This window comes from Trichomycterus rosablanca, chromosome 12 (genome assembly GCF_030014385.1).
Source record: "Trichomycterus rosablanca isolate fTriRos1 chromosome 12, fTriRos1.hap1, whole genome shotgun sequence".
Lineage (NCBI taxonomy): Eukaryota > Metazoa > Chordata > Actinopteri > Siluriformes > Trichomycteridae > Trichomycterus > Trichomycterus rosablanca.
The window spans coordinates 2,825,098-2,883,223 of record NC_085999.1 but is presented as its reverse complement, the minus strand read 5'-3'; the positions used below and the strand labels follow the sequence as shown (position 1 = coordinate 2,883,223).

Below are 58,126 nucleotides of genomic sequence, written 5' to 3'. Positions count from 1 at the left end.
ACCGGAGCCTGGAGAAACCCACACAGACACGGGGAGAACATGCAAACTCCACACAGAAAGGACCCGGACCGGCTCATTTGGGGATCAAACCCATTACCCATGACAGTGCTACCCACCAATAGTACTCCTATTTCCTCCCATAGTCCAAATACATGCAGTGAGATTAATTGGAGGTACTAAAATTGGTGTGTGTGCCATGTCATGGACTGGCGACCTGTCCAGGGTCTCCAATGTTTCGCCCTGTAAATCTTTAAAACTAAATTTTAATTAAGTACAACTTTTGATTTTTAAAATTTCACTTGGTTTAAAAGAGTTTTATCCCCTTCTGTTACATCAAAATATAGTAAGACATCTGAGCTATGTTGGAGGAACTGTGGACTAGTGAGGGACTTGACCCATACATTTTGGGACTGCCCTAAACTAGATTTACATTAGATCCTGCACTGTATATATTAGGTATACCACCTGATAACGTGACCGACGGGGACTTGATTTTTTCTTGAGAATTCTGCTTTTAGTAGTAAAGAAAACAATAGCAGTGTCAACACCCCCCCAACATTAAAAAGGTTTGTATTATGGACAAAAACTACAACAAGATTACAGCTAAGATCAGATAAGTTTAAAATAAATGGTTACCAATAATGCTTGAAACGCAAGAACTGTAACTACCTCTTTTCTTAAGTATTATAATAATAATAAGTTCAGCTTATATAGCGTCTTTAACCAAGCTCAAGGTCGCTGTACAGTAATAGAGAGTGGAAACAAAACAAAAACAAACAGAAGTGTGTGAGGATAGGTTAGAAATATAGGTTCAAGCGGTAGAATGAAAATGTTGTGAGAAGAGATGGGTCTTTATTATAATTTTATTATTATTTTAACTGTGATTACAAATGCATCTCATACATGTTGGAAGTTGTGTGCACTGTTTTGTGTGATGAATAAAAAAGCAGTAAAAAAAAAAGCATGCATTTTTCTACCATAATCTTGATTCAGCACTCTATCATCTATCTAGTATTTAAGATTTGGAAACATATTAAAGTGTTTATCTTGAGGCCTAGGCTAGTTTACTGAGTTGCATTCAACACAAATCTTGCAGTTCATTGCTCCAGAATAAAATGAACCTCACCATGTTTTTGCCCATTATACACTTAAAGTAAATAAAAACTGAAACGAATAACAGATCATTAAAAGTACCAAGTAATGTCTGCAACAAAATATTTATTAAAAAAACAAAGAAATACAATATCTCCAGTCTAACAGTTTCCATCATAATGCTGGTACATTACAAAAATGTTCTGAGAAACAAATGCACACAGACAGTCTTACACAAACTACACAATAATCGTATTATAAAATATATAAACTGCATAAATATACAAAATAAAATGGAGCAAAGTGTAACAAGGAAGATAAAAGTGTAGATGCATAAAATGATCTTTGGTCTGTAACGCAAAGTTTCTCACATTCTGATATTCTGACATAATTCGTTTTGTAGCGTATCAAATCAGATTTACACCATGCTGATTAAGTGTATATATCTATTTTACACTTTAATTAAATAAAATAAACACATTAAAACAGGTAAATTTAATCTTATTTAATCCCTGTAAAAGCAAATAAAAAACACAGACACACACACACATCTTATGAACCACAACAGTCTGTAGTAACAGTGATAACACATTCATATGCAATTTGTGTTCATATCTACATATTATACTAATAAATAAATCAATGTTTAAAAATGTTTACCTACCACTGATAACTAAAATAATTCACTGGAAGTATACAAAGTATGATAGTCAGAAAAGTGGACATGACAAAAACGACTTAATTGTTGTAAATATTCGATGCAAACAAAAGTACATTCAAGAAAAAAAAACCCTAAAAACTAATTTAAGATAAATTAATACTACATATGAACGGTGCCTATGGACCATCATATCATGTTTACAGCAGTCCTGGTACCACTGAACTAAATGTAATATATACTTTTTCAGTCAATTTAGCAGCGAGAACAAACTTTGTAAAGTGAAGCATTGTGTGGTATTTTAAGCTCCTGTCCCTGACATCTAAAGCGATAGACTTTTGTAACTATAAAGTTTATTCATACAGTATATTAGTAAATAAACTGAACAATAAAGAAAATTGTACTCTCTGTGTATAAAAGCAGGTATAGACCATTAAAATATAGCTGCAATGCTAGTGGAATAACACTTCATTACATTTTGAGTCCATAAAGCTCTAGAAATAATACTTGGATAAATCTTAATGCTATAAATATTGTTGTTCTAGTGGAGTATGTTTTATTTCTAGGAAGAAACTAGGAAGAACATCAAATAACTAGAAATAAATAAATAATAAAACCTTCACAGCAGTTAATCCAGTAATGAACAGAGGTGGACTGAGTAGCAAAAGTGAGTTACAATAAGTGAAGTTACAAATACTTAAGTGAAAGTAAAGAATAAAGAAAAACATTTTCCAGTAAAAAATACACAAGTATCATGTTACATATTTTACAGAATCTGCTGCAAAACACTGAGAGTAAATCAACAAAAATAAAAATAGGTTCAACAGTGTAAAAATAATTTGTTGTCCAGTAAGGTGCACAACCATAAAAAAAACACTGACATTGTGCAACTTATTAACTTAAATATTCTTTTGTGTACCTCATCACAACTGAAGCATTTTACAGTAGGCAATCACACTATTGTTATTCGTTAGTCATATTCTTCTTCTTTTTCTTATTATTCCACCCGTTTTTTGTCCGTGTTTCTTCGTCCGGCCCATTGAGGAATGGACTGCTTATGTACAGCTTTGGATCCGCCCGCCTGTTCGCCCACCACACCCGTTTTTATGCGCTTTTTTGGCCCCATTGACTTCCATTCATTTTTTAAAAGTTTGAGATATCGACGCCGTTCCAACTCTAATCGTCCGGCTCGTTAATGACACATTTACATTACATTTACATTTTCAGCATTTAGCAGATGCTTTTATCCAAAGCCACTTACAGTTATGACTGAACACAATTTTGAGCAATTCAGGGTTAAGGGCCTTGCTCAGGGGCCCAACAGTGGCAACTTGGCGGAGGTGGGTCTTGAACCAGCAACCTTTAGATTACTAGTCCAGTACCTTAACCACTGAGCTATCACTGCTCTAATGACACACCTGCTAGTATACAGCTTTTGGATCCGCCCGCCCGTTCGCCCGCCACGCCCGTTTTTATGCGCTTTTTTGGCAACATTGACTTACATTCATTTTTTGAAATTTCGAGATATCGATGCCGTTCCAACTCTAAATCGTACAGCCCGTTAATGACACCACTGCTGGGATACAGCATTTGGATACGCGCCACCACCCACCCGCTGCACGGCAATCACACTCGCATTTTTTTTCAAAAAATGCACCTCTCTGGTTGTTTAATCTTGATGTAACCCATACAGACTATCAGTAAATTGTAAGATCATTATTTGTATCTAGTCATTTTCTTTGTTAATTTGCTGTTTCATTTTACTGCTAAAGACAAAAATTAATCGGGGGGGGGGGGGGGGGGGGGGATTTGCTATTCCAAATGTAAATTTGTTTTAATGGAATCTTGGGTGCATAAAGACCTCAATGTAAAAGCGAATAACCTTAATGTGGTATAACCCTAATAATTAAGAAGCATTAATGACCAGGTATAAATGAGGGTTAATTAAAAATGAGGACAAATAATGTTTTTTGCTGGGTAACATTCACAAAAATGACAAACAAACAAACAAACAAACACACACAAGAACATCACAGTGCAACGATGAACTATCGACCCGTTGGAGACGTTTTTTTTCAACTATACTACAACTATACTATAACTATACTACTCTAGGTGTTTTTACACTTAAAACTAAGTACAGATGATCATGGACTGACCACTAGAACACAAAGTTAAAAAAATAAATAAAAAAAATACTAAAAGCTAATTAAAATAATTTCAGTATTAATAATTAAATAATAAGTGTCAGTATGGAATTTCTACAGTACATAGCAAATGTCCAACAGGTCAAAGTCAGAAATTGGACCCTTTACTGTTAGGAGGTTTCTCCTGGATTTGTCTGAGCCACTGTACCCACACAAGACACCACACACACTCACACACAACCACATACGGGCACACACAAGTACACACGGGTACACACACTTTCTGATCTGCAATTATTACGTACTGGCCTCTTAGGAAAAATCTTTAAAAAATGCTACTTGTTCATCATAGTACGTGGAGGACGACACAAATTAGCACCAGCATTTTAAGGTCTCCGCTGCATGCTAGCTTGCACGACTATGGCTTCTCATCTCACAAAGAGCTGACTGGCATTTGATAACTACCACAGCAGAGTGCAGTCAATGGCTTGTTCCAATCCTTAGCAAAAACCTGAACCATGTTCACGGGGAGTCGAGAGTGTGTCAGTGTGATAAATATCACTGAGCTTTGCTTTCCCTGCTGAAAAGGAAATTCCGAAGAAAGTCGGCGGCAGTGAGATGCCCGTATTCTCCACGAACGTACACCATCCGGTGCGATTTCAGTTCCTTACACAGAGCATGAAGCCTGCCAGCAGAGGAATGAGGTTAAACAGGAGCCGCCACAGCGTGACGACCAGGCCAGAGGAGCTGGAGCATGGATCTGGGGAAGAACAAAAGGAACGTAACTCTGCAGCATTATCAAGATAGATGGATGGATGGATGGATGGTTTTAACAAGCAAAAGAAGATAAACTAACGAAAATAAAGAAAGTAAAGTGTAGCATATGTACACAATAGCTTCCAACTGTACATCTGCATATGTATATATACAACAAATACAGGCATTATATTCTATTTTATTCTATACTTTGGATAAAAGCATCTGCTATTAAATAAACGTATTAAATACACTTATTAATAAATTAGATTTGGGTCTGTAGGTAAAGGAAACCTGAGCGTACCGATGAGAAAAGTGCGAGTGGTGTTAACCGGTGGGAGCTCGTGTGGATGAGAACACTGGCTGCAGAATTCGGAGCAGGCGGGACAGATGAGTTGGCCGCTGTACACCCACTCATTCATCCTCAGATTCACGTTGAGCACCTGACCAGCACGTACGCACAGGAAACTCTGATCCTGCACCCACACCAGTAAACCCAGTGCTGAGCAAGACGTCTGTAAATAACAAAACAACCAGCAGTCAGAACTGAGCTATAGATTTATTTTCTTATTTTTTCACTGTTTTAAGGACAAACTTCTTAAACAGCTGAAACAGCTGCTTTATTATTTCTGAAGCAGTTTTAAAATTCAACAGATAGGCCTGTTATGGTTCTGAAATTAATTGACATACAATACTTGTCTGCTCTGAAATATATATGTATTTAATTTTGAACAGATATAATTACTATTTTAACTCAGAAATCTACAACAAACCACTCCTAATGACAAAGGTAGGGTCAGGTATCTCGTTTGCTTTGATTATCCATGAGATGTGTCTAGGACTCAATCCAGGTCCACCTGCTGAATTTTTAATTAATCAGACATAGTTTGGAAAGGATTCACTGGTCTGATAAAAGAGAATCTGAAATCTTTGGTCACAGCAAACACCAGGTCTGACAAAACACAGGCACTGCATATTATCTAGCAATTACCCACACTAGCCGGAGTGACATGGAAGCTGGATGAACGCAGCAAATTACAGTCAATCCTTTAAGAAAGGAAGTTTGCCATGAAGAATCAAACCTCACAGGGTAAATCCAGGTTTGCAAAGTTTGTAAAAATATATCCATGAAGAACTGCTGCTGTAATTGCTTTCTAGTGTCAATGCAAATGGGCTGCAAAGTTTTAAATGAAAGGTCTGAACAAGTTAATATCAGCAAAAAAAAAAAAAATCGTGTTTTTACTTCATCATTTTGGGTGATTGATGGATAAAAATCAAATCCACAACACAAAATGTACAGGAGTCTAGGAGTCTGAATACTTTGTATATGTATATATAGCTATACAGAGGTGATAGATCATAAGGTGATACATAAATTTATATAGCGGTAATATGTATATATGTGTGTAACTGTATAATTAGCATCACCTTATAGCAACCACTTCCCCAGTCGGGGTAGGTCATCCGTTTATTGCACTGCTTCATGACGAAGGCTGACTTTTGGTAAAGACAAATGGAGTTGGGACCGTATTCTTCTGCTGCATAATTCCTCCATGGGTCTGAGAGAAAAATTAAAGATAGGTAGCTGACTGATAGTCCAATGTGTATTATGGGGAAACACCCATAATGAGTAAAAATTGTCACAAAGGTCTGCACTAGATCTGTGGATCAATAGTAAAACAGACAGGCTGCGTTGGTGCCCTACCTGGCTGGTTTTCTTGGATCCTGCAGTAAGAGCTGCGCTGAAACTCTCCGCTCAGATGCCAGCTGAACTCCTGACTGAAGGGGCAAAAATCAGCAATCTCCACGGCACCTCCGTAAAAAGGCAAATCATCTTCGGGAACACCATCTATACTGTCAAAGTACTGTAGGCAAAAACACAAGCTTAAAAAATAAGTTATTCATATATATATTAGGTGCTATAACAGTCTAGTAACAGAAATATACATAATCGATAATTAAATGATTATTTTTAAATGAAATGAATGAAAAATGCAGCATCATGTTAATATTGTAATGAATTTATGACTGGAACCACTATTGTTATAATTATTGGCCAAATGTTGCTGTAAATCTTTATTATATTTTTTTATTTTACCTGATATTTTTGATGAAGAGGCTGAGGATACTTCTGCAGGTTGCACACCGCCACTGCTAGCTGGTCCTGCCTGCAGGAGAGCTGCAGCGGTATCCCACGCACGGTATCACAGTATGGGCTCAGAAAGGGCTTTCTAAAAATCACACACATATATATCTGACTTTATTTTTTGTTATAACCACCATTTAATCATCGCTCCCCATGTTTAATATATGAGGGATCTCCCGGTGACGTTAACATTTCCCAGGTTTATAAAAAACACTTTATATTTAGTTTGTGTGACTTACGTTTCACGCTGCTGGTCGATCCAGAATTTACAGCTTTTCATCACAAAGTCACATCCCAAACCTTTGCCCCATTCCAAGTTCTCTGCCATGCTGTAGTTTGCTCTGTACCACCTGACAGAAAGAGGCGCATTTCTATTCAGCGTACTGTAAAATGCTGATTACACAATAAAACTAATCATGTTAGTTATGAGTAGTTACCCTGTATCCTCCATTATAGCCAGTGTGATTCTGGAAAACACTCGGTTTTGAGTGTGAGATCCAGTCATCGCTTCATTCTATTGAAAAAAGGAAAAACACTGTTTAACTGATCAAAAATCTTACATCTAACACACTGTCATTTGCTGTCTATGTACCTCCAGTAACCGTTTCTCCCAGTGGTTCAGCTCTGTGCCCATGCCCCCTTGGTTTTCTAGCTCCATGCCTTCTAAAATAGGGCATTTGAAATGTCTCCGAGCTTCTTCCTGACAAAGCATTAAAGAAAAACTGTTACACTCTGCTATTTTTCATATAAAAAATACTATTATCACTTAATAAAGGACATCATAACTTCATTATCATTACACATGTACAAGAACAAAGGAGAAGAAATGCAGTTTAGCATCTAACCAGAAGTGGCAATGAGCAGCAAGTGCAGGATGTACAGTATCTACGATATACATATCGGAATGACCACTACCAATTTGTCCATGTAAATAATAAATGCTCTGAAACTGCAAAAGTAAAGTATGGTGTTCCACAGGAGTCAGTGTTAGGACCTCTTCTATTTTCACTCTACAGTTTAGGAATAATTATTCATTAAATGGCATCAATTTCCACTGTTATGCAGGCGACATAATTAGTACTAAGAAGAATTGTGTAAACAAAATAAAACTGGCTGTTATATTACTTTTATTGTACTTGGTTCCGATAAAACTGAGTCACAGGTGCACTAAACTTCTCTAAATTATTACTGCTCATAAGCTCTCTCCACTAATTAAATTCCTCACTCGTTGTCTCATGTGAATGCGCCGGTACTGAACAGAATACGGCATTCCAAGATCAAGCATCTCCACGATTAAGAAGAATTAGGAAACAATAAAGAATAAAGTTGAAGTGCAACTTTTATAGTATTTTTATATTTATTTTATAACTGTTTTAATTGTATTTTAGTGTTTTTATATTATATTTGTGTTATTTTCAGTGTACAAACCCATTATTTTACATTAGACTAATATACTGTATATATGTGTAAACGGGACCATGGACGCATTAACAGGTTTCCCAAACATCCTTATGGGAAAAAATACCTCAATGTCTTTTAAACTCAACACCACTCCCAGGACCAAACGTCGAGTTTCAAGGGACAACTGTACCTTCATCTTGTTCAAGGACGTGAAGGAAAACATTAGGTGACTGTGTTAGTTAACTGTTAGTTGACTAAATTTCCTCTAGGTGGCGGTAGTGTACTAAAATCTGAGACTCGAAACGTTTTAAGTCAATTAACAATCCTAAAAAACACGTTTAGATGTTTAAATTCTATGCTTAATATTAAAACAGGTTTAATTTCTTGTTTTAATAATACAAGAACATGCTCATGCTTTCCAGAAATTCGCAACAGCAGCTTTCCAGAACACATTCAGTTCAGATAACAGACAGATAGTTTTATTTATAATTATAATTTGTTATAAGATTATAATTATAATTTGTAATTTGTAAAATGCAAAGTGTGTTGTGTAAAACAGTTGAGATGAAACTGTACTGTACTTAAACACTTACTACAACTCGTGGAGTGACCATCAGCTGGACCTCGTGTCGAACCATGTGACCACCACGAATGTCCCACAGTCGTGTTGCTCTGGTTATGACCTTCTCACTCCACTGATACAGGCCCAAACTATTGGATAAACAAACATTTCCCAGTCATAGTCAGCTCACTATCACTACTATTCAATAATAAAGAATATACGAACTTAACTCCAAAGCTACCTCTCATTAAACGACGGTAAACCACTTTCGAAGCGTGGCGTCAACGGTTTCCCATCATCATCACGATAAAAAGCGAACAGACCAGCTGAGAAACCCTTCACATGGAACAATCACTGATTATTAATTGGTATGATCAGTAAAAAGTTGGTCAGAATGCTAAAACAGTTCAGAATGAGGTGTACAGTGCTCACCAACGCATGGATGATCTCATGTTTGACAGTGGACAGCATGCCCTCAAACTCCTGAGGCTGAGTCGAGATCATATTTGGACACAGATTGGCATATCCAGCGATGGGCCTAAATAAAATACAATAAAAGTCAGGTTTAACGTCAGGTTTTACACTTTGGTTCAATTCATGACAGGACAGGTAGTTACAGGTTACCCATGATTCATCAGTTTAAGTTTAATGTCAAACACAGTCATGGACAATGTTGTATTTCCAATTCACCTCGCTTGCATGTCTTTGTACTTTGTGAGGAAAGCCATGCAGACATGGGGAGAACATGCAAACTCCACACAGAAAGGACCCAGATTGCTCAACCTGGGAAACAAACTCAGGTCCTACTTGCTGCGAGGTGACAGTGCTACCCGCCAAGCCACTATAAGAAAGCTATTTAAACATAAACTACAATATAACTACAGCTACAACATAAACAAATAAAAAATCAATTTCTACAGTTCCACATTTTAATTCTACAATTAACTGTTTTTAAATGCAACTTCTCTTTCTTGCTTGGTTTACCTGGCTTGCAATGTTTTAAAAGTCATATTTATCTTACGTGAGATCTCCTTCTTGCTTTTTGATTCACCACAATTATGCAAATTGCAAAGCCCAACAGGTACACTGGATTTCCTCAACGTCAAAATGTAATAATACCAAGCAAACCTCAACTGGAGGAGCTGTGCTGGTTGCCATTTTAGATTTTAGGCTCTTAATATAATATAATAAAGACAAGTAACAAATAAAAACCAAAGCATCATCACTACATGACAACATGACAGTGTTTACCTGTCTAGTTCTGCCTCCAGCTGGCAGTACGCTGCATAGGCCACAATATTCTCCTGCCCACAACGCTCTGTGGTCACCCCACTTACATACAGGACAAAATCAGCCCCCTCGATGCCCTCACCGTCCGGGGGACCCGTCGGGCCGCATGACGTCCCCGTCTCGCTGCACACTCGGCATTGCTACACAACATAAATGTGCCACAAAACATTTATTATAGATAAAAGTGAATTTACACTTAAAAGTCCTACAGCCCCAACATTCATGTGTTTTAACTGGCAGACTTTTTTTTATGTATAAAGGACTTAAAGTAAACCAATAACAAAACCATTTAATTAAAAGAAAGGATACTGAAACCTCACAGGAACTGATAACTTTAGCAATAAGTGGATTCATTTGTGCCAGGGCTGCACACTTATATCTAAAATAATGGTTATGATCATTGATAATATACTGACATGATATTAAGTCCTAGTAACCAAAGCTAAGTTTACCAAACTAGGTAATTCATAGGTTCCCACCCCTGTTTTGGGGTGGTAAAAAAGCTTCAGGTTTGTACACAAGTAAATGTGATTACATATTGGCGTAAAAGCCTTTTGTGCTCTATAATTTATTATTAATTGTTTTAAATTTGGCCAGGTTTGCTTGATACGAGATTCACTGACGAACAGTCCATGGTCACTATTCAAGGGAACAGATACATACCCAAACCATGACAGATGTTGGCTATTGTACCTTTCACTGGTAACAGTTTGGATTGTTCTCTTCATCTTTGGAACTCGATGTCCATTTTTCCCAAAAACAAACTGAACCGTGGACTCATCAGACCACAACATACTTGAAGACCTATTTATTTTCACAGCCTTTTGGGTTTTAGCATGGCCTTTTCTTTGTCAACTGTTAAATTTACCATTATTTTTTATTCTGTTATATGTCTTTTACTGTATTTTATGTAACTGATTTGCTTTATTATTGTTCTGATTTTGGGCGGCACGATGGTTTAGTGGGTAGCACTGTCGCCTCACAGCAAGAAGGTCCTGGGTTCGATCCCCAGGTGGGGCGGTCTGGGTCCTTTCGGTGAGGAGTTTGCATGTTCTCCCCGTGTCTCTGTGGGTTTCCTCCGGGTGCTCCGGTTTCCTCCCACAGTCCAAAAACATGCAGACAGGCTAATTGGAAACACTGAATTGTCCTACAGGTACCTAGCGGCTAGGATGCATAAATCAGTGCGTTGTAGTGCCGGTCCCAAGCCGCTAGGATTCATAATAGGGAGGGTCGTGTCAGGAAGGGCATCCAGCGTAAAAACTGTGCTAAATCAATAATGCGGATCACGATCCGCCGGCGACCCCTAACGAGAGAAGCGGAGGAAATGAATAGAGATTGTTCTGATTTTATTGTACAGCACTTTGGATAACACTTGAGGTCTGTGAAGGCGCTTTATAAATAAACCTGACTTGACAACATACAGGACGTTTCCATCTGAGATGAGCTCGGGCTCAGAGAACTCTGCGGTGTTTCTGTATAGAATTGCCTCTGTCCTAACTTTTTTGGAGTGTGTTGCAGGCATCAATTCTAAATGTGTTTCTATTTACAAACTACAATGAAGTTGATCAGTTGATCCAACTCATGATTTGGATTGTCAGCTGTTGGCCAAATATCCCAATCACATATTTCTTATACCCCTTTCTGATGCTTCGTCCAAGTTGGGACACATGTTAAGACCTGCATTAGATAATCAGGATTTTAAAATAGGCAACATACAGCATTGACACAACAACCATCATCACAGAGGACAATGGTAGCCTAGTGAGTAGGGCTTTGGGGTACCAACTGAGAGGTTGAGAGTCGGAATCCTGACCAATCTCTGCCATGAAGCCACTGTTGGGTCTTTGAGCAAGGCCCTTAACCCTCTCTGCTCCAGGGGTGCCGTACAATGGCTAACCCTGTGCTCATGCAGCCCTACAACACAATGAGGAGACGTTATTACTGAAGAAGTAAAGAACAAACCTGCAAGTGTTGCTCAGGCACAATAACTGGTCCACATCGTGTAATATCTGAACAAGCTCTTTGGCAATATCGGTGTGGTTCATCTTTTTTGCGCAGATACTGACTCGTTGCACATTGTCTACAAAGAAAAAAAATACTTTTAATAACTTAAAATCAATAAAAATAAAAATGGGAAACATTTAGATAGATGGAAAAAACACTTCACCTGCTTAATAACACCGGACCGGTCTGCCTGCGCACCCTAAAGGCCTTCTGAAGGTAATCAATGGCTTGTGGGAAAAGCTTGTCCTTAGAGCAGAGTAGATAAAGTCTATTATTCACAAGCCAAAGGAAACCTATTCACCATTAAAAACAAGTCAGTACAGTTCGAATAACACGCAGTGAGACATACCTTTACAAGACTGCTCTTGTTCTCATCCAGCCTGGTGGAGAAATGAACACAGTAAAGTCACTCAACAGTCACACAGACCTTCATACCTTCAACTCATACCAGTACATGTACTACTTACACGTCCAAGCCGGAGTCGTAAACAACCTGAATTTTTAACTGCAGCTCGGTGCTTCGTTTAGTCAACCTCCCTGGTTTCAAATAGACATCATGTATCACCTGAAAGCACAAGTAATTAAAATGTGTTAATAAATAGAAGATAAATTGGAGATAAATGATCTGCTTTGGCAAAATAAATAGGAGTAGAAGACAACTATTTCATTATTTAAGTGTAAATCAGTGTTTTCCAGTACTTCTACACTTCACAATTTAGTGCAGGGTATCGTGGCATAGATAAATCATTCATGACATTCATGAAAAACTGCTGCCTGAAATTGGTTTTAAAAGTAAAATAAAGAAAGTATGACATCAGATTAAGCCTAGCTGGAGTCACTTAGCATGATAAAACATTTAGGTGAATTAAATCTATTGTTTAAAGTGCTCTTCAGTTAACAGAAGGCGAAAATGAGCACAGAGTCAGCAGAAGTGTAAGCAGAAATGTCTTGCAGATGACAAAGTCAGATGCGAATAACCAAACATCTTAAAACACACAACACACCAAACCTTGACATTATAATTACAGTGGACACAGGCTCACTGAAACTAGACAGATAAGACTGATAAAAACAACGCCTGGTCTGATGAATGTCGATTCCTGCTTCAATAGTGTACGCAAATGGTAGGTTCTGAATTTGGCATAAAAAGAGTCTTGCGGGTTGATGACATGCAATGTTTCATATCCTGTAAACACTGAAATGAGTACTAAGGTACATTTGGGAGTCATCTGCATAGAACTGAATGATTAAACTACAAATTATAGAGCCAAGTGGTAGGATAAAGCTGTTTAACAAAAAAGGACACAATATTGATCCCTGTGGTACAACCTATAGACGGAGATAGACTAAGATTAAAATGTGTCAGTGGAAATAAACACTGAAGCAATGTTGTGAAAAGAATTGTATCTGGGAGGAGATACAGGGGCATACGTTCCAGGACCAGTCGGCTCAGGAACATAAGTTTCTTTCCCACCTCAATCACTTTACTGAACACCACACTACACTGTTAACACCACTAACACCCTGGACTACACACTGAACCTATTATTTATCATTCGCACTGCACTTTACACAAACTGTCATACATATACATATCTGCACAATTATTTACCTATACATATATGTATAGTCATGTAGCAGAGGTTTTATATAGTTATAGATATAATTGAATAGTTATTTATTTTACACGTCTTTATTATTACTATTATTATAATACATACCTAGCTAATCCTATTCTTATGCCTATTATTGTGTATGCAGTACTATGTTTATAGACGTAATACCATATATGTAAATAGCTAAAGTTATATCTCTGTTTTCTTGCACAATGCTACTATTTGCACTTCTGGTAGATGGTGACTGCATTTCATTGCCGTGTACTTGTACTAAGCAATGACAATAAAGTTCTATCTATCTATCTATCTATCTATCTATCTATCTATCTATCTATCTATCTATCTATCTATCTATCTATCTATCTATCTATCTATCTATCTATCTATCTATCTATCTATCTAATCTACAAAAATCTCAAATAAATGTATAAAATGTATAAAACACTATAAAACACTATAAAACACACACCCCTGAGTCTTCAGCTGATCCAGTTTCTCCACATTTTGATTAATAAAGGGCAAAACAAAGAAACTACAGGAAACTGGGAGTCATGGGTCATGAACCCAATAACCCATGTTGCTGTGTGGCCCCAACCCAACTGTACCAGCTGCAACACCACCATCCTTTAACGTCATGTTTTACACTTTGGTTCCATTCATGACAGGACAGGTAATTACTGGTTACACAAGATTTATCAGTTCAAGTCTTTAATATCAAACACAGTCATGGACAATATCGTATCTCCAGTTCACCTCACTGGCACGTTTTTGTACCATGGGAGGAAACCGGAGCTCCCAGAGGAAACCCACACAGACACGGGGAGAACATGCAAACTTCGCCTGGGAACCGAACCCAAGACCTTCTTGCTGTAAGGCGACAGGGCTACCCAATGAGCCATTGTGCCACCCGAGTTAAACTATAATTCAGTATATTTGACAGTACTAGAATAGTATATACACAGCTGTTAATCACCATCAACAGTAAATGTTTACTAAATGCCATAAACATGTGGCCATCTGACCATACCCTTGTTGGGCATTTAATTTTAAAAGTATTTGGCAGTGAATAGTGGTTATGACAGGGTAAATATATAAGAAATTTACATTTGATAAGGGTTTTTAAGGAAATCATACATGTGTGCTGGATTACTATGGCAGAGCACCGTCAGCTGTTCTTCTTATTATACTGTAGAGAATTAAATAGCTTAGCGTGTTAGCTTCTATTTGTTACACTTTATACAATAAACCAGCAGTAAAATAACCTATATAAGAGGTAACTTACCTCTGAGGGTGAGGGTACTCTGTGATTACAGGAGTGACAGTGTGAGAAAGTGAGCAGATAACAGAATAAACAAAGCAACGCGAGTGAAGCAGAGAAGCTCCAGAATTCAGCAGCCATCGTCTTACTACCCCCGACCGACCCTGAGATTCCACTACTGCCCCAACAAATCCTGCTCTTTTACCATTCATCACTCACACAGTGCTGCATAGAGTCCTAATATATGCGTCTACTTCAAAACCTGCCATTCATTTATTTATTATTCATTTATTTATTATGATTTATTTTGAAATTTGGGCATCATTCAAACACCGGCTTTAGTCTCAAGCGAAACAGCGAACCAATATGAATCAAGGCAGAAGGGTTTCAAAATAAAAGTCTCCAGCGTTTGAGGGGATCGTGTCTTTTTATTTCGTTGATATTCAAGATTCAAGATTAACTTTATTGTCATTTTACTGTACACTGTTCATGCTAAAACACCGCAGATTTAATATAGTATATATAAAATTGTAATGAAAAAATATTTAAAAAAATATATGTAGGATTAAAATAGGTACATCAAAGTTAAATATAATAATATATACACATTCCGAAAATTGCACATAGTAGTTATTAAGTATTGCACATGCAGAAAAATTCACAGAAAAATGCAGAAAAATTTTATCCGGGCTTGGGACCGGCGCTACAATGCACTGGTTTGTGCATTTTAGTGGCTAGGTGCATATAGGACAATTCAGTGTCTCCAATTAGCCTAGCTGCATGTTTTTGGACTGTGGGAGGAAACCGGAGTACCCGGAGGAAACCCACGCAGATACGGGGAGAACATGCAAACTCTGCACAGAAGGGACCCGGACCGTCCCACCTGGGGATCGAACCCAGGACCTTCTTGCTGTGAGGCGACAGTGCTACCCACTTAGCCACTCATTAGCCGCCCATTGCACATGTATTACCTTTAAATAAAATATGCATCAGTCCACAGATATTAGGAGGGTAGGACAGATATTATGTGATCCTTGACTAGTCTGTCAAAACAGTTTATTATTATGGGGGTGAGTGCTACCGGTCAAAAGTTGAGGATCTGTTTGTTAGTATTTTAAGGTCATGTTCTATACTTTGTTTCCATTCATGACAGGACAGGTAGCTTGAACCAGCGACCTTCTGATTACTAGTTCACGACCTTAACCGCTAGGCTACAACTGCCTCAATGTCAAACACAGTCACAGCCAATTTTGTATTTGTTCTCTTATTCACCAAATGTACATGTCTTTAGAAACCCACGCAGACATAGGGAGAACATACAAACTCCACACAGAAAGGACCACCTGGTAATGCTGCTCCACCTAGGAATCGAACCCAGGACCTTATCGCTGTGAGGCAGTGGGTATAAACGGGAACTAACTCTGTGTTTTAGAAAGTTATAGGAAATACCCTGCAGTAATAATTACACAGACGTCTTGAATCACATCCAGTGAGATTTGTTTAACACTGCTAGGGATTAGGAGGGCGGCACGGTGGCAGTGGGTAGCACTGTCGCCTCACAGCAAGAAGGACCTGGGTTCAATCCCCAGGTGGGGCGGTCTGGGTCCTTTCTGTGTGGAGTTTGCATGTTCTCCCCATGTCTACCGTTTCCTGTCATGAATGTAACCAAACGTGTAAAACATGACGTTAAAATCCTAATAAACAAATTAGGGATTAGGGCAGCATTTTAAAAACATGATGAGACATGCAGGTTAAACCTTTTTGTCCTGGAATGAAGGCCTAACAAAACAAAAAAAACACATTACACATGTGTTAACAAATCAGTGATATTATACACAAGATTTAGTGAAAGCATTTTTGAAACATGGCTTTAGCTCTTCAGAGAGGACAAGAATCCAGTCAGTGATTTTTATCTGTCTGTCTGTCTATATATCTATTTTTCTATTTATCTGTCTGTCTGTCCAATTGTATATCTATCTATCTATCTATCTATCTATCTATCTATCTATCTATCTATCTATCTATCTATCTATCTATCTATCTGTCTGTCTGTCTGTCTGTCTGTCTGTCTGTCTGTCTGTCTGTCTGTCTGTCTGTCTATCCATCTATCTTTCTATCTATCTATCAGTAATTATGATTAAAGTTTATCACCCTTTATTATCCAAGAGCAAACTTGTTTTTGTAACTTTGCATTTAAAACTAATTTAGAAAGTAATCTGCTCCCAAACTATATTTTTATTTTGTAGTTAAAAATATACTTTCAGTGAGTCCTTGAAATATTGAACAACATTGACTGATCTTTTGCAACACATTGCCTTGTCATTTTGTTCAGTCTGTTGATATTTATCACCAGTATTTGATCTAAATAGTTAATTACTGTACAAGCAAAACTGATCTGGTCTGCGAAGGTCTGTATATTCATTCATTCAATTATCTCCATTAAAAACAGTTCATATGGAGGCATCAAACACTGTGGTAGAAACTTGCAAGCTCTTTGGAAGGACCATTCCTGAACCTGAGTAAACACACCCTGAAGTTTCACTGTTTGGCTTCACTATGTAAAAATACTTCTATCTTTTAATCTTAATACCTTCTGTTTTGCATTTTCACTCCTTCTAATGTATCACATCATGGTTTAAGTTTCTGTACATGTGAAAACATGGTGTAGAGACAATCTAAAAGCTCTGGACAACCGACAATGAATCTGTTCACTGTTTTTAATGCTTTATACGTAAATATATACACAATAATACACACGTTTTTGTGTTTATATATTAGTGAAACAGTACCAAAAATGGATGATAAAGTCAGTTTTATTTTAAAACAGGAGTCTTATCAGTTAATACAGGATTAAATGAAGAATAAGCAAGCGAAAAATTTTAATCATTATTGCAGAGGGCAAAGTGAGGATGAGGAGTTTCTTCCACATAATGAGGGTCTTCAGAAACTCTAGTCAACCCAAACATTGAATAACCCTGTAAAAACACACACGTTCAAATATGTTACTGTAAAGAACACATTTTCTATCAAATAATTTGTATTTATTTAAGCTTGTCTGAGCTCACCTTGCAAATTACATCTTTCTGTCCTTGCTTTTTAGTTTTTGCCATCCTAGCAGTTCCCACGCCTCTGCCCGAATCCTCCCGGATAAAAGCACGGCTTCACTCCTGGATTGCAAGGGTTCACTTGCGGAGTGCATGGATTAACTTGCGGATAGCAAGGATTAACCTGTGGGTTGCATGGATTAACCTGTGGATAGCAAGTATTAGCTTGAGGATAGCATTGATTCCCTGATGGATACCATTGGTTCATCGGTTGACCTCCACAAGCTGGCTGCATCGGCCTTGATGGGCATGAGTTTTGCATGTAAACAGGACGACCGCATGAATTGTTTGGGTTCATGGTGCTGCCAACTGGAGAATCTGTTCTTTAGAATAAAAACACAAACGTTACAAACATGACATTAACATTAAGTGATAATAAACACATCTCTGTGAAGTGAAGTCTATGGTAAGTGAATGGTTACATCCAATGGATGAGATTATTCATCCATGTTAAACAACTACGATTTATTAAGGTTAATACTTAAATAAAATGTTCAGTCTTTTAAATAGTGACTCTTTTTGGGTCCAACTCCTCAATAGTAATGAATAAAACAAAATATAGAAACTGTGCACAATAAGAAAATTAGAAAATAAAACAATGAAGCTCATATAAAGTTACTTGCAGTCTTGATTTATAAAATAATTAAACCAATTACAAGGTATTCATTGAAAACGAATGAAGCTACTACCTTGTTACTGATAAAGCATTTAACCCAGTTGCTTTTGTATTTGTAATGACGCTTCAGCCAAACACTGGTAACAAAACAACCCTTTGATGAGTGTAACTAATTCCTAAAATAAAATTTACACTAAAGTGCATGTTCATGACCTCCTTACTTAATAAAAATGCACTTTAAAATGAACTTAGTCACTAAAGAATAAATAAAATCTTACAGCTTTTTTATCACTCACAGTCCTAACAAGTCTTCTCTAAGCTCTACCAGATGTAAGTACTGTAAAAATACCCTATACTTTCTGAAATGAAACGTAGTTTCCCTTTAATAATTATATAATTTTATTAATTTATAATAAATCTCATAGTATAAAACTATTGTAACATTTTTTTTTATTTACAGAGGAAATGAAACTAATAGATTAATTAACGTGCATGTAAAATTATGCATTATTACCTACAATATACATACAAGTCTGATGGTAAATTAACACTCACCACAACCAAGCAACTCAAGAAGCAGAACTAATAAAAAATCCAGCAGATAAAGTTTCTACTCACCTTCAGTTTAATGTTCCAAACCACGACTGATGTCAATTCTGGCTCAGCTATAAATAATGTCCCACACCTACACCCTCTCCACCCCTGCACCAATAGAACCACAGTATGGACATCACATCCAGTAAGACATTTGTTTTTCATTGTAATTCTTAATAAAAGCATTTTTAAAACTCGACTAGACTTGCAGGTCAGGTTGTGACCCGAGTAAAACCTGTAATAATTATTCGGCTACAAAAGCCTTTTTTCCTGGATGTAGGGCTAAGTGCACATGATAAAAACTGCATGTCTGAATCTAAATGATTGCACTTGTCTCATTGTCTTGTAATGAGAAATACAACCCCAAATCAGAAAAGGTTGGGAAAGTATGGAAAATGCAAATAATAAAAACACAGACTTTGACTTGTATTTGATGTCAGACAGGATGAACCTGAGATATTTCATCTTTTATCTGCTCAACTTCATTTCATTTATTAATAAACATCCATTTTTGCATTTCAGGCCTGCAACACATTACCAAGAAGTTGGGATGGGGGCAATTTAGGGCTAGTAATGAGGTAAACGTCCCGCATTTTTCAACAAGACGATGCAAAACCACATGCTGCACACATTACAAAGGCGTGGCTGTGTAAGAAGAGGGTACTGGACTGGCCTGCCTGCAGTCCTGACCTGTCCCCAATAGAGAACGTGTGGAGAACGACGAGCCCGTACTGCTGCACATCTTAAGACGTGTTTGCAGGAAGAACGAGACAAAATAAAAGCTGAAACACTAAATCACTTGGTCTCCTCGGTGCTTAAGTGGTGAAAAGGAACGGCAACATTACAAAGTGGTAAATGCTTTACTGTCCCAACTTTTTTGAAATGTGTTGCAGGTCTGAAATGCAGGAATGGATGTTTATTAACAAATGAAATGAAGTTGAGCAGATAAAAGAGGAAATATCTCAGGTTCATTCTGTCTGACATTAAATAAAAGTCAAAGTAAATGTAATAAACTCATTTGTATTTTCCACACTGTCCCAACTTTTTCTGATTTGGGGTTGTAGTTATTATTAGCTAATCTGTGATATTATGCATGTATTCCTCTTTTAAAATGATTAGATTTAGGTGGGTTTATCACTTTTATATTACTAAAAATAAAAAAGTTGATACAAATCATTTAAAAATAATTAGAAAAACAACATTCGGTTCCCAAACTATATTTATATTTCATTAGTTTGAACTACACATTTAAAATATTTCTTTTTATCTAATGATATAGAGGCACAAATCCATTGGGTCCATACTGTTGCCAACTGGATATTATTTGAGATAAGAGCATGGACAGCATTGATTCCCTGATGAACACCAGGGGTTCATTGGTGGACCTCCAGAACCTGGCTGCACTGGTCATAATGGGGATGAGTTTTGCATGTAAACAGGACGACTGCATGGATTGTTTGGGTTAATACTGCTGCCAACTGTTAAAAACATTACATTAACCCTTATTTTAATAAAAACATCTCTGTGAAGCCACGATAAGTGTATGGTTAACATTCACTGTATGAGATTAATCATCCCTGTTAAACAACTGCAACTTATTAAAGTTAATATTTGCAAATAAAATAAATAGAAACATTGTGCATGTAACAGAACAGTGTAGTACATATAATGGTACTTGCCGAGTAGGTTTACAAAATAATTTAACCAATTGCAAGTTACTTAATTAAAAAATGAATAATGCCTTTTTACAAAAAAATGGGTTCAACCAGTTTATCCAAAATATTTTTATATTTTATTGGTTTTAACTGCACATATGTACATATGTACAGGTGACACATATCAGTGCACAATAAGTGCTGGTTCCAAGCTCAGATAAATAGGAGGGTTGTGTCAGGAGGGACATCCGAGGCAAGACTGCATGCTGATGAATGGTCTGCTGTAGCGACCTCTAATGGGAGCAACCAAAAGGAATCATTCATCCGTTCATCTAATGATGTAGAGGCAGTGTAAAAGCCCTGGGCAACTGACTTTCACACTTTATACATAATTAAGTTGTTTTTAGTTGTAGTTATATATGTGTTTAATGAAATGGTACCATAGATGGGTAAAAAAAAGGTCAGTTTTATTTGTAAGAAAACTTCATATCTGTTTACCTACTGACATACAAGCAGGATCAAATACAGAATAATTCAAGGTGTAACTTTATACAAAACTGTTTGATAGTAATGCTATAATGCAAATCTTCATGTGGTTGTATTAGTTCTACATATATTAAAGAAACGTGATGATCTTAGGAAACTTCATATTTAGTTAGGGCAGATTCGTCTTTCAGCTGTTTCCAATAGGGGGCGCCACAGCAGCTCATTCGTCTCTATCTTGCCCTATCCTAAACATCCTCCTCCTTCGTCACTCCAACCGTGTGCATGTTCTCCACCACATCCATAAACCTTTTCTCTGGCCTTCCTCTCTTCCTCCTGCCTGGTGGCTCCAGTTGTACCATTGTTACATCAACCAGGCACTAAATATGAACTGCTGAAATTTTATATTTAATAGTTAAATAAATGCTATTTTTTACTTGGATTCTTGGTTGTTACTGAGAATGAGCATCTGATAAAATTAATAAAACCACACAGTAAAAAGTTCTTAGGTTATTATTATTTTATATGGAAAATCACTGGGGCTGTACTTAGACACTGTTTGTAAATTGTCATAATCATCATCATCAGCAGATGCTCGAGTGGCACAGTGGCGAAACACGCTAGCCCACTACTGCTGACATTTGTAACTGGAATCTATCAGCCGGTCGAGCATCCACACTGACGTAATTGAGGAACGGAGACCGAACAACCCAACCATTGGAAGCTGCACTTGTCAGTGTTGGCGGTCTCAAACCCGGATAAAAATAGAAAGAGGTCTGTCAGGAAGGACATCTGAGGAAAAAAAACTGTGCCAAAGCAAGTAAACCCCTAAATAAGGATAGGTCATGACCTTAATTTTTAGTACTTAGTAATTTAAGTACTTTTAAATTGAAGTGTTTCTGTATTTTTCAAAGATTTGCACATTCTTTCATAAAACAGAGATATTTATTGTTAGTTCTTGTAAAAAAAAAAGGGGGGTTTTAGGCATTGTTTTCTTTAATAAATTAAATAAATGTCATTTGTGTTTACTCATATCTTGAATAATTGAAGAGCTCAAACAACTATGTGTGAAATGCAAAAAGAGTTTAAAAAAATCAATGTGTTATAGGTGATTTAAATAGGAATTATTTTCCTAGTGTTGTTATCGGGTTAGTGTTACACCAGTGGTGCTTATTATACGTATTATAAAGGTTTTTTTTGAAGATTTCAGGATAGCCATCAAGGATTAACATATTTTTTAACAAGGTTTTTTTGTTTTGTTGTGAATTCAAGTAATGTATAACTCTAACAGGATGTTATTACTGTTTTCAGATCTAATCACAGACATTTTAACAGATCTTGAGATTTTACTCTCGTTTTACTCTGATAACAAGCTAGCTGTTTATTTTTCTTTAGCAAGGTATAAAACAGGTCAGCTCTTGTCTGATTAAATACAAACGTGTTGCAATGAATGAGTATACATCTGATTAATAAACACTGCTTTACACATTAATGTCTCCTACAGTACAGTAGCCTAGTTGTTAAGGTACTGGACTAGTAAGCAGAAGGTTGCTGGTTTAAACCCCACCACTGCCAGGTTGCCACTGTTGTGCCCTTAACCCTCAATTGCTTAGACTGCATGTATACTGTAAGCCGCTTTGAATAAAAGCGTCTGCTAAATGCCGTACATGTAGAGTGATTCACACATACAGCAGGTTTACCCTCCTCAGTAAGTCTCAGGGCAATGTTTCGATTGATTTTATTAATATTTATTATGTAATTATTACAGGAAAACAGTGTTTTTGCTACAAACCACCAGTTGTTTTGAAGAAATGACAAATAACAGTGGAAAAAAATGTGTGAACCCATTGCTATTGTCAGCTTCCATTAACTGTTGCATCGCAGCTTTAAAGTAACTTCATTCCTAGTTTCTGTGTGATACAACAGCCCAATAAATGTGACAGGAATAGAAATAATTAAGAAGTCTCACTAATTTATAAAAGAAAATGATGTTTCTTTATTTACTTTTCTTTATTTTTGTATAGATCTGAGTGTAACATCACAGACGCAGAATGTAGAACCTTTACACACCGTAACTAAAAGTCAACAAACCCAGCTATAGTGTTAATACATGAGTCTGAGTGTGATTTATATCACAGTTATTTTAAAGACAAAAAGTGTAATTTGGAAATATTACTCCAGAGCAAAAGGAGGTTAATGTCTGGTCAACATTTTAAATGAACAAATGTAAGAGCTACTCAAAATGAAACCTAATTCTCAGTGTAATTGCAACATATGACTTAACAGTTTAATAAACACTGTAATAGTTCACACATTATAAGCAGGTATTTGTTAGGAATTCTATTATAAAGCTACATGTACACAAAACATGATGTCACAGAGCAAAATGTAAAGGCGCTTTACATTTAGAACCATTCCAGCAAGCATTCATGCTAAAGTACATTTTCATATAGAATATAGAAATAGATGTGCTCATGACAGCGTGCAGATTCACATGTCAGGTGTCTTCATGCTCTGTCTAATCAGAGTCACTAGAACTGCTTCCAGAGTGCTGTGGGGAAAATGGCAGTGCTTAACATACAAATATAATCTGCTTATGAGAAATCTGGACTAACTATTATACTATTTGTATATTTTCTATATCAGCTTATGATTGATTCAATATTATGTTCTTACCTTGCCATGTTTCTTCCCATGCTTGCCATGTTTGCCATGTCCGTGCCCATGTCCGTGCCCATGGCCGGGACCATGGCCAGGTTTACACCCACGGCCGGGACCATGGCTGGGTGCAAACCCACGACCGGGACCAGGCCCATGGCTGGAACCATGCCCGTACTGTCCAGGCACACACTGACCAGGCCCATACTGACCAGGCCCACACTGACCAGGCCCATACTGACCAGGCCCATACTGACCAGGCCCATACTGACCAGGCCCATATTGACCAGGCCCATACTGAGCAGGCCCAGACTGACCATGTCCACACTGACCAGGCACACACTGACCGGGCACACACTGACCAGGCACATACTGACCAGAGCCATAAGTAGTCGTACCAGGCCCACACTGGCCAGGTCCAGACACATATCCTGGCCCCTGGCTATAACCACCTGGTGGTGGAGGTGCGGTAGGATTGGAAGGGTCGTAAGTCCCCCATGCCTGCTGCTGTGAATAGTTGGGATTCATGCCTGTGGGTTGAATCCTCTCTGAAACACACAGAAGAAGTAAAATATTTTAAAAACAAATCAAAAACATGAGAAAACAAACAAACCAAAACCAAAAATGTTTCTGTGCAGTTTTTTTGGGGTGGTGGGGTCGGTCCTCTAACTAGTGTTGATTTTTGGAAGCTCATTGGACTTATCCCTTACTTGGTTTCTGTACCAACCTGTCCAGTTACCCTGGTTGCGTTACACTTCACCTGTACTGACCAACCCTCCAATGCTGACTGAGGAGCTTCGCAACTGACACACGCCCCCTCTGACACGTGAGCAGTACCGACTGCCTGTTTCCCCTGCACAAGGCGAGTTCATATGCGGATCAGCCTTGTGCACGGGGGGGGGAGGGGGGGGGAGGGGGGGGGGGGTTGGCCCACCCTGATCAACGCATTATTCCCCAAAAATATGACCATATTACACCTGTACTGGCTAAGCTGCACTGGTTACCTATCTCTTTGAGAATTAAATATAAATTACTTATACTTACATTTAAAGCGCTACATGGCCTGGCCCCGGTATATTTAGCTGACTTACTAACGTATCACTCTTCCTGTCGCAGTCTTAGGTCCTCTGACTCTGACTTATTGGCTGTACCCAGGTTCAAGCGGGCTTCTATGGGTGGCCGTTCATTCACCTGTGCTGCCCCTCGCCTCTGGAATTCCCTTCCTCTGGCTCTCCGCTCTGCGTCTTCCCTCACTATTTTCAAATCTTTGCTTAAAACACTTCTCTTTACTGAGCATTTTTCATAGTTTTTGTATTGTATTGTAAAAGTATTGTATTGTATTGTATTGTATTGTAAAATGTTGTAAAGCGTCCTTGAGCATTGAGAAAGGCGCTATATAAGTTTAACTTATTATTATTATTATTATTCATGTACAGTAAAACTATTTACTATTGTTATTTAACATAAAACCTTAGAACTACAATATTTCTAATGTCAAAACAAACCTGAATTGGTTTTCTGTAGGACCCAAATGTTATTAAAGTTCTGAAGTCATAAACTAGGACTAAATTACCAGGATCAGTCCTGAGCTTAATTTTAGGGTTGGCATATTTACTGATAATATTTTAATGTTTATTTTAAGAAAATATTGTTTTATTGGTCTATTTAACCACACATCTTAATGTAAATATGTTTCTTTTTCTTATGCTCATGACCCACTCATAATGGTCCTCTAGTTTAAATGGGCCACCAGTTTAAAAACACTCCACTAGTCTGTAGATTAAGTGATTCTGACAAAAAAAGAAGGAAATTTGCTCCTTCTTAATGAAAACTATGTTAAAACACACACACAAAAACAAACAAAATAACAATTTCCATATAAAAATCCAAGTAAACGAACCAGCTCCACATTCATGAAGCAACCCTGAGGAAACACGGAGCAGTTCTGGGTCCAGTAGGTGAACAAATCAAATCAAATCAAATCGAGGTTTATTCGTCACATACAGAATCATACACAGTACAGCTGGCAGTGAAATGCTTTAGTGACTGCTCGGCCACATTAGCTACAAAATAGACAAAGTAAAAAATATATATTTATTAGGGCTGTCAAACGATTAAAATTTTTAATCGCGATTAATCTCAGAATTTCATATAGTTAATCGCGATTAATCGCATTAAAAAAAAATCTGTGTAAATGTTATAGAAAACAAGGATTTTTAAGTGAAATGTTACAATTAAAATGGTGAACACATTTTATGCTAAATGTACTGATGTTAAAAACTGCTGGGACAAGAGAAAACTGTAAGGGAGTTTTATTTACTCACATACTAGGCAGTAAATGTCAGATTGTAGGTTAGAATTTCTCCATCAGCAAACATTGTAGATCAGCGGTGCTTTAGGTGGGATAAGGCGTAGTTATTGTATCAGACTTGTCTGTGGTTGTATCGTGACGATGGTTTGATGGACGTTTCTACACGAAGTGAGTGTGTTTTGACCCTTTGGGGCTTCCATAGTTCATGAACTAACGTGCTCGACTCAGCTTTCCGGTATTCGGTACAGAAGAAGAAGTTAATTAAGTGTAATAAAGTGTTCTGCTCCCGACAACTTGTGAATATAGCGTGTATTTCTTTCTTTATTATGCAAGTGCATCACTACCACGATCGGTTACATTATGTTAACAAACCGCAAATGAAAAACGGTGGCAAGTCCGACATTAAAACGTTTGTTCTACCAGTCAAGTGTCAACATGAACTAGAATCTGCGTTAATGGCACTAATTTTTTTAATCGCGTTAAATTGAGGTCGCGTTAATGCGTTATTATCGCGTTAACTTCGACAGCCCTAATATTTATACAAAACAATAAAGTGTAAAAAAAAATAGAAACATTTAAAAATTTAAATTAAAAAACTTAAAAATAATTTAAAAATAGAAGCAATTTAAAGTGAACGGGCTGCATTTGTTTATTTCAAAACACTGAATCCTGCCATGCTTAGAAAACACTGAGGTTTATTTCTAGATAAATAAAATCTGTTTATATAATGCCGTTATAAGACTCCCACAGTAATACACATACTGAGCTTTGACCGCTCATGTGATCTGTATGCTGGTCACAGTTTTCCTTTAATAGTTCCTGTTTTGCCTTGAGTTGAATAACATTATATACACTTTACATGATTGTATACTCACGGTTTAGTTCCTTTTTAACTGTCTATTGTTGAATAATAAACAATGTGCACATGAAATATTTTTCAGGACATTGTTTAATCACATTACACACGTACACATTCCTTAAATGTCATGGTATTTATTTATTTTAGGATTTAACTCTTTACTTGTTAGTAGTTCACTGTACTTTATCTTATTTACTGACCCCTCAGTTCAGTCAGTGTTCACTCATGATTACTTTTTCCATACCTGCCTTAACAAACATACTGTTCATAATAAAAGAAGGAAACTGATTAATAGGAGCTCTGTTGATAATCACCTATAGCTATCGGCTTCTTGTTTGAAACTGAGGGGGATTATGTTAACACAATGTGGCCATCTGACCATATTTTCTTGGACATTTCATGGGCATAAATACTCAGTTGGGACTTTGTCAAGTTCCAGCTTGCAATCAATGTACCAATTCATCCCAAAAACGTTCAGGGGGGTGCGGTCATGACTCAGTGCGGGCCACCTAAAGTTTCTTCACACCAAATTCGTCAATGCGTGCCTTGCTTTGTGTGTTGGGGCACAATTCATTTATTTAATATAATTGTACATCTGTAAGCAATAGGTGTGGCCTGAACTCTGAAATGTAGATGTCCACATAAATTTAATCCTGGTAGTGTTGGGGCTCAAACCATTTATTAAGCTGTTGTGGTCAGTTCAGGGGTAAACTGGAAACAATTGCATTAGAACAACTGAAAGACTTGGTCCTGGGTTTAAACATTATAATTCCACTCACTTCAACCTGACCATGAGCTTGTTGGACGTCCCATTTTAAAAACAAATGGTGCTAAACAGACTAACTTTGATCTGATCACAACAGCCACCTTTTCAGAGAAGGCTTCTCACATGATTTTGAAATATGTCTGTGGGAATTTGTAGGTACCGGCCTTCTCCGAAAAGTGGCTGCTGTGATCACAGCATTTGTACGGCTGAGCAATGGTGCTGAGCCTTCCACACCTTCCATCATACAGCATTACTTACACACCTAAGGGCAATTTAGAACAGCCACCAACACCCCTGTTACTGAGATGTTTGGAGTAGAGTGGGAGGAAACCTAAATTTACCTCTAGGAAACGTTGTGGATACATAATACAACATTCCAGGCTTCTCACAGCTAGTAACACATTGGAGAGGTTCAAACCCAGGACCAAGTGTTTAAGTTGTTCTGATGCCATTGTGCTGCCCAGGTTGCTCCAATTTGAATGATGATGTTTACAATGAACTTCTAAGTCCTTAAAATGTTGTTAAATTGTTTCCTATTTACCCCTGAAATTAACACAACATCTTAATGAACGGCAGCGGTAGCTTAGTAGTTAAGGCACTGGACTTGTAATCTGAAGGTCGCTGGTTCAAGCCCCATCACTACCAGGATGCCACTGTCGATCCCTTTAGCAAGACCCTTAACTATTAATTGTTTGCACTGTATACAATTACAATTGTATTTGCTTTAGATAGAATCTACAATCTACCACAAATATTACATTTAAATGACTATTTATTACTATCAGTGGTGTATAAAGTACCGGAAGGCAATACTTGAGTAAAAGTACAAGTATCTTACCAGAAATTTACTTTGATAGAAGTAAAAGTCACCTTTTAGAATATTACTTGAGTAAAAGTCTAAAAGTATCTGATGTATAATGTATTTAAGTATCAAAAGTAATTTGATATTAAATGTACTTAAGTATTAAAAGTAGAAGTAAAAGTAAATGCTAGTATAAATGGAAGCGGTCATTTTAAATATAAAGATTGTTTTTTTAAGCCTGTAAACCACCTTAACAATTAACCTGTTTAACCTGTTCCTTTCATCTGAACATGATTTGTGTCAATTCATGATCATAATCAACTGTTGACATCACCTGTTTGAAATCATGACATTATTTGGTTGTTTTTTTAACTTATTACCAGCCCTAAATGTTCCTGTTCCAACGTTTTTAGAATGTGAGTCGATGTAAATGTAAGAAACACTGCATCTATTTTATTTGCATTTTCTATACTGTCCCATTTTTTTATTTGGGTAGTATATTTCAATAACAAAAAATAATTTTGGCATAATTAATTTAAAGCAAAACTCAAGAGAGTTTAACAAAACGTGTGGCACTTTTATCCCTTTAATGATCTGTTCAACCATTAATTTCAATCAAAATATTTGAGTAAAATAAGCTGTATTTAAATAATCTTTTTTGGGCTGTATCTACTCACTGAATGGCATGTGTTAAACTAAAAAAATATTGGTATTATTACTTTAAGAAAACACCATTTCTAACTTGAAGCCAACAGCTGAAAAATCATAAATAATAAGTTGGATAAGTTGAGTTCTTGTTGAGATGATTAAAGGGTTAAAGATGTGCTGCATGTTCTTCAGCACCATGAATCTCTCCTCTACTGGTCTAATACAGAAGTTATCTGAGGAAATATTTGTCCGTAGGTGAGTTTTTAAAAATAATGGACGTGTTTTCATGAGTTTTGCAGTCAATGAATTCCAAACAAATTTAGTGAAACGTTTTATTTGTGGTTGGAATGTAATGGGTAAAAATGGGAGGTAGATATCTGAACAATGTTAATGCTAATAATATGAAAAAACCGCTGATGCTGCAGCTTTACTTTGTTAATCATTGTGAACTTACATCAGTGTGTTGGACGGGGAGCTTCTGAAATATCCATATTTGCGTGTGTTTGGGTGAACGACGCACTTTTAGAAAACTCTGATAGCTTTTAGAGAACGTTTGCACATGCGCATTAATGTGTTTAACCACCGTGTAACTCACAAGCGCAGGTGCAGTCCGTCACACATCTCACATCATTTAACTTTCATTCTGTAGTAACGAGTAACGAATTTACATACAGCGAATGTACCGGAGTAAAAGTACACCATTTCTTTAGAGAAAATGTAGTGGAGTAAAAGTGAAAGTTGCCGAAAATTTTTATACTCCAGTAAAGTACAAGTACTTCAAAAAACTACTTAAGTACTGTAACGAAGTATTATTACTTCGTTACTATACACCACTGATTACTATTAATAATTACTAATTATTATTGAATCAAGAAAATGTAAAAGCTGCTTAGTGGATGTCACAAGTGTAGGAAGCATTAAAGGCAAACTGTGTGTATACAAGGTAAATAATAAAAGAATACACTGTCTATATTACATTACAGAATAAAAACATGAGAACATTTTAACATAAATTAAAAGCATTTAGTTAAATAATGACAGAACATCAGTGAGACCTAAAACACTTTGGTTAAAATAGTTTTTTTTTTTATAAGTGCACTAGACTAAAAATAATATGTGAAATAAAGAGGCTGACAGAAGTCACAGACTCACCGTGTCCCTTAAATTCAGGAAATATAAAGTTCCAGGAAGCAGCAGCAGGCAGCACAATGAGTGGAGCCTGAATTTATGTGTACAGTGTGGTTACATCAGTACAGGGTCCTCACACCTTCAGCTCAGATCTACCAATGAGAGCCCTGTAGGTGGGTGTGGCAGGGACCGAGTAAACATCGTACACATGGAGAACTCTTCATAGCGTTCTGTTCAACACAGATCATGTTTCATACTGATAGAGTAGAAAATGTCAATACACAGAGCAAACACAGTCGGTTTAGGTTTGAAGCGGTGTAATAAGTAACTGCCCCACTTTTTACACTTCTATTTTACTGCATTTCAGCTCAAAGGGAATGATACACAGCACATTTACACTAGATGGCCAAAGGTATTTGGACACCTGACCATGCTCTTGTTAAACATTCCATTTTAAAAACAAATGCTTTGTGATCTTTTCAGCTATAACAATAGCCGTTCTTATTAAAAAGCTTCTCAGGAAGCATGTCTGTGAGAATTTATGCCCATTCAGTCAAAAGAGCTTTTGTATGCACAGTCCAGTTTATTCCAGAGCTGTTCATTAGGGTGGATCGGTGGGTAGCACTGTCACCTCACAGCAAGGAGGTCCTGGGTTCGATCCCCAGGTGGGGCTGCCCGGGTCCTTTCTGTGTGGAGTTTGCATGTTCTCCCCGTGTCTGCGTGGGTTTCCTCCAGGAGCTCTGGTTTCCTCCCACAGTCCAAAGATGCAAAGGTGCAAGTGAGTTGAACTCGAGATACCAAATTGTCCACGACTGTGTTTGGCGTTAGAACTTGTGAACTGATGAATCTTGTGTACTGAGTAACGACCGTTTCTGTCATGAATGTAACCAAAGCGTAAAACATGACGTTAAAATCCTAATAAACAAACATTAGGGCTGAGGTTAGCGCTCTGTGCAGGACACTGGAGATTCTGTAAACCGAGCTTTTGTTCATGACTTTCTAAACTTGCTTTGTGCACTTCGGAACTGTCAGGCTGGAACAGAAAAGGGCCTTCCCTGAACTATTGTTGCAAAATTGGAAGCATATAATTTCTTTTATATACCGGATTTATTACACCTGGTAGCAAATGAGGTGGCTGGAACACATGAATTAAAAATTAGAAGGGGTGTCCTAATACTTTTGTCCTTGTTATTAGTCTGGAAATATCACATCTATTTCTTAGGTTCTAGGACTAAAAGGCTCTAAAACAACCTGAAAACATTATAATAATCTGAGAACAAAGAAACTGTGACTGTTTTAGCCTCAGCTAGAGTTAGAGTACATGACTCCACAACATGCGATTAAGCAAAATAGCATTTGTGGAGGGGTAGCTATGGGAAAACTTCTACTAACTGTGAGAGGTATGGGTGGGTGTGCAAATAAAGTTTGCAAATTGTCACACATAGAAGTGGTACTGTTACAGTGTTAAGATCAGGAAAACTTACTGTTAAATTAAATGAACAATACACTGGAATCACAGAATTATTAGGAAATACAAACAGCCATCAGTCCATGGCCTGAAGCTGAGGTGTGACTGGGTTGTGTCACAGCACAATCATCCACAACAGAAAAGCAGGTCTGTATCTGAATGGCACTACAACAAACAACAGGTTTTAGGTGAAATGCCTGGACGGGAATCTAACAAAGAACCGAACAGTTTATATCTGAAGACTCAGAGAAGCAGTGTGTCTGATTTAAAGCATGCTGCATGTGACTAGCGGGCGGCACGGTGGCTCGGTGGGTAGCACTGTCGCCTCACAGCAAGAAGGTCCTTTCTGTGTGAAGTTTGCATGTTCTCACCTTGTTTCCTACCACAGTCCAAACACATCCAGGGTGTTACTGTGTGCTTTGCGGCCATTTAAAAATTGGGATAGGCTCCATAGGCACGACCCTGATTGGATAAGTGGTTAAGAATGTGAGTGAGTTCATGTATGTGACTAATATAAATGTACAGGGAGACTTTAGCTGCAGTTATTACATTATTGGCCCATTTGGGTCCTTAAATAGGTAAATGAAATTATTTTTAATGATGTGTTGTCTTATTTAAATTACCACAGTGTAATATTATGTTTTATTTAGCAATATGAAAACATTTAGTGTGATTTGTAAGGGAATTAGAACAGATCCATTACTTTTTCACACTAGTGTAAAGCTTCTTAGTACAATATTATTAAATATTAAAGGTCAAACTAATTCTTGTTCACATTTCTAAACTGATAACTGTAAGGAAGTGAGTTTCAAGACTCCATGTTATTTTATTTAATGAAATAACACAAACTGTGTTATTAAAACTGTAGAACATGATCAACATCTATGCAAATATAACTTGTGAGAGATAAACGTCTGTGATCTACAGTCTGCAGTACAATGCGCATTATTTACCATTGTGTATCCAGGGCCACGGTAATAAACATAAACTATTTATCAGCTTTATCTCATGCCATGAAAATTTAAATAGTCGAGAGAGAAAAAAAACCTGCTGAAAACTTGTGATACTCTGACGTGCAAACCAGATCCTGTCACGCTGAAACGACAGCTAGCAAAACTGGTTTAGGTTGGTCCGTCAACCAGAGCTGGGTGTAAACATGTGGAAACAAAGAACACACACACAGACACACACACACACACTGTATTCTATGTATACGCACATACACACATACATGCTATGTATTATGATCTGTAAAGCAATTCTACTGACTTCTCTCTTACTGTGGATAAATAATGTGATACCTACACTTGATCCTGACCTGAACCACAATAGTCTTTGACTCTATTATGATGTGTAGAATGTATTTGTACCAACAAGAGCAAAACTTCAGCTATTGTTAGTAAAATGCAAAGCACTGCATTTCCCCACACCCCCAGTTTTCTTTAAGTCTCACTCTGTTATAAAAGAAAATGATCGTTCTTTATTTACTCTTCTTTATTTTTGTATAGAGCTGAGTGTAACATCACAGATACAGAATGTAGAACCTTTACACACCGTAACTAAAAGTCAACAAGCCCAGCTATAGTGTTAATACATGAGTCTGAGTGTGATTTACACAAAAAGCATAATTAATTTGGAAATATTGCTCCAGAGCAAAAGGGGGTTAATGTCTGGTCAACATTTTAATAAAAAAATGAAAAAGTTACTCGAAATGAAAACTATTTCCTACTGTAATTGCAACATATGACTTAACAGTTTAATAAACACTTTAATAGTTCACACATTATAAGCAGGTATTTGTTAGGAATTCTATTATAAAGCTACATGTACACAAAACATGATGTCACAGAGCAAAATGTAAAGGCGCTTTACATTTAGAACCATTCCAGCAAGCATTCATGTCCAGCAAGGACATTTTTTATTCAGGATTATTTTGCACAAGATGTGCTCATGACAGGTCGGAGATTCACATGTCAGGTGTCTTCATGCTCTGTCTAATCAGAGTCACTAGAACTGCTTCCAGAGTGCTGTGGGGAAAACAGCAATAATTAACATACAAATATAATCTGCTTATGAGAAATCTGGACTAACTATTATACTATTTGTATATTTTCTATATAAGCTTATGATTGATTCAATATTATGTTCTTACCTTGCCATGTTTCTTCCCATGCTTGCCATGTTTGCCATGTTTGCCATGTCCGTGCCCATGTCCGTGCCCATGACCGTGCCCATGACCATGTCCATGGCTGGGACCATGGCCAGGTTTACACCCTCGGCCGGGACCAGGCCCATGGCTGGAACCATGCCCACACTGACCAGGCACACACTGACCAGACACACACTGACCAGACACATACTGAGTAGCCCCAGACTGACCATGCCCACACTGACCAGGCACACACTGACCAGGCACACACTGACCAGACACATACTGACCAGAGCCACAAGTAGTCGTATCAGTCCCACAATGACCAGACACATACTGAGTAGCCCCAGACTGACCATGCCCACACTGACCAGGCACACACTGACCAGGCACACACTGACCAGACACATACTGACCAGAGCCATAAGTAGTCGTACCAGTCCCACACTGGCCAGATCCAGACACATTTCCTGGCTCCGCGCTATAACCACAATAATAAATCTTTCCTCCTGGTGGTGGAGGTGTGGAAGGGTTGTAAGACCCCTGTGAACAAATGGGATTCATTCCTGTGGGTTCAATCCTCTCTGAAACACACAGAAGAAGTAAAATATTTTATACTTTGGAAAAAACAAATCAAAAACATGAGAAAACAAACAAACCAAAAATGTTTCTGTGCAGTTTTTTTGGGGTGGGGTCGGTCCTTTAATTAGTGTTGATTTTTGGAAGCTCATTGGACGTATCACTTACTTGGTTTCTGTTCTGTATGAAAATAATCGTATCCAATTACCCTGGTTGCGTTACACTTCACCTCTACTGACCAACCCTCCAATGCTGACTGAGGAGCTCTGCAACTGACACACGCCCCCTCCGACACGTGTGCAGTACCGACTGCCTGTTTAACCTGCATGAGACGAGTTCATATGCGGATCAGCCTTGTGCACGGAGAGCCACACCCTGATCAATGCATTATTCCCCAACTCAATCAGCCATCAGAGGTCGCAATTGCACCAGTTATGAGGAACCCTGGTCCGGCTCCCACCCTGAACAACAGCCAATCGTTGTTCATGTGGCCGCCCAGTCCAGTCGGATGGTCCGGGTCCTTTCTGTGTTGAGTTTGCATGTTCTCCCCTTGTCTGCGTGAGTTTCCTCCGGGTGCTCCGGTTTCCTCCCACAGTCCAAAAACATGCAGTCAGGTTAATTGGAGACACTAAATTGCCCTGTAGGTAAATGGGTGTGTGTATGTGTGTGTGTGTGTGTGTGTGTGTGTCTGCCCGTGATGGACTGGCGCAGGGTCCAGGGTGTTACTGTGTGCCTTGCGCCCATTGAAAAGCTGGGATAGGCTCCAGAGTGTTTGACATGATATGGCTTCATGTGCAATAAAACTATTTACTCTTGTTATTTAATGTAAAACTTTAAACATACAGTCAATATGTCAGTAATGTCAATAAAACAAACCTGAATTGGTTTTCTGTAGGACCCAAATGTTATTAAAGTCCTGAAGTCATAAACTAGGACTAAATTACCAGGATCAGTCCAAAGCCATTTATTGTTGGCTTATTTTAGGGTTGGCATATTTACTGATAATATTTTAATGTTTATTTTAAGAAAATATTGTTTTATTGATCTATTTAACCACACATCTAAATGTAAATATGTTTCTTTTTCCTATGCTCATGATCCACTCGTAATGATCGTCTAGTTTAAATGGGCCACCAGTTTAAAAACGCTCCACTAGTGATTCTGACAAAAAAAGAAGGAAATTTGCTCCTTCTCAATGTAAACTATGTTAAAACACACACACAAAAACAAACAAAATAACAATTTCCATATAAAAATTCAAGCAAACAAAGCAGCTCCACATTCATGAAGCAACACAGTACAGCTGGCAGTGAAATGCTTTAGTGACTGCTTGGCCACATTAGCTACAAAATAGACAAAGTAAAAAATATATATTTATACAAAAAATAGAAATGAAAATCTAAAAGTGGGCTGCTCAGGGTTAGGGGTAAAAAGTCAGATCATAGGTCCTCATAACTGGTGCGACTGCAGCCCCTGCTGGCTGACTGATGGCACCTGCACAGGGCTGAGGAATAATGCTGATGGGGGTGTGGCCCTCCATACACAGTGCCCGTCGGTGTATGAACTCGACTCGTGCAGGTGAGAAATGCAGTCTGTACTGACTGTACGTGTCGGAGGGGGAGTATGTCAGTTGAGAGGCATCCTCAGTCAGCGGTGAAGGATCGAATCAGTATCAGGGTAACTGGACACGACTAGATTAGGGGAGAAAAATTGGTGGAAAAAAGTAGGAAAAATTATATATATATATATATATATATATATATATATATAAGAAAAAAAAATCTAAAAGTGTTGAAAAATTACTTTATAATAACTTAAATATAATTTAAAAATAGAAGCAATTAAAAGTAAATGGGCTGTTTGTTTATTTTAAAACACTGAATCCTTTCATGCTTAGAAAACACTGAGGTTTATTTTTAGATAAATAAAATCTGTTTATGTAATGTTGTTATAAGACTCTCACAGTAATACACATTTTAAGCTTTGATCGCTCATGTGATCTGTATGCTGGTCACAGTATTCCTTTCAGAGTTCCTGTTTTGCCTTGAGCTGAATAACATTTATTTATTATTATTTATTTATTTATTTATTAGGATTTTAATGTCATGTTTTACACACTTTTGGTTGATGGTTGGTGTCCACAAAATCCACACAGAAAGGACCCGGACCGCCCCGCCTGGGGATCGAACCCAGGACCTTCTTGCTGTGAGGCGACAGTGCTACCCACTGAGCCGCCCTTGGACATCCCATTTCAAAAACAAATGGTGCTAAACAGACTGACCTCTATGTGATCACAACAGCCACTCTTCAGAGAAGGCTTCTCACAAGATTTTGAAGTATGTCTGTGGGAATTTGCAGGTACAACATTTGTATGGCTGAGCAATGATGCTGGGAAAGAAAGCCTTAGATGATGTTCATTTAAAAGCTGTTGAGGGAGGGTTGAGGCCTTGGACAGTGCACAAGTCCATTGCAGAGCATTACACACTTACACCTTCCATCATACAACATTACTTACACACCTAAGGGTAATTTTAAACAGCAATTAACACCCCTGTTACTGGAGTAGAGTGGGAGGAAACCTAAATTTACCTCTAGGAAACGTTGTGGATACATAATACAACATTCCAGGCTTCTAACAGCTAGTAACAAGTCTTTCAGTTGTTCTGATGCTATTGTTTCCTATTTACCCCTGAAATTAGCACTATAGTTTAATAATCGACAGTGGTAGATTATTAGTTAAGGCACTGGACTTAATCTGAAGGTCGCTGGTTCAAGCCCCATCACTACCAGGATGCCACTGTCTATCCCTTTAGCAAGACCCTTAACTATTAATTGTTTGCAATGTGTACAGTTACAATTGTAATTTGCTTTAGATAGATGTGTTTGCTTAATGCCATAAACACTCCAAAACAAGCTACAATCTACCACAAATATTATGATTAAATTTAAATTGCAATAAAGAAAATGTAAAAGCTGCATAGTGGATGTCAGGAGTGTAGGAAGCAATAAAGGCAAACTGTGTGTATACAAGGTAAACAATAAAATAATACAGATTCTATATTACATTACAGAATAAAAACATGAGAACATTTTAACATAATTAAAAGCATTTAGTTAAATAATGACAGAACACAAGTGACACCTAATTATAAGTACACTAGACAAAAACTAATATGTCATATAATGAGGCTGACAGAAGTCACAGACTCACCGTGTCTCTTAAATTCAGGAAATATAAAGTTCCAGAAAGCAGCAGCAGAGTGAGTGGAGGCTGAATTTATGTGTACAGTGTGGTTACATCAGTACAGGGTCCTCACACCTTCAGCTCAGATCTACCAATGAGAGCCCTGTAGGTGGGTGTGGCAGGGACCGAGTAAACGTCGTACACATGGAGAACTCTTCATAGCGTTCTGTTCAACACAGATCATGTTTCATACTGATAGAGTAGAAAATGTCAATACACAGAGCAAACACAGTCGGTTTAGGCTTGAAGCGGTGTAATATGTAACTGCCCCACTTTTTACACTTCTATTTTACTGCATTTCAGCTCAAACACAGCACGTTAAAAAATACAGCACATTTACTCTAGATGGCCAAAGGTATTTGGACACCTGACCATGATCTTGTTAACGTTCCATTTTAAAAACAAATGCTTTGTGATCTTTTCAGCTATAACAATAGCCGTTCTTATTAAAAAGCATGTGAAGCATGTCTGTGGGAATTTATGCCCATTTAGTCAAAAGAGCTTTTGTATGACTATGCACCAGTTTATTCCAGAACTGTTCATTAGGGTGGCTTGGTGGGTGGCACTGTCACCTCACAGGTGGGGCGCTCAGGGTCCTTTCTGTGGGGAGTTTGCATGTTCTCCCTGTGTCTGCGTGGGTTTCCTCCAGGAGCTCTGGTTTCCTCCCACAGTCCAAAGATGCAAAGGTGCAAGTGAGGTGAACTCGACTGTGTTTGGCGTTAGAACTTGTGAACTGATGAATCTTGTGTACTGAGTAACGACCGTTTCTGTCATGAATGTAACCAAAGTGTAAAACATGACGTTAAAATCCTAATAAAACATTAGGGCTGAGGTCACTGGAGTTCCTTCAAACCAAGCTTTTCTTTAAGTCTTTATAGAGTTCGCTTTGTGCACTGGGGACCAGTCAGGCTGGAACGGGAAGGGCCCTTACCTAAACTATTGCTGCAAAGTTAGAAGCAAATCATTTCTTTTACAAACCCAATTCCAATGAAGTTGGGACGTTGTGTAAAACATAAATGAAAACAGAATACGATGATTTGCAAATCCTTTTTAACCCATATTCAATTGAATACACTACAAAGACAAGATATTTAATGTTCAAACGGATAAACTTTATTTTTTTTTGCAAATATTCACTCATTTTGAATTTGATGCCTGCAACACGTTCCAAAGAAGTGTCCTCCGGGCCAAAGAGGAAAGGACCGTCCGGATTGTTATCAGCGCAAAAGTTCAAGAGCCAGCATCTCTGATGGAATGGGGGTGTGTTAGTGCCCATGGCATGGGTAACTTGCACATCTGTGAAGGAACCATTAATGCTGAAAGGTACATACAGGTTTTGGAGCAACATATGCTGCCATCCAAGCAACGTCTTTTTCAGGGACGTCCCTGCTTATGTCAGCAAGACAATGCTAAGCCACCTTCTGCACGTGTTACAACAGCGTGGCTTCGTAGTAAAAGAGTGCAGGTATTAGACTGGCCTGCCTGCAGTCCAGACCTGTCTCCCATTGAAAATGTGTGGCGCATAATGAAGCGCAAAATACGACAACGGAGACCCCGGACTGTTGAGCAACTGAAGTTGTACATCAAGCAAGAATGGGAAAGAATTCCACCTACATGCCCCTGTCCCAACTTCTTTGGAACGTGTTACAGGCATCACATTCAAAATGAGTGAATATTTGCAAAACACAATAAAGTTTATCTGTTTGAACATTAAATATCTTGTCTTTGTAGTGTATTCAATTGAATATGAGTTAAAAAGGATTTGCAAATCATCGTATTCTGTTTTTATTTATGTTTTACACAACGTCCCAACTTCATTGGAATTGGGTTGTATATACCTGATTTATTACACCTGGTAGCAAATGAACTGGTTAGAATTAGAAGGCCAAAATTAGAAGGGGTGTCCTAATACTTTTGTCCTTGTTATCAGTCTGGAAATATCACATCTATTTCTTAGGTTCTAGGACTAAAAGGCTCTAAAACAACCTGAAAACATTATAATAATCTGAGAACAAAGAAACTGTGACTGTTTTAGCCTCAGCTAGAGTTAGAGTACATGACTCCACAACATGCGATTAAGCAAAATAGCATTTGTGGAGGGGTAGCCAGGGGAAAACTTCTACTAACTGTGAGAGGCGTGGGTGGGTGTGCAAATAAAGTTTGCAAATCAAGCACCAGGATGATCCCGAATCATTTTGATATAAAGTTTTATGATCAGATAAGTAAAAAACATACTGACCAACTGTCACACATAGAAGTGGTACTGTTACAGTGTTAAGATCAGGAAAACGTACTGTTAAATGAACAATACACTGGAATCACAGCATTATTAGGAATACAAACTTATTAGGAATCAAACTTTTAGTTTAGTATTTGTTTAAATCACCCATCATTTTTAATAATTTAGAATTGATTTAGCACAACATGAAGGAATTTAGTTGGGGAGAGGGAGTACTCTGCTTTTTTCTACTTTGAGCCCCCGACACTGATGTTCTCGAGGGTAAAGATCAGAACATCAGTCTTCGTTATCGTATAAACCACCCAGTGTTGCTTTGGCAGCGTGTCTGGTCCTCTTCTTCATATTCTGGCAGAGAAAAGCAGGTTTTCATCCAGGATCTTTTTGTACCTTGCACCATCATTTCCCAACAGTCCTGAACAGACTACAAGTGCATTTTGTGGGGAAAAAAGTTACTGGTGGTCACTAAAGGTCCAATTTGTGCTGTTTAGCAGTGCGTCATCCGACTAACTCCACAGGAATATACACCGATCAGCCATAACATTAAAACCACCTCCTTGTTTCTACACTCACTGTCCATTTTATCAGCTCCACTTACCATATAGAAGCACTTTGTAGTTGAATACAATTACTGACTGTAGTCTATCTGTTCTCTACATACCTGCTTTCACCCTGTTCTTCAATGGTCAGGACCCACACAGGACCCCCACAGAGCAGGTATTATTTATAGGTGCAGGTGGTGGATGATTCTCAGCACTGCAGTGACACTGACATGGTGGTGGTGTGTTAGTGTGTGTTGTGCTGGTATGAGTGGATCAGACACAGCAGCGCTGCTGGGGTTTTTAAACACCGTGTCCACTCACTGTCCACTCTATTAGACACTCCTACCTAGTTGGTCCACCTTGTAGATGTAAAGTCAGAGACGATCGCTCATCTATTGCTGCTGTTTGAGTCGGTCATCTTCTAGACCTTCATCAGAGGTCACAGGACGCTGCCCACGGTGAGCTGTTGGCTGGATATTTTTGGTTGGTGGACTATTCTCAGTCCAGCAGTGACAGTGAGGTGTTTAAAAACTCCAGCAGCGCTGCTGTGTCTGATCCACTCATACCAGAACAACACACACTAACACACCACCACCATGTCAGTGTCACTGCAGTTCTGAGAATCATCCACCACCTAAATAATACCTACAGAACAGCATGAAAGGGGGCTAACAAAGCATGTAGGGGAAACAGATGAACTACAGTCAGTAATTGTAAAACTACAAAGTGCTTCTATATGGTAAGTGGAGCTGATAAAATGGACAGTGAGTTTTAATCGATGAACCTTGGACACGGTGCCAGTCTACTGCAAGGCACAGAATTAAATATTGACACTCACAACTTTTTAGGTATTTTAGGAATTTTAGGTAGCCAGTCCACCTACTGCATGTTTGAAAGGTGGAAAGAAACTAGAAACCATGGATAAAATGCACATTGTAGCAGGGAGAATATGCAGAATTCTTACAGAGCATGAAGTGTTTGCTAAATGTAAATAGACTTTCTAAACTGTCAGTTAAATGTACTGAAATTATCTAGATCAGCTGGTCCATCTTTTGTGTTTTTGGAAGGTAAAAAACAAAACAGAATACCCGTGGATCTTACTCATGGGAACACAGACATGCCAAATTTCTACACACACAGTGTGAAAATAAAGCTGGGTGTATCCATCCACCATGCCAACACATCTTTATCTGTACAAATGTACTGAAGTAGGAGTAAAAAGAATCTCAAATAATAATAAGAACTTCTCTTATAAAGGTCTGTGGGAGTAATTGTGCTAGACCATCTCTGTATTTTTTTATGTATTATTTTATGTGAATAAACTAATAAAATATGGAAATTAACCTGTAAATTACACACATTTCTCATGAGAAAATCTAAAAAGAACAAGGGTGTTTTTATGAGGCGCTGGCACTGGGTGCCATGAACTGGATGAGCTGCTGAAGGGAAAACGAACATAGTGTTTTATATTAAGACTTTGACTCCCAAATATATTAAAATAACATGAGCACATTGTTTATTACCCATAAATCAGATTGTTATTATCATAAGATGATAGCTCTTTAGCAAGAGGGAAGTAATGTAGGGGTAACTGAGAAGGTGATCAGAAGGTTGCTGGGTCAAGCCGCAGCACCGACAGGTTGAGGACCTAAATGCTTGCATTGTATTTGGTCACAATTGTAAGTTGCTTTTGATAAAAGTTTGTTTATTAGGATTTTAACGTCATGTTTTACACTTTGGTTCCATTCATGACAGGAACGGTAGTTACACATTACACAAGATTCATCAGGTCACAAGTTTTTAATGTCAAACACAGTCATGGACAATTTTGTATCTCCAATTCACCTCACTTGCACGTCTTTGGATTGTGGGAGGAAACCGGAGCACCCAGAGGAAAACCACACAGGCACGGGGAGAACATGCAAACTCCACACAGAAAGGACCCAGACCGCCCCACCTGGGGATCGAACCCAGGATCTTCTTGCTGTGAGGCAACAGTGCTACCCACCGAGCCACCATGCCGCCCTACTTAATGTTGTAAATATAAATGATGTGGTGTAGTAACGGCTTCCTAGGGGTCTTGATTTGATCACATTGTGTAAACAATTCGGTTTTATTATGTTCTTCAAATATTTCCACCTTACTTGCAACTGTATGAACGATTAAATATCCATCACTGCACCTTTATTATTTTTTTTCCTATTTTATTTATACATTTTCTTCCATTTTCTAGCAGAACTCTTTGTCACCCATGCACTCTGCACAGGCGCCTCTCTATCTACTAATCAGGGTCCTTACACAGCGTTCGAAGACCACGCCCACATAGTCCGGTCTGCTGCAGGCACTGCCAATTATGCCCGCTAGATGCCGCCCAGCGGACCAGTGGCAACTCCGAGTTTAGAACCAAGGAGTTTAGAATCTCGGTGCTGGTGTGCTGGAGGAATATCCCGCTGTGCCACCTGGGCGCCCATCACTGCACCTTTATATTGCTTACATGACCTTTATTTTAATGGAGATGTTCTTCGTCATCTTTGTGTATTGACAGTGGGGTGAAACGGTGGCGCAGCAAAGATTGTGGGCACCAAAGAGCAGCAGGATCCTGAGATTGTGGGTTCAAATAAAGTCATGCACTCTGTTTGACGAGTTTGGCATGTTCCGCCCAACATGTTCTCTTGGCTAACTTAGTTCTCTGTTAAATATGTGGTCCCTGTGAAGTACTGGTGCCATGTCCAGGGTGAATTCCTGCCTTCTTCCTAGTGTTTTCAGGTGGCACTAGGAACTTGATGAGGAGTTTGATGAGGGCCAGATTGTGATGCCTGGACGACTGGGTCAGAGCATCTCCAAAACTGCAGCTCTTGTGGGGTGTTCCCGGTGTGCAGTGGTCAGTATCTATCAAAAGTGGTCCAAGGAAGGAACAGTGGTAAATTGGCGAAGGGGTCATGGGCGGCCGAGGCTCATTGATGCACGTGTTGTCAGATCCGACAGACGAACTACTGTAGCTCAAACTGCTGAAGAAGTTCATGCTGGTTCTGATAGAAAGGTGTCAGAATACAAGTTGCATATGGGGCAGCAAAAGGGGGACCAACACAATATTAGGAAGGTGGTCATAATGTTATGCCCAATCGGTGTATTTGTAGGGATTAGGGCTCTGTCAAATATGTTTAAACAACACTGTTTTCTTTAAACAAGTTCACCCAGTTCAAACACACACACTCACACACACACTACAGTTTAAAGGGATTACACAATACTATAAATCATAAAACCAATCCCTTTAATCCAAAACCCAAATTATTGCCTTTAGTAATGCGTAACCCGGAGCAAAACTGCAACACTTTCTCTTTGGTTGTTTACTTTGTCTGTTACGCTGGAAGTGCTAGTCAGAACTGGTATTAAGGTCAGGATTTGGGCGTGTCTGGATCACGAGTTATGCCTCAAAAGCCAGCGGGAACCCTGTTTGTACATACCATGCAACACTGACCAAATACTAACAGCTTTCTAAATGGTACCACATCACACGGTTGTATATTTATGGGGGGTAGTTTTTGGAATGTATTTTAAATTTTTAACTCAACACAGAAAGAACCACGGCCACATAACCGGGGAATAAAATCCATGCCCTTCTGACTGGAAACAGCGCTACCCACTGCACCACTGTGCACAGTAAAATGTGTTTCAGGACATAAAACCACCTCCTTGTTTCTACACTCACTGTCCATTTTATCAGCTCCACTTACCATATAGAAGCACTTTGTAGTTCTACAATTACTGACTGTAGTCCATCTGTTTCTCTGCATGCTTTGTTAGCCCCCTTTCACCCTGTTCTTCAATGGTCAGGACACCCACAGGACCCCCACAGAGCAGGTATTATTTAGGTGAGAATAGTCCATCAACCAAAAAAATATCCAGCCAACAGCACCCCGTGGGCAGCGTCCTGTGACCACTGATGAAGGTCTAGAAGACGACCGACTCAAACAGCAGCAATAGATGAGCGATCGTCTCTGACTTTACATCTACAAGGTGGACCGACTAGGTAGGAGTGTCTAATAGAGTGGACAGTGAGTGGACACGGTATTTAAAAACTCCAGCAGCGCTGCTGTGTCTGATCCACTCATACCAAATATACTGTATTGCCTTACTTTTCAATAAAATTAAATTAATAAATGTAAATGTAGCGTAACACTGTTTATTGTACATTGTAAATATAGAAAAATAATAATTATTTATTAAAAATTACAGTTTAATTGAACATATTTACTAAACAGTCCAAATAAATCAATCACTACAATCATGACAAACCCAAACAGACAGGTCAGTCCTAATTTCATGTAATGAGACAGACAGGCTGTTAGATATTAATATTAATATAAATATTACTGCCTCACAGTTTCCTAGCTAGAGAGCTGGACGGGTAGAGGCGCGAGAAACGGCCAAGCGTCCAAACCGGAAACACGTTCCTATAGGAAGTGTAACTAATGGCACAGCTCTTGTTAAAGACCCCGGAGATGTTCTCCTGCAAAGGAAACCAAATTAATTATTATTTAAAACATTATATTTAAAACTGAACCAAAATTAAAACAATGGAAAAGCAATGTGTTTCCACTCACTTGTGGCCAGTCGCCATTGGGAAGCTGCTTGTCAATTAAAACCTGTATGCCACGCTCGATGACCGCTCGATCAGGGTACCTGCGGTATAAAGAAATGTTTACAAGTATATTAATGTACTGTAAATACACTTTATTACTGTACTTTCCATCATTTAAACTAAGTGCAGGTGGGATTTCTATATTCTATATTCTCAGCACCTGTAACAGCCACCGATGAGTTTATATTCTAATTTCGGCAACATCACACGATTCATTTATTCCTTATAATTTAGAGAAAGTGCCGATAAGTTTAGTCCATGTCACGGATCTAACCTCTGTGTGCTCCTGCTGGAGCTCCTGTGCACCTGACACCTTTTCAGGAGCACATGGTGGAAGAGTGTTTGTTTAGGTTGACAAGCCAACACCCCCTCACGGTGATTGGTCTCCGGCTAATTACCCCCAGCTGTACCTCATCTAAGTGAATTAGCTCATGGACATTTAAGAGAGGAGCTGGGATCCAGTCTCCGGAGACTATTCTGTTCTGGCTGTTAGGATTTGTTTGATTAGACTCGGTCTCCTTCCTTTTGCCTAGTTAGCTTTGTGTGTTTAGATTTAGAATTAGCATTAGCCTTAAGCTTAGCATAGGTCACATGTGTTTGTATCTGTGTCTTGTCTTGTGTATTCCCGTCTTGTCTTTTGTTATTATTAAATACTCTTTGTTAACATCTCTGCGTGTGTGTCCGCCCCTCTTGTCTTGTCATAGCTCATAGCGTTACAGTCCAGTTCATTTTCGGATTTTCAGATTTTACTCGTACTCTCAGACTTTTGCGTTGTTCTAGTGCAAACAAAAGAAATAAACATGTAAATACAAAAATATTTGTGAGTGCGACTATTGCAGGGGTGCCAATATTTCTGGCCATAACTACAGTTGATTGAAGCTAGTCTTATATGGGGCATTTTTACTTGGATATACACATTCATTTTTAAATAAGCGAAATAAAAAAAAGTATGTGTAGAATATATGGGAGCAGTTAAAAGAGAAATAAATAACTTAATAATTTGTTTGAATCTGAATCTGCAGTCTGAGATAATTAAATACAATGTCAACTCAGATTATTATGACCACTTTCGACGGCGGTGGCAGCGTTATGGTCTGGGAAATATTTTCGTGGCATTCTCTGGGCCCAAGCATCCATTTGGAGGACACTTTCAATCGATTTGGGTATGAATCCATCCTGATAGATCATGTACACCCATACATACACCCATACATGCTGATTGTCCTCCCTGGGTTGGATGGGATCTTCCAGCAACACAATGTAGCACGTCACATGGCTAGAAATGTCCGACATTGGTTGGAAGAGCATGACCAAGTACTACCCTGCCCCCCTAAATTCCCCAAACTTGAACCCAATTGAGCATCTGTGGGAGCAACTGCAGTCAGCATGGCTCCAGATACCTGTGAGAACCTACCAGGACCTTACTGAGTCTAGCTGCTGTCTGTGCTGCACACGCCGCTCACTCTGGATATTAGTCGGTGGTTATAATAATGTGACTCGACAGTGTATAAAAACAGTTTAAGGGGATTGATCTTTTTTAAAGCACTATATTTGATAGGACACCAAAAAAGTGCTGGGGTGAATGCACGGTCCATGCTGACCACACGGTGTTTATTACCTGACAGCCATTAGACCCAGGAGAGCCCAGCATGTGTTGTGTATCTGGGAGTTTTTGCTCTGTACGTAGCACCGCTGCTCACACGATTCAAAATCTTCACCCCAGCCTCCATCCTCCATCTGCTTAGAGAGCAGAAACGTACAGGCTCGCTTCACCTCAGAACACACCAGCCTGAAACACGGAGAACATGCACAACTCAACCACTGAATGATTAATTATATTACTGTAGAGCAAATGATAAATTCAAATGCTGTATAAGTTCAAATCATACTTGTCACTGCCATCCTGAAAGATATGACCCATGCAGGCAAACGCTTCCAGTCCAAACCACACTCCATAAGTAAAGCAGACCCCCCATGACCTGCAAAACAAAGCATAAAAGCTTATAATATACAATATTTACTGTAAAGCCTACTGCTCTAGTACTATACTGTCCTCATACTGCATCATTATGTACTTACATAACAAATATAAATAAATACAATATTTCTACCCCAAAATACTTTTATAGTTTTAAGATGGGGCGACACGGTGGCTAAGTGGGTAGCACTGTCGCCTCACAACAAGAAAGGTCCTGGGTTCGATCCCCAGACTGGGTGGTCCGGGTCCTTTCTGTGCGGAGTTTGCATGTTCTCCCCGTGTCTGCGTGCCCCCCCCGATTGAATAAGTGGTTAAGAAAGTGAGTGAGGTTTATGATGTGTTGTGTAACAGCCTGTTTTTCGATAAAACAATCATGTGAGGTTTTGTCCACAGAAAGACGTTGTGTAAACGCCTCAGATCATCTGGTCACGCAGTCCAAAAATAGCACGTGCTTCTGCATTCTGAGCCATTTACAGTTATGTTAAGCTTTATTTTAATCTCCAGCCCTTTGACCGATTGGGTGGTGTTGATATACAGAACTGACATTGTGCTTTAATACAGTTGGGCAAAAAATATATTGGAGCTGTAAACAAACATGGCTTCAGTTTTAAAAGTGGTGGTAAAAACACACCTGCATGAATGGCAGGCAAAACAGGCAGATTTTTTGGTAAAAGTACAATAACTTTCATTGTTGACACACAGCAGATTTGAACCCATTTCTGACTTATCTGGAAAGCCTGTAACATGGTTTACAGTCAGAGCTGCTGGATATGATTCAGATGTTGTTTATTTTGGTGGATACCAGTACAACATTCCAACTTTTGGCACGAAACACGTCTATCTAGTTACCGAAATGACAGTCAGCCTAGTTGTGGCATTGTTTTATCTACTTAGCTGTGCTGCTGTTAATTCAAACTGGTTATTTTCTTTCATTAGTTTCATCACAGTTGTTTGGGTGGCGGAGCAGTAAATTACGTTAGCCGTCGTCAGGGTTTGAATCCCCAGTGATGCTATCGGCATATAAGACGTCTACATAGAGACAGGCCAAGTCTGAGGGGGCGATGGCCGAGACCTCACGATAGATTGGTGTCCTGATTGGGGTGTTCTGCATCGCGCCCAGTGGTTCTGGGAAAACCAGATCCGCTATGACCCTGACCCATACAAAGAAGTGGTAATATAACATTTAAAAGAGTACGATATCAACAATAGAGCCAGTCTAATTCATGTGCAGCTTGCCTAGTACATGGAAATGTTGCTGTTTTTATGTATTATGTATTAATGAACTTTACTGAGCTACTTTACTGGCTACATTACTGAGATACCATTCGTACCACACCTTATTACATCCTTATTATTATGTGATGAGTTAAACTTGGTGTATTAGAAGTAAAAAAACATTGTAGACAGTGGTACTTCACCCCTTTAAACTGGCAAAGAAACAGTACTGTTTGAAGCACACAGCTTACCCTTCCCATGAGCCATCAGGTCTTTGTGTCCGTCTGCAGTAATCAAGCCCCTGCTGAAGTGTTTTCCTGCAACGACACATCAGAGCTCACGTCACCGAGGAGCATTAACGTGAGCAGCGTTTTGTAAGAGGAGGACTGACGAGCTACCTGATCTCCTGAGCTCGATGTGAAGGATAAACCTGATGGAAGTGCTGCAGAGCCTGCATCACAGCTGACGTGCACTCCACATACGTGTAGTCAATCATAATATCACCTACAACAAGAAAAAATAAATAAAGTAAATACACTAGCTAGCACACCAACGCAGAGATTCTAAACTCGAATGGGCGCCATCTGTTAACTGTGTTGAACAGTCATCACTGAATTAAAGGGTTTATTTACACATTATGATATGGAAAAACTCTGAGGGTTAGATCGCTACGCCTTTCCAGGATTCCAATCCCAGGCTGGGCTCACATATACAAAAGGCCAGTTCGAATCTCTGCTCTGGTACCGGTTGGCTGGGTGCCATCTAGCGGGCATAATTGACAGTGCCTGCAGCAGACACTAATTGGCCACTGTGTCTGCTGGGGCGGGATGCCGGACTATGTGTGTGGGGTCTTCAAACACTCTGCAAGGACCCTGATTAGCAGATAGAGACGTCTGTACAAAGTGCATATAATCAGGAATTCCCAGCTGCGGAAGACAAATTGACTACACTAAATCGGATGAAAAATTGGAGAAAATGCATAAATAAATAGAAAAAAAAGAGCTGGCCTGCAGGCTGGCCAGTCTAGCACTTGCACTCTGTGTCTATGAAGTGATTCTGTTGTAGTGCATGCAGAATAAGGCCTGGCATTGTCTGGCTGAACTAATCATGGACTTCCCAGGAAATTATGTCACCTCTCACTGTCTGTCATTCCTAAATACATGCTGAAATCTGGACCCATCTGACCACAGCACGTGTTTCCACCATCGTTCATTCTTTCTTTCAGAGCTCAGGCCCAGAGAACCCAGCTCCTAAAACTGGTTAAAGCCATAACCCATCTATGTCTGCAGCCTTTGGTGGATCCTTCTTTCATACCCGATCATGATTCCCTCTTTACAATTCACCTGCTTATTGTGAAATGTTTAAAAATTGTGTGACTTGAACATTCTATAAAATTTGTACTTTTACAGTGGTACCTTGATTGGTTACTTGATTGGTTGGTTCTGGGAGTGGTGTTGAGTTTTAAAGGCGTTGAGTTTCAAGGTATTTTTTCCCATAAGGATGTATGGGAAACCTGTTAATGCGTCGATGGTCTCGTGGAACTGCAGATATTTTAGACTAATGTAAAATAATGAGGTTGTTTTCGACACGTATACACTAAAAAAAACACAAATATAATATAAAACACTGAAATACAATTAAAAACAATTAAAAATAAATAACTGTTGCACAAAGCTTAACGTGACATTACTAAAACGAGCGAGGAAATTCATTAGTGGAGAGAACTTATGAGCAGTAATAATTAGTGTTTATATGTCAGAATTTTAATACAGTAAGTCACGTCAAGCTTTTTTTTTTAACGATAAGCGTTTTAGACAAAAAAAAAAAGCTGATTCTCACAATTTCTCAGAAGCTCGAGCTGTAACACAAGTTTAAAAGTGAAACAGGGAGGAAAATCCAGAAAAACACAGATACATGTGGAGCTGTAACACTGGATTTGACACACAAATGCAGATTCATCTCATATTCACGCTGAACAAAGCGGCTGTTCATTGTTAATTTGAAATTAAATAAATCAAATAAAACAAATTAAATAAATAAATTAAATAAAGTAAAAAAAAAAAAAAAAAAGATGAACATGTTGAGTTTAAGGGAAATGTTAAGTCTAAGGGTACAAATTTCTTGACGAAGGGCGCTGAGTTTTAAAGATTTTGAGTTAAGTGGACGTTGAGTTACAAGGTACCACTTTATTAACAAACCCCTGATTCTTCTTTATTGCATTTTACAAAATCTCTCAACTTTTCTGTAAATGTGGTTGTATTTACTTATCAAATACGCATTCTAAATGCATAAATACACTAGAATTATAATACTATAATGCTATATTGCTTTGTTGGAAGGTCACAAACTATTTGGCTTTCTGAAAGTAGGTGCTTACCGAACACTTCTGATGGGTTGAGCAGCTCTAGCAGTTTTCCTCCACGTTTGGTCTCATACGTCGCAAAGCCACCATCACTGTTTCTCATGCTCAAAAGCTAAAAAGAAAGAAAGCAAAAAACAACAGCAAATAACTCAATATTTTATCCCATATTTCACATAAACCTATAAACCTATAACCTATAATGTACTGAAAATGGGTTGAGCTTAAAATTCTAGGTAGACTTTAGACTTGAGACCTAATCCAATCCCTGGGTAAGAAGTAGCCGGGCTTCTGAATAAAACCCTCTGAAGAATGTTTGACAAATATAATCAGTCTGATATCTGTGTTGAACAGTCATCGTTGCATTAAAAGGTTTATTTACACATTATGATATGGAAAAACTGAGGGTTAGATCACTACGCCTTTCCAGGATTCCAATCCGAGGCTGGGCTCACAAATACAAAAGGCGAAGGCACCCAGGTTCGAATATCTGCTCTGCTGCCGGTCGGCTGGGCGCCATCTAGCGGGCATAATTGACAGTACCTGCACCAGATAAAATTGGCCACCGAGTCTGCTGCATGGGAAAAGACCAGACTAAGTGGGTGGGGACTTCAAAAACGCTGTGCAAGGACCCTGGTTAGCAGACCGAGGCACCTTTAAGAAGTGGATGAGCCTCATGAGCAAATCCACTGACTCGTGGGCAAAAAAGAAGGGATTGAGGGACTGTGCACGCGGCAAAGGGGGCGTGGGGAAGGCAAATATACCCTCCTCGAGGCATCTGTGAAAAAGTGGATGAGCCTCATGTTTGAATACAACAAGGCATGGGCAAAAAAGAAGGGTTTGAGGGACTGTGAATGCATCGAGGGGGTGTGAAGCAGGCAAATATACACTCTTCAAACGCAATTTGGATCCACAGCAGCGGAAGACTAATTGCCTATGCTAATCGGGAGAATAAGGGAGAACATGCATAGATAAATATAAAAAATAACAAAAGGTGCATGCTATTTGAGCATAACCACTGGGAGGGGCACATATCAGTGCCGGTTTCAAGCCCAGGTAATCAGGAGGGTCGTGTAATTGATTTGTTACACCTCTTTATAAATTCTATAATTACAGGGGGTGTCCCAAAACTTCTGTCCACACAGTGTATAAAGCATGTCGTGGTGTTATCTTACGGCCGTACCACATTGACCGCATCGAAGAGTCTTTGTGAGGGGATGTGATCTGTGATGAAGCTGCACTGCTCCTGCAGCAACATCACCGACTTCAGGCCTTCTGCTGTGCAGTCAGCTACGATCCAGCCACAGTCCCTCGTGCTGAACGGAAATCCTCCCTGATTCAGACACACACACACACACACACACACACACACAGCAAATCAAACAGTTAACCTGCAGTTCCTGTACAAACTCCAGTAAACACAAACAGTGGTTCTTAAAGTTTTAGACCAAGTACTACTTCTGATTAAACCTTAGTATCAATTAAAATCCTCCTGAATAAACACACAAATAACTCAAACACAAGTCTGTATGTGCACTTAGGCATTTATATAAATTATTTTGTGTCTGTTTTGCATCTGCATTGTGATCTTGGTTCTTCATTCATCTTGAAACAAGTAAATCACACACACAACATTACATTTCATTACATTTAGCATTTCATTTCCATCCATCATTTTATCCTGGTCAGGGTCGCAGCAGATCCAGTTTTAGCAGAAAACACTGGGTGCAAAACGTGAATACCCCAAACAGGGTGCCAATCCTCGGAGGATCTTGGCCATTCCCACCTTCTCAGACATAGCCAATCATGTCTGTGGCACCACTGAGATTCGAACCCGGATCCCAGCAGTGGTGGGCCAGCGTTACAGAGCGCTGCCTACCTGAGCGTGAGTAAAAAGTAAATATTTGTTTTGTAATGTAGTAAGAATAAGCACTAATACTGCAGTACAGTAACGTCCGCACTATATGACCCAAAGTATTTGAACACCCCCTCCGAGTCATTGAGTTCATGTGTTCAGTCACACCCATTGCCAAAAGGTGTATGAAATCAATTAAATAAATGAATTAATGCTTATAACTTTGCGCTAACAGTTTAAAGAAGACATTTTCTGTTCTGCCATGACTGTACACAACACAAGGTCCATAAGTAAGAAACACTAGTGGCCTGCACACAGCCTTAACCTCAACAACAGTGAACCTGGATTTCTTGTCCACCATTATTGCCTGACGTTAAAAATGCTCTTTTGACTCAATGGACATCTTTTAAAAACCTTATAGCCATAAAGAGGGGGAGCAACTCCATATTAATGCTCATGGTTCTAAAATGGAATGTCCAACAAGCTCATGGCCAGGTGTCCACATACTTTTGGCCATATAGTGTATTTTATTACTTTCAGCCTGTGTTTGGGTAGTAAAGTTGTCTGGTCATCTGGTATGTAATGTACAGCAGCTCACACACACACACACACACACACACACACACACACACACACACACACACACACACACACACACACACATACTACCTTGTTCATTTGTCTGTAGTACTTCTCATAATCAGGAGGATTCTCTTTAACCTGTCAAAATAAAACACTGGTAAGTATTTATCAGTTGTAAATTAAAGTTAAAAATGAAACATCAGATTAAGTTAATGTTACTGCTGTTTTACTGGCATGATGAGTGATCTCGGTGATCTGTGCTGCTCTCACCTGAGTTAGATTAAGAAACTGGTGCGCCTTTAGCAAGCACTGCTTAAATCTGGGTTCATTGTGGGCATCTGCCTACACAATGAAGGTGATTTTTTATTAAAAATACAACATATTATTTTCTTTTAAACATATACACTGTTAAGTCACATTATTACGACCACTTCCTACTTTCGAAGGCTGTGGCAGCGTTATGGTCAGGGGAATGATTTTATGCCATTCTCTGGGCCCAAGCATCCATGTGGTTGTATTGTATATATCACTCTCAACCGATTTGGGTATGAATCCATCCTTGCAGGTCACGCACACCCATACAAGCTGATTATCTTCCCTAACATGTCACAAGGCTAGAAGAGCATGACCAAGACTTCCAAGTACTACCCTGCCTCGCTAATTCCCCAGACTTGAACCCAATTCAGCACCTGTGGGAGCACCTCAATGGTCGTGTTGGGCCTGTAACAACCTACCAGGACCTTACTGAGTCACTCCCAGCCCGTCTAGCTGCTGGTTACTCTGGATATTAGCCGGTGGTCATAATAATGTGACTTGACAGTGTATGTTCTTTATTTGTGTGTAACAGTATTTAACGATGAAACAATAACTCTGTCATAAACAATGGACCAGGATTAACCAAATAATGACTAAATACCTCAAGAAATGCTTGTACTGCGAAGGCAGTGTCCCATAGCTGAGATCCATTAGTGCCCTGTGCAAATGCATAAAGAAAACATTTAAAATTAAAATTTTCCCAACAGTGAATATAAATGTTCTCCCAAAACATTAAGACATTATTAGTAGAGAGATCACTGACATAGCCAAACACTATGCACATTATAAAGCACAGACCAACCTGCATCTTCATGCCATCAAGACCTAACCTAAGAAAAAGAACAACTCATTACATCTTTGTTAACATACTACTACTTGTAAAATAGAAAAGCAAGTTTAAAAACCCAAATGATCTTCTTTGACACTAACCAGAGGTAATCAGAGATGCTCGCCACATGCTCCTGGAAGACTGCAGATGTTGGTCCATCAACATGCCAGCGCACCAACATATTAATGGTTTTCGAGATCTGAGTTGGGGTTTGTTAATAAAGTTATAAACAATCTTATAGTTACAAATAATGTTGCTTTATTTTTCCAAACCAAGTCCTAAACTTTATCAAAAAAGAGAGAAAGAGATAACAAGGTCCTGTGATATATTAAATAAGGTGCTAATTTAGGAGATACACCTACAGTCCCCCACAAAATTAGTGACACTCCTGATCAAAATGAGTAAATAATCTTTTGGTAAAGTAACTTAAATTCACATTGAAGTAAATATTATTAACAAACCACACAGTGCCATAATCTCGGCAGTCCTGCATTCAGTACTTTGCACTACATCCCTTTGCCAATATAACTGCACTTAGTCTTCTCCTATAACATTGTATACAATTGGAGAATATGCTTGGAGAGCAGAAAATTTGAGACCAGTCCTGTTTACAAACCATCCAGCATTTCAGGTCATCCATCGAGCACTCTCCTCTTTTTTTTTTTTCTTCTATCCACGATTTTCCTGGCAACACAATGGGGGCTGCCATGACACCCCCATATTTCCGTTTGCCTGTTTTTCGTTTCCGGTCGCGTTAGATTTGCTGTAGTACTAACTACAACATTATTAAACTACTTTTGGTAAGGACTACATGGTTCAAATATGAGCTCGGGCTCGACGTGTGTCGCTCTCGGGTGCCACAACAACTCAAAGAAATTGAAGCTGTTATTGGAAAGTTCGTGCTTTGAACACCAGCGGATTTGTAAACATTGTCCGTGCGCTGCGCCTTACGCTTTACATTCCATAATAATATAATCATAATCATATTAATTATATCAATAATATAATATTTATTAATTAAATAATAATAAAAGATTTATAATATCGTATAATGCAGTTTCACTTTGTATAGTCCAAAATTTTAGAGAGCGTTGCAGAAATTGGACAAATAACATTTAAATCCGGACACCCAGACAGACACGGCTTGTGCAAGTGAATACTGAACGGGTGTAAATACCCTGTTTGTTGTTCCCAGTTCATTGTTTTAGTAAATTAAACAACGCAACGCGTTTTATTCTGTCCCTTCAGCTCCCCTTTCCTGCTTTACATCCACTCATGAACCAATATAAGTATACACTGTTGTAGAAGTAAAAACAATCAACAAATCAGTCGTGATACATTGTTTATTATTTCCAGTGTTTCACAGCTATTAGAATGTTCCTCGGCTCATCCCTCCCTACCTTCCACAACTTCCCTAACCCTGCAATGCACGAGTAACCCACCGTCTCGACTACTCCACTTTCCCTCAGCATTACCCACGCCTGATGTTTACCTTCAGCAATTCCTACGCATGTAAGCCTCTGTGCTTTTATAGTTCTGTAGCTCCTCACCGTATACAGCTTCGGAAAAGACGAAATGGTTCACTATATCAATATAGCTAACCTCATGTCATCTACCCACTCTGTAAGCGTGGAAGGGTGGAGCACTGTCAGAACACGGTCATCACAGCTTCTTAAAATGTCCTTACTGTCGAGTGCTAGGAATTAAGAAAGGACTCGGTTTTAACTCAAACAAAACTGCTTTATTGTTCGGAGTATCAGCTTGCAGAGACACGGAACATGCGAGTGAGCAGGGTGCGTTCCAACAACACACCGAGAGGAGGGAATAAGGGTACACAGTGCACTCGTCTAACAAAATGCATAAATAGACAGTCGCTCTACACTTACTATTCAACCACCGAGCATTTTTGGCCATGTTTGTTAAAAAAAACCAGTTACGAATGACCACTACTTCTGTCGTTCAGAACGTAAACACTGTAACCGGAAGTCAAAAACCGGCTTCAGCTACGAATCACGGGAAAGGTCAAAGTTCAGGAAAATCGTGGATAGGGTTTATACCAAAGGACTGAGATGCCCACAAGTGTAGATCATGTGATCATTATGTGACTATGTAGATCTACTGATGTTGACCTCCACTCGGACTGAGGAGAGCCGTGACTAACACACATCCCCTCCGACACGTGTGCATTAGCCGACTGAATCTTTTTAATTGCACGAGGCGAATTCATATGCGGATTAGCTTTGTGTGCAGGGAGCCACACCCTGATCCTCATTATCCCTCGGCAAGCCGATCGTTGTTCGTGTAGGCGCCCAGCCTGCTGGATGGCAGAGCTGAGTTTTAAAACGACGAGTTCGAGATGTCAGCTCTGGAGTGCTAGCGTGTTTTACCGCTGCGCCACTCGAGCGCCCCTCAGTCAAGAGCTTCCTTCCTGAACGCACCTCTGTCCTATTTTCAGTGGTGCTTGGATTACAGCTGAGCATTCGGATGAACGTCCCTTTGGAATAAGTTGACAGTTTGGATTTTCTTCCTGACCCTGGCAACAAGACAACTGTTCCATGTACTTAGTATGGTTCATTTTGCACAGATGATAGTGGGACCTCAAGCTGCTTAGAAATGGGTTTAAGCTTCCTGACTTGTTATTAGGTGCGTTCTGCTTTCTGAGATCTGTACGAAGCTCCACAGACTTTCCACTTTCACACTCACATTCATACGAGTACATTTACACCGATTCATACAGTAGTAACTTACCGGGCCGATACTGATGCACTTTGTGAAGCGATCGTCTGCTTTGATGTGATCATAAAGTTCTTGGATGGCTTTCTCTCTCAGTGCAGTACTGTGGTGAGTCTCATACAGATTTAAAATGTCTATAAAACACAAATAATTAGAACACTTAAAAACATAGAAGAGTAATTAAATAAGTAAATAAATAAATAGACTTACAGTAGGCCGTATCGAGCAGACTGCTGTGGGGGGTGTACATGTCCGAGGGAGCGACGTTATTTCTTTGAGCCGGCCAGTTAATGGTGGAATAATCCTGCACATACAGTTCCTGTAACAGAAAATCCCACATAAAGTTGTTTGTTTTGTCTATTACAGTAACAGATTTATGAATAAATCACCATCATGATAAATGTGTAGTGTAGTTGCATATTTATTTATTGCATGTGTATGTACCTGTCATGTACAATGTGACTAGGAAACAGACTCATGCGCTTATTTTGGGGTCCCTGAGACCACTGAGCCTCTTTAACAGCTACAAAAATGTATTTAGTCCTTTTTCATCAGTGTGATGTTCCTGACTGTTCCTAATTTTATGGAAATTGTAAATAAACAATATTTTAAATTGATATTGTGATCCAAACACTCCTCTAAGTTATTTTTGGGGGTCTCAGAGCTCATATACATAATTAAAACAATACATGTTATTAGTCTCTGTCTGGTGTTGAGAGTACAGATACACATACACATATAACTGGTTTATTTCTCTCTGGTTCATTTTAAATTAAAATTTGATTGTACCCACACAACACTGGGGTCTCTGGGACCCCAAAGAACAAGGCAGTAAAGTCAGTG

At 38.8% G+C, this 58,126-nt stretch overlaps 2 protein-coding genes across 2 annotated transcripts in view; both read right to left on the bottom strand.

Annotated features, from left to right (window-relative positions):
* Positions 1-4,556: 4,556 nt before the first annotated feature.
* Positions 4,557-15,071, bottom strand: lmln (leishmanolysin-like (metallopeptidase M8 family)). The gene is made up of 17 exons (XM_063006638.1): positions 14,955-15,071; positions 12,524-12,621; positions 12,406-12,436; positions 12,220-12,302; positions 12,015-12,132; positions 10,014-10,192; positions 9,195-9,300; positions 9,004-9,098; positions 8,794-8,911; positions 7,392-7,499; positions 7,237-7,313; positions 7,039-7,149; positions 6,752-6,884; positions 6,359-6,518; positions 6,082-6,212; positions 4,958-5,168; positions 4,557-4,657 (listed from the first exon to the last, which is right to left on the bottom strand). The coding sequence occupies exons 1-17, from the start codon at positions 15,069-15,071 to the stop codon at positions 4,557-4,559; spliced, it is 1,977 nt and encodes a 658-aa protein (XP_062862708.1).
* Positions 15,072-44,932: 29,861 nt separating this feature from the next.
* lss (lanosterol synthase (2,3-oxidosqualene-lanosterol cyclase)) overlaps positions 44,933-58,126 on the bottom strand; it is an 18,609-nt gene continuing 5,415 nt past the window's right edge. Inside the window, exons 8-22 of the mRNA XM_063006213.1 lie at positions 57,494-57,602; positions 57,299-57,417; positions 54,652-54,749; positions 54,524-54,551; positions 54,323-54,379; positions 53,677-53,748; positions 53,494-53,544; positions 52,153-52,302; positions 50,988-51,084; positions 49,009-49,114; positions 48,862-48,927; positions 47,307-47,396; positions 47,036-47,206; positions 45,380-45,458; positions 44,933-45,285 (exon numbers count right to left, since the gene is read on the bottom strand). Of these exons, the coding sequence (XP_062862283.1) occupies positions 45,154-45,285; positions 45,380-45,458; positions 47,036-47,206; positions 47,307-47,396; positions 48,862-48,927; positions 49,009-49,114; positions 50,988-51,084; positions 52,153-52,302; positions 53,494-53,544; positions 53,677-53,748; positions 54,323-54,379; positions 54,524-54,551; positions 54,652-54,749; positions 57,299-57,417; positions 57,494-57,602 (1,425 nt within the window). The 3' untranslated portion in view covers positions 44,933-45,153. The remainder of the gene's footprint in view (positions 45,286-45,379; positions 45,459-47,035; positions 47,207-47,306; positions 47,397-48,861; positions 48,928-49,008; positions 49,115-50,987; positions 51,085-52,152; positions 52,303-53,493; positions 53,545-53,676; positions 53,749-54,322; positions 54,380-54,523; positions 54,552-54,651; positions 54,750-57,298; positions 57,418-57,493; positions 57,603-58,126) is intronic.

Excerpts from the sequence above, each read along its gene's own strand:
- lmln (XM_063006638.1), bottom strand. The coding sequence starts at position 15,071 with ATGGCTGCTGAATTCTGGAGCTTCTCTGCTTCACTCGCGTTGCTTTGT. Across the intron at positions 9,301-10,013 it reads CTGGAGGCAGAACTAGACAG|GCCCATCGCTGGATATGCCA; the intron begins GTAAACACTGTC and ends TATTTTATTTAG. Across the intron at positions 4,658-4,957 it reads CACTCGCACTTTTCTCATCG|ATCCATGCTCCAGCTCCTCT; the intron begins GTACGCTCAGGT and ends GTTCTTCCCCAG.